We start from the raw sequence: 72,089 nt of genomic DNA on the forward strand, positions 1-72,089 counted from the left end.
AGTGAGGCCAGTGGTGAAGCATATAGTCTGCCATGTTCTAGATCTTCCTTTACCATATAACCTCTTATTAGGAATACCTTGGATACATGCCATGCAATCTATTCCATCCACCTATCACCAATGTATCAAGTTTCCCCATAACGGTGTAGAAATAACAATCCTTGGCGATGCAAATCCATTTGTGTATTATAATAATATTAGCCATCGGCCAAAGATCACCATACCTAACAACAGAGAAGCTATCCCTTCCACATCATATGTTAATCCAGCCTCTCTTTCCAGCTCAATCACCCCTATACCAAAGCAAGAGAAGTTGAAAATGAAAATGGTTGAGGAAGGTCCAAGGGAATATAATCTTAGCCAACTCTTTTATGTTGGACAATTACTCACCTCCCCTAGAACTCATGGCAAACCCCAAAAGTTGCTTCAAACACCACTGACCAAAAGAACTTGCACTTTGGTGCAATTCATCCTTGGTAAAAGTCAAGAGGAGGACACCATGGATAAGGACCTGGCAGAATGGATCTACAAAGACCCTATCAACAAAGAAAGCCCAAAAGCTAAGCTTCCCACTAGCAAATATGGAAAAGGCTTCGCTATCATACAAACAATGGGCTATGATGGCTAGAGTGCTTTGGGACATTGAAAACAAGGATGACACAAGCCCTTACAACATGAGTTGAAACCCAAAGATAAAACTAGTGTAGGTTTTCAAAAGGAATCTCTTCCTAAGCTTAGATTCAAAGGAAAACCCAGCAAACCTGTGTATCAACCACTTGCTCCAAAGAGGTCATCCTTGATTATCTCTATGGCACCAACAACACCAACTGCACCAACAAAACTGATAATCCCATCAGTAGCATCAGTAGCACCAACGGCACCCACAAAATTGATAATCCCATCAGTAGCATCAAAGCCATCAGCACCACCAACAACATCAATAATCACATTAGTAGCATCAGTAGCACCAACTGTACCAACAACACTGATACTCCCATCAGCATCATCAACAACACTGATAACCCCATTAGCAGCACCAGTAATCCCACCTCCAAAAGTGCATAAACCCATGACCAATACAATCTTCAATTCAAAAGACATCCCATCCTGGTACAGTAATCGGATGTTAGAGAGTGATTCAGAGACAAACTTGCATGAGTGGGAATGGGATTTAGTGAATCTAAATACTTCAAATGAGGAAGACATATCACCTCCACCACCTCATAAAGATATCCCAGTTTATGGAGAGGCATGGATTAAAACCTTTTGGGTTCTTGAGAAAGAAGCTACTTCCACAGGCCCTACGTCAAATCCTACACCAGAATCTGACAAGAAGAATATCATCAATGAACTTCACTCATCTATATTAACCCTCACTAACACCTCCTCTGAACTCAACTTAATCAACGAGGTAATGCCTATCATCCACCCTGAACTCATCGACTGGAACCAACCAAATCCTTCATGTCTTGATCACTTCCAAAATGATGAGGCACTCATAGATTTTTTAGAAATACGGGATAACATACCAAGTGGGGATCATAAAGTTGGGTTTGCCATCTAACTTAACAGCATAACATACTTTGGGGTATATGCCAAACCTTTCAGCTACAAAAATATCACAATAAAATATGGATCTTCTAGTGAAAACCACACAGTGGCACTTGTTGATCCCAAAAAAGTAAAAATAAAGAGCGTATCCAAAGGTGAAAACCTCTCTGAGGCGCTTGAGGATGAAAGGTTTTACATCCTCCCCTCTAGTACAAATCAGTAGAGATCGACGATCCTAATCAAAGAAACAATAGAATTCAATGTGGGGACCCCTACGACTCCTCACCAAATACATTTGACATCTTTATTAACTCCAAAGGAACAACCAAAATTTGTGGAATTCTTCCAGAAGCGTCAAATCAACTTTGCATGGTCTTATGCAGACATGCCTGGCTTAGATCCTGATTTGGTCATGCATCACCTAACTGTGGAAGAAAGAGCTAAACCAGTCAAGCAAAAGCTTAGAAATATGCACCCACAAATTGATGTTCTTGTCAAAGCAGAACTCAAAAAGCTCTTGGATGTTAGTTTCATCAAACCAATCAATTATGCAGATTGGATCTCCAATATTGTACTTGTTGGTAAACCTAATGGGGGCATATGTATCTATACCAAATTCAAAGATTTGAACAAGGCATTCCCTAAAGATGAATTCCCCTTACCAAACATTGACATGATTTTCGATCTCACGGTGGGTCATGCAATGCTTTCTCTTATGGATGGCTTTTCAAGGTACAACTAGATCAAGATTGCTCCAGAGGATCAAGACAAAACTGCTTTCACATGTCCATGGGGAACATACTATTAGAATGTGATGCCATTTGGTCTGAAGAATGCAGGGGCAACATATCAAAGAGCCATGGATACCATCTTTCATGATATGATGCACACCATAATGGAAGATTATGTCTATGATTTATTAGCTAAATCATTAACAAGAGAGGGTCATCTGGCAATACTAGTTAAAATCTTCGACAAATTAGAGCAATATCATGTCAATCTCAATCCAAAGAAATGTGTCTTTGGAGTAACCTTCGGGAATCTCTTAGGATACATTGTCTCAAGAAAAGGAATTGAAGTAGATCCGGAGAAATTCAAAGCAATCATGGACATGCCACCTCCAAAGAACATAAGTCAGTTACGGACACTACAAGGGCGACTACAATCAATTCAAAGATTCATTGCACAATTGGCTGATAAGTGTCATCCCTTCACCCATCTATTACATAAGAATATCCACTTTCAATGGGATACAAAGTGCCAACAAGCATTCCAAATGCTTAAAGACTACTTAATGCATACACCCTTGTTGATTCCACCAGATCCAAGAAGACCTCTATTGTTATATATTTCAGCTACAAATACGGCATTAGGAGTATTGCTGGCACAACATAATGCAGAAGGTGAATAATGTGTTGTATACTATATCTCTCGTACATTGTTAGTCTATGAACTCAATTACACACCTATTGAGTGAGCTTGCCTAGCAGTTATCTTGACAGCGACCAAATTGAGGCACTACATGTTAACGCACAAGGTACAACTCATTGCCAAAATATATCTACTCAAGTACCTACTTAGCAAGTCAGCATTGACAGGTTGCTTGGCCAAATAGGTTATGATCTTGAGTGAATTTTATATAGAGTATGTGGACCGCAAGGTTATCAAGAGGCAAGTTATTGCAGATCAGTTGGCTGATGCACCCCTCGCAGGTGACCATCCTCATGTTTCCAACTTTCCAAATGAGGAGCTCTTCATGATCATAGCTACACAACCTTGGAAGCTATATTTTGATGGCTCATACACTAGACATGGCTCGGGGGTAGGTATTCTTTTTATCATACCTCAAGGTGACAGCATCCCGAAGTCAAACAAGCTCACTTTCTCATGCACCAATAATATAGCAGAATATGAGGCCTTGATCACAGGGCTCATTTTGGCTATACAATGGCATCTAAAAGAGCTATAGGTATATGGAGATTCTCAACTAGTCATCCGACAAGTCACCGATGAATATCAAACTAAGGATGATAAACTCATGCCATATAAAAGGATGATGGATAGTTGCAAAGAATTATTTACAACTATCACATTTGAGCAAGTACCCAGAGATCAAAATCAAGCTGCTGATGCAATGGCTACAATTGCATCTCTTCTGAATCTTCCACAAAATTCAACACGCTATGAGTTCTTGGTAGAACGGCTTTGGATCCCCGCATATGATAGCCCTAAAACTGAAATGATATGTCGCCTTGTCAATTTTGAATCCCCATGGTACGGTGAGTTTCACTTACCTCTCTAATCACACACTTCCTCCCAACCAATAAAATAACCAAAAAAAAACCTTCATCGTCCAAACTGCTCAATACATCATTATTGTCGAAACCCTATACAGGCAAAGTCTTGATGGTACTCTCCTTCGATGTTTGGAACAAGATGAGATAACAAAGGCCTTGGAAGAGGTAGATGAAGGAATTTGTGGGACTCACTCAAGCAGTCCTTCGCTAGCAAAGAAAATCATGTGCGTTGGATACGATTGGCCCTCCATGGAAAAAGACTCCTACTATTTTGTCAGAAAGTGCAAGAAGTGCCAAGTTCACGGAGACCTGATACATGCATCAGCATAGGAATTGCAACCAATCACAACACCAAAGCCCTTTTATCAATGGGGACTTGACCTTGTGGGTAAAATCCATCCATCTTCATCCAACGGCCATAAATTTAGCATTACCGCCACCAAATACTTCACAAAGTGGATCGAAGTTGTTCCCCTTACCCAAGTCACTGGCAAGCAGATCGCCTCATTCATCCTTAATTACATCATCTGCTGGTATGGTGTACCCATGTCCATCATCACAGATAACAGGCTTCCTTTCAAAAATCAAGATGTATGTGAACTCTATGAGAAGTTTCACATCCAACACCATTTTTCCACTCCATATTACCCACAAGGCAATGGTCAAGCTGAAGCATCAAACAAGAACATATTGAGGATTCTCAGAAAGATAGTTAATGATGTTGGTCATGATTGGCACATTTGCTTAAATCCATCACTATGAGTGTATCAAACTAGCATTCGAACCCCTACAGGTGCAACTCCCTACTCACTGGTTTATGGAGCATAAGCCATCTTGCCTATTGAGGTTGAAATACCATCTCTACAGGTCTCTTTGCACAATTTGATAGATGGTGAAGCATATTGAGTCTCCCATCTTCAGGACTTGGAACTGCTTGTTCAAAGGCGACAAGTTGCATACAACCACCTAAAATCCTATCAGCAGTGCATGTGCAGAAGCTACAATCATCGGGTTAAACCTCGTACATTTGAGGTAGGTGATCTTGTTATTAGGGAGAATCCTCATAACCAACCAAATAGAGAACACCAGGGCAACTTTGAATCCAATTGGCTGGGTCCATATGTTATCACTGTTGTATTCAGGTCTGGGGCATATTAGTTGGCAACTTCAAAAGGAGAACCACTAGCAAATCCAATCAATAGCATGCACCTCAAATGATTTCATACATAAGCTATGTAGAGCATCAATCTCCTCCAATATATCAGAAAATACCAAAAACATTTAGAAAAATGTCCTGAAGAAAATACAAAAAAAAATCAAGAAAATAGTAAAGAAAAATCATGCATCCAAACGGTGAAAACCACTCTAGTGGAACCTTGGATAAGTACGGTGGTGAAAACCTGGCAAATAGGCACCATTCGTAAAGGCTATGGCTCCAATATCTTTTAGACTTGTTGTGATCACATCCATTGCATCCATTCACCCATCATTTATACCATGGCTTGTTATTGATCTGCAATCAGGGTTGTTACTTCATGTATCCTGCATCACGCTTTCATAGCGACATCTAACTGCGGGCAATACTCTTAAACCTACTGATGGAAGTTGATTCTACATTACTTGTGATTCATTGAGTTCTTCATTTAAAACTGTTTGGAAATATACCAAAAACATACATAAATACTCATAAAATACCAAAAACATTCAAAAACACTCACAAAATCCAAAAACATGTCAAAAACATCAAAAATCAATCAAAAACATTTCAAAATATATAATATTCTTTGTACATACACATCACAATAGACACCAAACAAAACATATGAGCTACTCAAATGATGATCACTTATCAAATCGACCAACCAATAAAACCATCTACACATAATTGTCTTCACAAGGATGTATCCTTCCTCACAAACCAAGACATGGTAACATTTTCTTTGACAAGAAAATTTTATTTAGCTGATAAGCACTTGGTCGATTTGTTATTTATTTATATTAGGTTCCTATGTTACTTCAAGATATCCACATGTGATTAGAGTAGCCGGGATGGCTCCTAATATCTTTTTTCTTTGTTTGTTGTCTGTGGATTTGTTCCAATTAAGTTTTGGGGCATGTACTAATGGTGTCTACCTGAGAAGTTCACTAAGCTACATAATCCTATGCAAAATATAGTCATAGATCACTATGGTTTACTGACTATAGCGTATACCTTGACCATTTGCGCATGAACTAGAATGGAGGATAACTTCTCCTTGTCTGTGATGCTTGCTTACAGGTGAAATGCTCAAACTTGGTTTTTACTACCTCGGCCAAGAACGATACTACCATGCTCGATGAGGAAAATAAAGCACTATGAATACTCTATGGATCAATTTCATCTCATCTATTTATATTGCATTTTGTTGCATCTCACCCATCCATTTGCTCATTCATTATTCATATCTATTGTTTGCATGCAAGTAATTCAAGCTTCTATGAGAAAGCACCTAATATAGTTTGTCTTGGGTACAAAATCATGATGGAGTTCTCTGATACATCATCTCACATTTTCATTCCACATCTACAAATTCTCACCAACTCGCATTCATATATCATAAAGGCATGGCATTATCATTTAGTTGCATAAAATGCATTTAGTTCATTATCATTTAGTTTCATTTACATTCATTTAGATATTTATTTAAGCTCATTGATTAGTTCATCACATTAGTGCATTTAAAACATCAAGTGCATTTTGTTTTCATTTACTTGAATTTCGTCATTTTCATTTAGTTGTATTGAATGCATTTAGCTTCATTTAAATACCTTTCAAATAATTTCATTCATCTATCTTCATTTTCATTACATATTAGTCATTGACGTACATGTACTAAGTCATTAAGGTACATTTACTATCATCTAGTTGCATCTCAATCATTAAGTTGCACTCATCTAAATCATACACAATCATTCATCATTATTTAGTTGTTTAATTCATTTATCATCATTTACTTACATTTTGTCAAGAACATTCATCTACCCATTTCGTGCATTCCTTTAAAATCATTAAATATGCATTCATCTCATTATCATTTAAGTTTCATTTAGACTCATTTAGTAGGTGCATTTTTACCCATTTAGTTTCATCTAGATTCATAAAGATGCATTCAATATCCTTTAATTGCATTAAGGTGTAGTTATTCATTATCATTTAGTGGCATTCATTTAATCATTAAAGTACATTTTATTCATTAAGTGCATTCATCTAAGAAACATGCATAACATTTGTATAAACATTTTTTCATCCATTTAAGGGCATTCATCCATAAACATTTAGATTCATCTTAATAACATGCATGATTTACTCATATCATCATCATATCATCAAACATAAGCAAGTATTATCTATCACAAATATCATTATTCATTATCATTTAGCATCCGACATCATCATTGCATCACATTAATAGAATTACAAAAGCATCATCCATCCTCTACCTGCATCCACATGTTAGCAAATCATCCATAGCATGCATATAGGAATCATATCATCAACATGTACATCTTGAAAGCAAATCATCCATAACATGTATCTAAGCATAACTCATAAACATCATCCTGCATAAAAACATACATGTCATCATATATACATATCATATCATCACAAACAAATGAGATCTCCTCATATATCACATAAAAAAAAATACACATATCAAAGTACAATGATTTCAAAATATACTGGCTACCAAGAGCCATCCAAGTCATAATCTAAATAACAAAGTAACAAATGCATAGAATCTCTCAAATAGCACTCTAGCCAGATGTTGCTCCAACACCACCCTCTGCTGCCCCACCACCCTCACCATCTCGCCGAGGAGGACCCATAACACCACCACTACTTTGAACCCTCTGAGACCGCTCTTCTCTCACTTGCCACATCTGGGAATAGCTCAGTGCCCGCTGACTACTCAATACCATCTTCTCATATCATACCCACCAATAATCTATCTCCTCCTAAGCCTGCCGCATCTCCCTCAGCACCTCCCTAGTCAGACCTGTGCTTTAGCTACAACTCTTCCTCTATCCTGCAACTCCCTCAATCTATCCGCCAGATCATCTCTCTCTTGCATCACTATAGTCAACTCAGCCTCCTGTGCAAAAAGTTGGATATCCCTAGCTACAATCTTTGCCTCCCTATCCTCTAACCAAGTCAACAATCATATAATCATAAACTCCTGCAAATCTCCCTCTCCTCCACCTATGGCTCCCCCTCCCATCTCCATAGGATCCTCTCCTCCACTTGTGGCTCCCCCTCCCATCTCCATAGGCTTTGCTCCCCCACCAACGTACCTACCTCCTACTATAGTTGCTCCCTATATTAGTGGACCCTATGATAGTCGTAAAGGCTGCCCACCTCTACCTCTCCTTTGTAATCGTCCTCCTCCACCACCTCCACCTCCAAATCCACCCCCACTCCCTCCCCCTCGTCCTGCTCCACAAAAACCTCCTCCCCCACCTCCCTCTCCCCCATCACCTCCTCCTCCATCTCCTCCGACAACAACGCTACAACAACCATGCAATAGTGCCACTACGGCACAATAATGCTACTTTAGGCGACAAAAGTGCTAAAACATAGTTTTAGCACTATTGTCTTACTTGGACTTTGACGCTTCAAAAAACATGACAAAAATACATAAAAAGCAAAATTCAAGATTTGTGTACCGCTGGTCCATAGTCCTCTGGCCGCTGGTATCGACGGATCCGCTCTAATCAGTGATTTGCTATCAGCACGACCATGATGATTTCACTATTAGAGCTCCAAACTATCAGGGAGATAGGTGCAAATGAGCCAATTTTGATGAATACTAAGAGGGGGGGCTGAATTAGTATGCCAAAAATCTATGTACTTAAACACTTTACTAGACTACCAGTAAACCGGTAAAACAGTTTAGTAGACAAACCGGTTAGCACACATGCAAACCAAATAGCAAATAATGCATTCACCCACAGAAGCACAAACACCATAACACAAGAGATTTTGACGTGGAAACCCAAATGGGAAAAACCACAGTGAGATGGAACTCACAAGTAACTATCTGCAGAATAGGAACCAGACCGGTTAAGGTCAGACCGGTTAAGGTCATACAATGTTCTTTACCAGAACAGATCCTGTTAGGAATCTCAATCTCTGTTAGGAGATAAGTCTAGTTAAAGACTACCTTGCTAGAGGATTTTAGATCCATAGATGTGAACCACCTTGTTAGAGGATTTACAAAAGGCTTTTGGGCCTACCCAGTTAATGGCTTCAGACTTGTCAAAGATGTGAGTAATCAACAAGTGAGTGATCTAGCAAATAGCATAGATTGCTTGGTTAGATCCTTGATAGCTCATTCCTAATGCATTCCAGTGTTACTTCAGTCTTCAACACATTCACACTCTACCTCTTCTCACAGACCTAAACTTCTCTTCTGTATATACCCTTACAAAAACTCTTCAACCACCTTAAACCCTTGCAACTTCATAAAACCCTAGACGTGATGTCCTTATAAAGGAATCTGATTTCATGTCGATCCAATAGGATTACATTACAATTTCCTAGGTTCAATGCATCTAGACATATTCTGTAACATGACACAAAAAGCACCGTTAAAGTGTCGGCACCGCTAAACAATCGGTGGATGGTAACTCATCACAAAATGTCGGTTGGTAACTCATCATAGAGTATTACCGGTTAAAGAAAAATACCACTTGCCGGTTTGACAAAATGAAGATTGGGAAATATGAGTTGTGCCACTTCGTTCCTTCGTACCGCTTGAGATCCTCGAACCGGTTGGGGTTTTAATACCACTTTAGATCGGTAAACACTTTCTGCAAAACACTAATAGTCTAAAGACTATCATATCAGTTGGAACAAATACCGGTTGATCTTTAACTCATACATACAAAAAGTGATCTCAAATCAAGTGTGTGTCCATCAATGACAATCACAGCATCAATCATCAAAAATGCCAACAATCTCCCCCTTTGGCATTGATGGCAACACTTAGGAAAATTTTGACATCTAAGTGTTTTACAACAAAAATATGCCAGAATTAAAATTACTCCCCCTAAGCATATACACTATCCCTTTTATAGAAAATACAATGTATACTACTCCTTAACAGAAATAACATGAAAGTATACATCAAAACATTCAAAATTTATACTTCTCCCCCTTTGCCAACAATGACAAAAGTATTGCAGACTAACCCCTATTTCATTAGTAGTAACATAATAAGTGTTTATGACAGTAAAGAGTAAAACTTTCCAAAAACTAATTTAAAGTCCTGCAAAAATTGCTTCATGGATAAGGACCATGAGTCAAGTAGGGAGGTAGCCACCTCTTTCTCTGTCTGCATCTAGGAGACTTGTTCTTCCATGGCATCTATCATGTTCATCTCTTGAGTGACCGTTAGGGCATCAAGATTTAGATAGCACTTCTAGAGAATTTGCAATCTTGGTAGTAGGACCAGTTGAAGTTCCTACAAATTTCATGTCCGATTTCTTATCTCTGCCTCTAGTCTTGCAAACTGCAGTTGAAGCCGATGAATAGTTTGACCATATGTGGAAAAGCAATCATATGGCATCTTGAAGGTGCTAATAAATGACTGCATATCAGATTGCAGTTTGTTCTTGTGAATGAGCACATCATCATAGAATAAATGAGGTTGGCAAATCTTGTTGAGTAGAAGATTGCCCTCATTCATTGCATCTCTAATGGCCTTTTGTGCCTTCTAGAGATCAGACCAGAGCTCTATTAGCTTTTTCACCAGGGCAGTGTCGAGAGCCTTTTGATGTGCCTTCTTGGTATTTGCTTATGTGACCTCTTCCAGGCTTTGTACCTGGTCTTCTACAACTGAGAATAGGAGCTTCAATTGTGCAAGTGAGGAATCGGTACTGGGAAGGTTCGTACCGAGTATCAAACTGGTAAGTGTTTCCACCATAGTTTGGATAACATCTTCCTCCTTTTTCCTCTTAGAGCATCCAATCACTCTTGAGAAAGTTTAATGCTCTGCAATAGCTTTGATTCATTTGTAGACTGGAGATCAATAGGATTGGTAATTGCAACTGGTTTAGCCTGACTACTGATTGCCATTGGAGTCTCCACCTGTGTGCTCTTTTCTGCTGCTTCCTTGTCCTTGGCTTTTTGCTAGTCTTCTTGAGCCTTCCTCTACTCCTCTTCTTCTTGTCTCTTCTCTTCATCTTTTCGCTTCTTCTCTTCTTCATCCTTCTTCTTCTCCTCTTCCTTCTTTTCCTCTTCCTTCTTCTTCCTCTCTTCCTCTTGTTTCTTATTTTTCTCTTCTTGTCTCTTCTTCTCCTCTTCTTTTCTTTTATCCTCTTCCTCTTTCTTCTTTTTCTCCTCTTTTCTCTTATCTGCTTCCTCTTTCCTCTTTTCCTCTTCTTTTCTCTTATCCTCTTCATCTGCCTGTTTCTTCTTTTCAGCTTCTTGTTGCTTCTTTTCTTCCTCTGCCTTCTTTTCCTGTCCCGTTCCTTCTGATGGTGCATCCTGAGTAATATTTTCACCATCTAAGGCGTCTACATCAATGGGGTCCATTTGTTCTATGACCGGTTCTTCTTCACTATTATACACCTCATCCGGTTTCCCAGTTTCCAGTTCTCGCTCTTCTTTTTTGTTGGCTTCAACCACTTGATGCATCTTAAGAGCTTCTTGAGCATGAGTATGTGTATCCTTGATCACTTCTTGACCCTTTCCTTCTAGTAACAAGAGTCTTCTTCTTCTCATGAAGAAGAGGCCTTTGTATTTATTCATAACTTCAAAAAGTTCTGAATTTGATACATCAGGAAAATGTTGAGCAAATATTTTCTCCCTCATTTCCTGTTCCTTTTCTATGGCAATGAGCCATTTATTGTCTAAATAATTATACAAAGAATCCGATGTCTTAGATCTAATTTCTGAAGGCGACCGATCATTAACACATAAATACTTAATGATTTCCTGTTCAACTGCTTCCTTTTCATCATTATTGAAATCATCAAAACAATCAATTAAATCATTCAACACTTTTCTCCTAATATTATTTATAGTTCTTTGACAATTTGTCAAAGGTTTGTAAGAAGAAATGTCAATATTTACCGGTGCAGATGATGTTGGTTCATTCTTTGTCTTTTTCTTTGTTTGCCTAGTCTTCTTCTTAGGTAGTTCTTCTAACACAGTTTCTTCTGAGTCAGGTGTATTGCTTTTTGTCTTTCGCTTCCTCTTGAAGACTTTTGCATCTGTCGCTTTCGGTTTCTTCTTAACTGGTGACCGCTTGGTCACTTTGGGACTGGTTGCAGTAACCGGTGTCGATGCTGAAGGCACTGCCTTTCCTTTCTTTTCAGAGGGTTCTACAACTGGTGCAACCCTTTCCAAATAGGTGTTGGTTCTCTTTGCCTTAGGATCAAGGGGTGAGGCGATTAGGGTAGAAGCATACTTGTCCAGCATATCATGTGTTATCTCATAGCCCATAGGCTCTACTTCTTCCTGCCTAGGCTCAACAGCCTCCATTATGCATTCATCCACTTTGATGGTGAAGCAGATGTCTTCCTCATACTTTTTGACTAAATCATCAGATATTCTTATCATTTGGCTCATCTTACATCTGAACTCATCAAAGTATTTGTTCAGTGCTTTTGGATAGCCAATTCCAACCGCTTGTAGACTTTCCTTGATTTGTTTTGTTACCAGTTAGTCGACAGACCACTGAATGTCACCTACTCCTGGAAAGTAGCCTTGGAAGTAAAAGAACAACCCAACCAGTAGTTGTCTGAACTTGAATCTCAGTGCATTGTCCTGTTTGATCGATTTAAGATTCAACATAAGTTGTCTTTGCATACAAGTGCATAGATCAAATGATTCATCCTCCTTGATCATCTTGTAAGCGGCATTTATTGTTGCAGCAGAGATAGAATTAATTCTACTAGCAGAGAATGTCCGGTAACCTATCACCATACAGGAATACTTGACCAGATCATCCTTGATTGAGTTAACGGTCATGCCACGTGAGTTGCTCATTGAACCGGTGAGCTTGGACATTTCAGTCTTGCTGACCTTCCTTAGGGCTGGCACTTCCCCTGTATTGCAGAAACTGGTGACAGCATGAATCGCTTCCAGTGTGATATCATGTGTCCACTCTAGGTACATCTTGTCACCGTGTACCCTGCTTAGAATAATGTGAATGTGATCATCCGAAAATTCTTCAAGAAAGTAAACTGCATTTTGGAGTTTCTTCTTTTCCAGAATGTTGAATTCCGGTTTAATCTTCTTATCCTTTCCGTAGAATAAACTCAGCTAGGAATGGATTACAAGAGACCCTAGGTCTTCAATTTTGTAGTCTATGTAATCAGAAATCCCTTCTTCTACTATAACACTAGCCGATACTTGAGACAAGGCATTGTATTTCAATTTTTGCTTAATGAAGTCCATAGAATCAATAGTTGCGCTAGAACTATCATGTGCTATGAAAGCCATGATAAATGAAGAATTATGAGAAATACCTTCGCAAATTGAAATTTAGGGCTTCGCAATTTGAACTTCACTTGACACTCCTTCGATTGCAGAGATACCACTTTGCATTCTACACTCCTCCAACATATGTTTGCTTCAGATTCTTCTTCAGGAATTTGATAAAATTCTTTGATTTGCAGTGTAAATTGCTTTCCTTTGCTCTGCACTTGAAAAACTTCTTCGCTCAAAAAATGATAAGTGAGAAATGATTTCAAAATTCCTTTTAAACAGGTTCTCCACCTACCATAATAAATGCTCCAATATTAGGGCGTAAACCCTAATTTGCCTTTTACCATTTCCGGTCTTCTGTCGACTAACATGTATCTCATACCAGTTAAGGTCTTTTATTGGTGTAAATTGGGGGTTTGAAGTATTTCTCCATTTGCCCCCCCTAAGCTTTTCTAATTCTTAGTTTGCTAGTTCCATGATTTCCACACTAGGTGCAGAAGCTGGTTCTTCTTGCAACACCGATGGTTTCTTTTCCAAGTTTTGGTCATATCCTCTTGAATAGTTTCAATATCAATCTTTCCTTCTGAAGTGACCGGTATGTCATCTGATATGTTCTTTCTTGTTCTACAGAATCTGGCAATGTGACCCGGTTTGTTGCAATTATAGAAAACCATTCCAAGTGCTCTCCAAGGTCCATTATTCATGTTACCATTCTTCCTCCTGCATGTTGTAGCAATGTGACCATGACAATGATAGATCAAATAGTTTTCTCTCCATCTGGTTGCCACTTGATAGCCACCACTTCCTGACTGATGATTAAAGGCATTAAACCTATTGTGATTCCGGTTCACAAAAGGTTCCGGACTAGCTCCTTGAGTCCTCTAAGGATATCTTCCAGTGTTGTTCATAACAGACCTGCATTCAGATGCTCTATGCCCAAACTTGTTGCATGCATAACAATTACCATTGAACATATTGGATCTAGGTACATTGTTTATAAAGTAAGGAAAATTATTGTAGGCTTTGCTCCTATGCACATTAGCAGTATGTCCTTCTTTAAGACAGTTAAAGCAAACAGGTTTAAACTTTTTCTTACCTTTATCTTTAAATGTCGGTTGCTTCTTCGATGCTTCAGCACTTGTGCCAGAGGTCTCACCTTGCTCATGACCAAAGTAACCATGTCCATCACTATTCTTGATAGGTTTGGCAGATTCAAGCTTTTGCTCTAGCTTAACAGTACTCTTGTTGAACTTAGCAAGTATTTCCTTTGAGTCAGAGAGTTCTTTGGAAATAGCAGCATTTGTTTCCATCAAGTTTGCATTCTCGGAGATGGCCATGTTTAGTTCTCCTTGCATGTCTTCCTTTTCCACTTTGCTTGCATGGAGTTGACCAGTTAGGGCACTGATCTCTTGCTTCAGCTTGGAGATTTCATGATCTTTGTCTTTTACCAGATCTTCAACTTTTCTCCAGTTCTCAAGCTCTTGGCACATTCGAATAGTTAGTCCTTCCAATTCTTTTCTCAGGTTGGAATTGGATTCATTCAGCTTTTCTACTTCTTGAATTAGGGCTTCCATGTCCACTTCATTAGAAGAACTATTTTCAGATAGCTCCATCAGTTTTTCTACATGTTCTCTCCTTTTTCCCTGAGGGGCCTTATACTTGACCATAAGATCATCATAGGCTTGCTCAGACTGAGTGAGCCAATGAGTAAGTTCCCTCATAGTGTATTCCCCCATATCTCTTTCCAAGAGGTTAAACTTATAGAAAGGTTGGCTCTGATACCAATTGATGAATACTAAGAGGGGGGGTGAATTAGTATGCCAAAAATCTCTGTACTGAAACACTTTACTAGACTACCAGTAAACCGGTAAAATAGTTTAGCAGACAAATCAGTTAGCACACATGCAAACCAAATAGCAAATAATGCATTCACCCACAGAAGCACAAACACCATAACACAAGAGATTTTGATGCGGAAACCCAAATGGGAAAAACCACAGTGAGATGGAACTCACAAGTAACTATCTGCAGAATAGGAACCAGGTTGGTTAAGGTTAGACCGGTTAAGGTCATACAATGTTCTTTACCAAAACAGATCCTGTTAGGAATCTCAATCTCTGTTAGGAGATAAGTCTTGTTAAAGACTACCTTTCTAGAGGATTTTAGATCCACAGATATGAACCACCTTGTTAGAGGATTTACAAAACTAGGCTTTTGGGCCTACCTGGTTAAGGGCTTTAGACTTGTCGAAGATGTGAGTAATCAACAAGTGAGTGATCAAGCAAATAGCACAGATTGCTTGGTTAGATCCTTGATAGCTCATTCCTAATGCATTCCAGCATTACTTCAGTCTTCAACACATGTACACCCTGCCTCTTCTCACAGACCTAAACTTCTCTTATTTATATACCCTTACAAAACCTCTTCAACCACCTTAAACCCTTGCAACTTCATAAAACCCTAGACATGATGTCCTTATAAAGGAATCTGATTTCATGTCGGTCCAATAGGATTACATTACAATTTCCTAGGTTCAATGCATCTAGACATATTATGTAACACGACACAAAAAGTACCGTTAAAGTGTTGGCACCGCCAAACAATCGATGGATAGTAACTCATCACAAAATGCCAGTTGGTAACTCATCACAGAGTATTACCAGTTCATACAAAATACCGGTTAAAGCAAAATACCAGTTGCCGGTTTGACAAAATGAAGACTGGGAAATATGAGTTGTGTCGCTTTGTTCCTTCGTATCGCTTGAGATCCTTGAACCGCTTGGGGTCTTCATACCACTTTAGATCAGTAAACACTTTCTGCAAAACACCGATAGTCTAAAGACTATCATACCGATTGGAACAAATACCGGTTGAGCTTTAACTCATACATACAAAAAGTGATCTCAAATCAAGTGTGTGTTCATCAATGACAATCAAAGCATCAATCATAAAAAATGCCAACAAATTTTTACCCCTTCTCCTCCATATATACCCCCCAACCCTAACCCTAATTCCCTTTCGCTCACCACCATGGTCCCTATGAACTTCGAAAGCCTCTAATTTCTCTGTTTTAACTCTGTTTTCTCCCATTCTTTCACCATTATTTCTAATTTCTTCTATTCTACCTATCCCCACTTCTTTCTCTTTTTCAATTTTTTTAGGCCCATCTCTCGAGGGGGTATACCACCCACTAAATTAACATTCATGGGGCATATTTCTTCACACCTATTTTTCTTTCTTTGAAATGACGCGATAAACTATACCGTCTCAAAGAGGGGAAAATGAAGTCACATAAATCTGTCCACTTAATTAAATGAATATTTACTATTTATTTAATTATTTAACCATCAATAATCAGTTAATTAAATTAATATTTAATTAATTTCATCCTCAACCTCTTCTTCTATTAATTATATAAATTATTCAATTTATTTAAATTAATTCATTAAGCCACACTCTAAATCAATTAAATGAATAAAACATATTTATTTAATTTAACCCCCTTTCCTCCTTTAAATAAATAAATAAAATATTTATTTAAATCCCTAAAATACCCCCCCCCCCACTTGCATTCTTCTACAAATGCAAGTTGTACCTATTTAGTTGAAATAAAGTAATTTTATTTTAATTAAAATCTTATTTTCTCTCACCCACCAAACCCAATTGCTCTTTTAAACCCATTCTAGACTCTTCTAACCCATTCTAGATTCTTCTAAACCATTCCTCATTAGCCTAATCACCCTCTTAAATTATTGTCACATTCCTAAGCAACTTGAAGTCACTTGTTAAAGCCTCAAAGTCTTTGAAAAGCCTTAAAGGCTTTATGTCTTTAACAAGTTAACCCCTAAAGTCTTCCCAACCATTAATGGTTCTTACATAACCATTTATGGCTCTTACATGACCATTAATGGTTAAACTCAACTCACCCACATGGTTAGAGACTTTCCCTCTAACTCAACCCTCATTTAACTCATGGGTCTCTTCAAGCATTCATTGCTTTGACCATGGTTATCCCCACTAACTCTTGCACAAGAGTAAATGTCCATTGGATAAAGGCATTATTCATTGGATAAAGGCTTTATACATTCAACTCAAGCCTAACCTTACCTCCTAAGGTAACCTTTAAGTCATTTCAAGCATTTAATGTTTCTTCCCTCTCCTCTCAAGCCATCTCATGATGACATTTATCATCTTGAGATTGGGTTGAAATCCCTCACATGGATCATAAATCCATCAATCCTAACCCTTGTTGAGATTACTCAATCTCAACCATCCATTTTTCCATTTTTCCTATAAATAGAGCCCATTCCTTCTTCAAAAGGATCTATAAACCTTGTATGCATCAAACCTATACCAATTTTAAGAGAGCATTCTAGGAGCATTTTACTTTGTTATTTTGGATAAAATTAACATAAGATAATTAGGTGCTTTCTCATATTATCTTGTTTACATTTGCATATTTAGTTATCTTTATTTTTATAATCTTGAATCTCCATAAGACATCCATAATAGTGCAAAAAGTGGAGGGCTACACTCATGTGGAACTTGGAGAGGAGAGGAACAAGGGAGGAGAAACTATGAGCATGTTGGAGAGCATCTGGGAGGGTTTTATCTCATTCCTTCATTTTTGTATGCTTTTCATTATCTGTTTTATATCTCTCTTGATATGCATGTTTGGGATCATAGTTTCATTTATGTTTCATCTTTGATTGTCACTAACAAAACTAACGACTTGTCTTATGTTCTTGTGTCCTTTTTAGTGTGCATCACCAATATATGGGACTTTGGATATGGTTGTGTTCCTATTTGGTAGCTGATTGGTGTCACCCTATGGATAGTGGCAAGTATGCTAAGATCAACCCCTTCGAGAGCCCATTTTAACCCACATACATGATATTTTTGAAATGAGAACCTGTATCTGCACATGAAACAAACAATTTAGATAAAAACATGGTTCTTGTTGATACCTCATGGCATCTCTTATGCATTGATCTGCTTTGTTCTGAATCTGATATAGCAATGTATGCACATTAGGAGTAGCTATATGTATGTAAGAGTGAAATGAATGACCCAGAGCTCTAACCAAATCATTTTTCTCTCTATTTTAGGTCATCTCACAGAGCGGACAACGAGATGATTGGATCTATGAAGCTAACCAGAAGGCCTTTCTACAGAACTCATCAACCTATCCAGGCAATGATGGGTTCTTTCTTTCCTTTCTCCATGCATTCTTCTATTTCTTTTGTGTTTATATTTCTATGATCAGTGTGATGTTTTCTCAGCTATTCCCATGACTTGTGTGGGATCTTGTAAATAGTTTGTTTTTAATAAATAAAAATGTATTACATGTAGATTTTTTATTCATGTATGTCTTTCTTGATTCAAACATTGAATATTTGGAAATAAGATACTTGTATGGCATACATGTTTATTTAATAAGGATAAAAAACTTGGAAAAAATTAGTGTACCTTTTATCTGCAATACATAAGACCTGTAATAGGTCACCAAAATGTTAGTTGTGGTTAAATTTTGGTAACAGTCACAATATATAATAGTAGGCTCATTATAAAAAACTTTCAACATCTGCTTCATCCAAATTACCTAAGTAAAATTGCTATTAGCAACAATGTATTCAACTCCTATAGTAGATAAAGAAATAACATCTTTCTTCTAACTTGCCCAAGAAATAAGCTTCTTTCCCAACAAAATTGCTCCACCGATAGTCCACGTTTGGTCATCAACATCACCTGCCCAATTAGCATTTATATAAGCACTCAGAATGAAATCATCATTCTTCAAATATCACAAACCATAATCAACTGATCCCTTCAAATATCATAATATCCTCTTCACAACAGTAACATGACTTTCCTTAAGATCAACTTGGAATCTTATAACAAGGAATACAACATTCATAATGTCAGGTCTAGTCTGAGTGAAATATAGTAGTCCACCAATCATAGATCTATACAGGGTCTGGTTAGCCTTCGAAGATTCGTCATCTTTTGTCATCTTGCATCCAGTTACCATAGGAGTTCCAACAGGTTTGGAAATCATCTAGCCCAAACTTCTTCAGCAATTCCTTCATGGACTTTAATTGAGATATAAAAATACCTCTATCAGACTGTGTAATTTGCAATCCCAAAAACAAAATCATCACCTATCATAGACATCTCAAATTCTTTTTGCATATCATCAGCAAACTTCTTACTCGAATCATCATCTCCTCCAAAAATAATGTCATCAACAAAGACTTCAACAATCAAAATATTATCATTATCAATCTTGAAGTATAAGTTACTATCAATAGTGCCAAGTTATAGAATCCCAACTTCATCAAATACCTATCCAATCTAGTGTACCAAGCTCTAGGGGCTTGTTTAAGTCCATACAATACTTTCTTCAATCTGCATACCATGTCTTCTTCATCTATCAATGAAAATCCATTTGGTTGCTCAATGTATACTTCCTCTTCCGATTCACCATTCAAAAATGTTGACTTCACATCCATCTGATATACCTTGAATTTCTTATGAGAAACATATGCAAGAAATAATCTAACAACTTCAATTCTAGCTACCGAAGCAAAAGCATCCTCAAAATCAATACCTTCCATTTGTAAATATCCCTTACATATCAGTCTTGCTTTGTTTCTAACAACTTCTCTATCCTCATTCAGTTTATTTTGGAACACCTATTTAGTACCAATTACATTCTTGTCTTTAGGTCTCAGAACAAGTTCCCATGTATTGTTTTTCTCAATCTAATCTAGCTCTTCTTCCATAGCTTTTACCCAATTTTCATCTTTACAAGCTTCAGCAACATCTCTAGGCTCAACTTTAGAAATCAAACATGTCTCTTGAGCAGCAATTATTCTCCTAGTCATCACACCTTTATTTTTATCACCAATAATCTAATTCTATGAATGATTTAATCTTACATACCTGGGGGTCTTCTAATTGTTCTATTTTTCAATCTCTTGAACTTTTTCACCGCCAACAACATCTTGATTTACTTACTCTTTGGATCACTCGGTTTCATGCTCGAATTTTGCACTTTCTTTGAGGTAACATCCTGATCATCAGACTCATATTTGCATGCTTTGATTTGCTTCCATGATTCTCATCAACTTTCACATTTGCATTTTCTACTATTTTTCTCAGTCTTTTATTGTAACATCGATAGGCTTTGCTCTTAGTAGAATATCCCAAAAAGATTCCTTCATCACATCTTGCATCAAATTTCCCTATATCCTCATCTCTTTTGATATAACATTTGCATCCAAAGATTCTGAAATATCTAACTGTAGGAACATGACCAAATCATAACTCATAAGGTGTCTTACCAGAATCACCTGTTATATGCACCTGGTTGAATGTGTACATAATAGTGCTAAAATATTCTCTCCAATAGATATGCAAAATATTTCCTTCAATCATCATAGTTCTAGCAGCATCCAAAATAGTTCTATTCTTCCTTTCAACAACTCCATTCTACTAAGGGGTTCGTAGAGAAGATAATTGTCTCCATATTCCATGCTCTTCACAAAAGTAATTAAACTCGTCGTAATTCTCCTCCTCTGTCAAATCTTAGACACTTCATCTTCAATCTCATCTTTGTCTCCACTCTAGCTTTGAATATTTTTTATTTCTCCAGTGCTTCAGATTTCTTCCTTAGAAAAGTAACTCACATCATCCTGGAATAGTCATCAATCAGCAACATAAAGTATCTATCACCCTGCAAACTTCTCGCTCTAGATGGTCCACATAAATCAGTATGCACAAGATCTAATAACCCGTCAGATGTATCCAGTTTTCTCTTGAATGAATTTCTTGTTAGTTCTCCCAATTGACATTCTTTACACACTAGATTAGTAGGCTTCACTATCTTAGGCAGATCTCTAACAACTTGAGTAGAACTTATCTTAATCATGCAGTAAAAGTTAACATGACACATGTTTCTCTGCCACAACCAACTCTCATCAATCTGAGAAATCAAATAACTTTTCTCACTAGAATTCAGATGAAATATATTACCTTTAGTTTTAGTTCTTGATGCAATTTCTATACTGGAGCTATTCAAAATCTTACATTTCCCTTTCTTGAATTGTAAGTTATATCCCTTATCAACCATCTGTCTAACACTCAAAAGATTATGCTTCAAACCTTCAACATATAAAACATCATTATTATTATGCTTACCATAAAGAGAAATAGAACCTCTACCACGGATTACACAAGCTTTGTTGTCTCCAAATCTTACCACACTGCTATCATACTTCTCCATATTTACAAATTTACCTTTATCACTTGTCATGTGATCTGAACAACCACTGTCAATCACCCATTCATCTTTCTCTTTAATCTTAGCATCAAAGGTTTTCTCCTCAACAATACAACTTGTAGAATCAATAGGTACCAAATCATCTTCCTTGATAACAATGAACACAAATTTATCTTCTGAATTCCCTTTCTCAGACTCATCATCTATCACACCTTCATCAACAGCATAATAACACTTCTTCTGATAGCTATAATTGCAATTAGGCTTGTAAGGCTTATCATACTTTGATACTCTTTCTTCTCTTTTAGGACACCTAGAAGCAAAATGACCAATCTCATTGCATGAAAAACATTTCAAAGGTAACTTCCCTTCATACTTACCGACTCCCTTAGGCAATATTCTAGCAGTAAGTGCTCCAAACTCTTCCAATTATCTTTCATGTTCTTCCATCTCTCTCATTTCCCTTTCATATCTGGAAACCCTAGTTGAACTCTCTCTCGGATCATACTTCTGCTTCTCAAATACAGTAGATTTGAATGCAGTCTCAGCTTTACCATGTGATTCACCAAGTTTCATCAATTCAAAAGAAGTAAGCTTACTGTAAAGCGGAAAAATCGAACCCTAGTTGTTCTCCCCTCCCCAACTCCAAGGAGAGAGAAGGGAGAGTCACTAGGGTTAATGGTTTTCACTTAGGAGAGACTTTACATTCAAAAGAGGGGTTGAAACCCACAAGATCCAATCCCACGCAATGCAGGATTGGATTCTATATGAGTTTCAAGGGTTAAGACATCAAGGATACCCTCTTTTGTAAAGAATGTAGATAGAAAGATTGAACTAGGAATGCATGTAGAAGCAAGAAAGATTCACTTATAAACAGAGATAGGGATATGGGATGAAGCTGCGGACCTGGAATTAGTAGTAAAATGTCGAGACGGTGCTATTCTGCAAATTTGAGCGAAAGTTGATGGGACGATGGTGCTCGGCGTGCACACGGTCCTCCGAAAAATCCGCGAAACGAAGGGGGATCTGTTCGTCTCTGCACAAGGATTCCAGATCTTCAATTATAGCTGCGTACCTGCAACCTACACACAGAAAATAGAGGACGATTGGGGGGTTAGGGATGAGGGGTTTGCCTTTAGGTCAAACCCCAGTTTTGGAATTAACCAAGAAATGAGAATGTTGTAAATGTAAATGTTTGTAATGTAAACAAGTACTTATACCTTGTTGTAAGAATGTTTGTATTCTTACATGCGAAGGTGTAATGTATATAGTATGTTGTATGTTGTATGTGATCTCCTCTTCAATGGTTGAATCCTTGTCTCGAATGCAACACTTAGCCTTGAATGGAGACTTAGAATGCTCAATTGCTTAAAGGAATGCTTGAATGCTTGAATGTTTGAATATTGCTTCTGCGTCTTGCTCTTACTTATTTCCTTTTTTTCAACCTCCTCAAATGGGAGGGGAAATGTAGTTTATATACTTGTCAATTAGGGCTGATAGACTAATTTTCCCGACCTTAGGCCGACCAGGAAACATTATTTCCCGAATTGAAAACTTAAAGACCCGATGCCCAAAAGAGACCGGGCCCAAAATAGGGCCAGGGACCAGGGTGTTGGGCGCCATGGTCCTGGGGGACCAGGGCGCTAGGCTCCATGGTCCCACCTCCAAGGACAGCAGTGTGCAAGGAGGATCAGGCCAGGGTGCTGAAAAATGCAGTTTTTGATGTCATGAACAAGTTTCGGGGTCTCCATTCAGGTTCCGTGTTGCATCGCCATCGTGAAGACCCAAATGCAGTCAAAATTGCAAGTGTCACAATTTTAGGACGCTACACTTACCAACTAGCATATCTCTTGTCACAATTGTCACAGTCCGGATCTCATCAATAGAAGCAACTTTGTGTTTATAAGTAGGAGGGAAAGATCTCAACACTTTAGCCATAATCTCATCTTCTTCAAGGACTCCACTAACATATCTAATGTTCAGCACAAGATCATTCACTTTAGCCATAAAGGATGAAATATTATCATTTTCTCCCATTCTCAGCAACTCATACTTTCCTTTCAAGATCTGTAATTTAGCAGCTTTCACATGTTTATCTCCTTCATACAAGGTTTCTAGCTTCTCCCAAATCTCTTGTGCAGTTTGTAATCCCATCACATTAGTCATCTCTACATTAGTCTGGGCACTCAACAATACTTCTTTAGCTCTTATATTATGTTTATCATCCTTGATCTTAGCTTCAGTAACATGACCATTATTAGGAACATTGTAGGCATTCTTTGTGATCTTTCAATAATCTTCTACAAGGAAGTTCAAGTGACACTCCATCTAGTCCTTCCCTATAGTGTAATTAGTATGTGTGTGAAAAAGTGAAATAGGTATCTGTAAGTTGCAAGACACAACACTTCAATTAAGTCATTACATGTATGGCTAGACAGATATAAGTATGAATAATAAAACCATAACAAAACGACCCATTGCCTTCTAAAAGATGTGAGTATAAGATTGCTCTCAGAATTGTATAAGCAATACCAGTGACTAGACTACACCAAGATGAAGGATTTAATCTATATGAGCATGATATTAAGCTAAATGGATGCAAGATGGATGAAAGATTCAAGCAATATGGATTCAAGCAATCATGAAATATGCAAAAAGAAATTAAAGTAAGATGCAATAATCTCAAAAAGCAAGAACAATATATTCAATGAGTCCAGAGAAAAAAGTGTATAATAATAAATCTCCAGGGTGTTTTGAATGAGAGTTGAAGGATGAATTTATAGAGAATCACAAGAGAGATCAAGAAAAAGCACAATTTAAGATTAATTGAAATAATTGAGAAATCAGATTCAGTTAACCTTGAGATAGATTCCAATTATAGTTTAAATTGAAATGCATTCTGATTATAAGTTTGATTTGCATTGGTGATAGAATTAATTCATTCTATGCACTTGTGATAAAAATAGGTAATTCCATGCGATTATTTGATTTATTCAAGAAAAGAGTCTTTTCAATGCAACTGAACTTCTTTTTCTCAAAAGCTTTGAGTTCCAATTTTAGAGAATGAAATAATATCTCAAGTTGATTTCTCTTAATTCAATTCTTTTATTTTATTTTCAATTTAACTCTTGCTTTGTGTATTGATTCCTTTTTTGTAGTAAATTAATTCTTTTTTTATGATTAAATGGCAAATTTATTAATTAATTAAATATGCTAAGATATTTAATAAATTAAATAGGATAGTTGATCAAATTGATTTTCTTGGAATGATTTAATTAATTAAATAATATTTAATTAATATTGAGTAATTGATTTGTCATGTAATATTTGATGATTGAAGAATTAATAATGTGCTCAAGATTGATTTAATTGCCTTTGGTTAGGACCTTGGTGATGTTGTTGAGATTAAGGGCCCATGGTTTAGATGACCAATTTTAGGGTATTTGCCCCTCTTTGAAGTAATGTACGAATAGCATGTTGGTTCAAAGAATAGTTGATGTCTAGGGGATACCAATTATGAACTTGATTGATCACGAACCAGATGAAGGAAGAGGTGTTTAACTTGATTTGAAGCGATGAAGCTGAACAGAATTGATTAAAGTGATACCGATCTCGAACTTGATTGAACTAGGACCAATAGAGAGAAAAGATACCGAACTTGAACTTGATTGATCAAGAAGCAGATCTTACTGATCTAGAACTTGATTGAACTAGACACAGTGAGCAAAGATAAAATCGATCTTGAACTTGATGGATCAAGACAGGATGAGCGAAGATAAACTGTCCAACTTGATTTGAAGCAATAAAATTGGACACCTTCTTAGATTGAGCGTGTGATCAAAGATACTCTTTAAACTTTTGATTGAGTTTAAATGTATAATCAGCTTGATGAAAAGCAATGAAATTGATTAACGTTAAGAGACTGATTCAGATGAAGACAAATATCAGCTTGATATGAAGTGATGAAACTGATATGCCCCTAGTGATTGATTCAATTCAGATGATCGAGAGATCTCAACTTGATATGAAGCGATGAAGTTGAGATTCCCCTGAGCAATGAGAATTTGATTTTCTTTAGTTGAAAATATTTTTGCTCGACTTTTGATGAAGATTTGAAAAATTTCTCAACTTTGAAGATATTAGGTCATGAGTATGCCCCCTCGAGAGAGAAATCGAAAGATAGCGAGAGTACACTATCATAGGCAATTATTTAGTGATGATTTTTATTTGAGCACAAAAAATGATTCAGAGGAATATTTGAAGATTTGGCAATGATTGATGTGAAATTGAGCGCAAATTGAAGAAAGAATGAGCTTTTGATGAAAAGCGCTATGTGGTTCAAATTTTATGAAATTGACTAGCAGAATGATCTCGAATTTCGATTTCATTCCAAAAATGGAATCGGGATGGAAAAATTAGCTAAGGGTACAATTTTCATGTCCGTCGGAGCAAGTTGAAAAATTAGGGTTTTGGCTATATAAGGAATGGAAATATCATTTTCAATTCATTTTAACCCTAAAAGTTTGAAAATTCAAAAAGCCTTTTGCAAAGAAAAATGGTAGTCTCCACACAAGAGCATCGATTCGAGCGCTAGAGACTACATAATCGACCTCGGAACTATGAGCCAACGGTAAGTGATCGATCTTAAGCCTCTTAATCATTTCATTTTTGAATTTTTAGCCATGTAAAAGTCGGGTTTTGTTGATTTGTCGTGCGAGACGACATCCTGTCTCGTATGACAAACTGCTTGAAATTGTTTTGACATTTTAGTCCATTAGTTTTGTCATTCCACATATACCCTTGTATCGTACGAGCTTGTTATAAAAAGACCATTTTGTCGTTCTAGGGCTTGTTTCATGTCGTATCAGAGTCTTTTGTCGTCCTACACCCATTCCTGACTCGTACGAGTTTCTGCCTCTACTGTGTTATGTCATTTGGAAAACAGTGAGCATTTTTAAGGGTGCAAACTTGAAAATTTGATTTTTCAATTGATTGTTTTGGATTTGCGTGATGTTTTACTTGTCTTGTAGCTTAATTTGAAATGTTGTCTGATGATCTATTGTTTGATTCTTGCAGGTTCAACTACCTCACATGCTTTTTAGATGTGTTTCTCCACCAGCTATGACATTAGTTTGTGAGTTATCTGATATAGATAGAGCACATATTGATTTGTGCAGATTGACTCACCTTTTATAGATGCCAGATATCTATGTGAATCACGAGATGCTCACTGCGCTTGTAGAGAGATTCCATTCTAAGCATAACACATTTCATTTGCTAGTTGGGGAGATGACTATCACTCCCGAGGATGTATATAGGATTCTCTAGATTCCATTTGTTGGGGATAAGTAGGATTATGATTCAGCACAGCGTCCTGGCCTATTAGCTCTGAGGTAGGTATTCTACGATGCAAACATTCTTACGCGGGCTATCAGTTAGGATGACATGATGGCTAGGTACAGTTAGCAGTTTCCACTGGCATGCATCTTAGCAGGGTTCATCGGTTGTTTTCTTATGCTGGATAGGGGACAACAGGGTTTCTTATGTGGCTGGGGCAAGATGCTAGAGAGGCTTGTGGAGCACCATCAGAGATTAGGATGGGGTTCTTGTATTCTAGCACACATGTATCGTGAGATGCATGAGATTGTCTACCGGGAGGGGAAGAGCATGGCTGCAGGTGTTTTGATATTATAGATATGGGCCTAGGAGCACCTTCCAATTTGCAGACCGATTGTGGATGACGCCAGAGATCCACAACAATCGATTGTTTATAGATACATTAGATATATTACTCAACCCCATGTAGGCAAGACAGATTATTGGAGACGACAGTTGGACGACTTGATAGTCATGATACGAAGACTGTACAGGGGTCTAGAGCCTTGGGATGATTGGAAAGTTGTTCTTTGGGACCTATTCATGACCTGGCCTCTCATAAGCATATCAGTGACAGTGGTCAAGCGGTTTGTTGTTACTCGAGTGATGAGGTAGTATGGTAGACCTCAGGGGATCTCACAGGAGATTACTGCATACGCACGTTATGCAGATGAGGAGAGGCGAAGATGAGCGTCGAGGCTATCATACACCCTAGGCATGTAGGAGATGACTAGGTTATAGTAGTTGAGATGGGATTACATGGATGATATTGCAGATGTAGGGGTATTGCCCTAGTACAGGGATTGGTTTCAGCAACACCCTTTCCCAATATTTACTGATCCAGCAGAGCAGGTACCTTGTATAGATGAGGTTGAGGATGATTCCCCTGTGTAGGGAAAGGGATAGGAACATAGGTAGGGACAAAGAGCCGAGGCTCCAAGGCGGACAGGTGGCAATCCTAGCACTAGCAGCAGCAGGGTGCCAACTGCGGGTAGGCAACAACAGAGAGGAGAGGGTGGATCCCTAGGGGTTGTTGGCATGAGGTTGAGTGGATCTAGGGTACCTAAGGGTGGTGGTGAGGAGGAGCAAGTAGCTCCCAGATAGGTTAGATAGAAGAGAGATGAGCAAAGGGAGTTGGGGGTGGATATGGAGGTAGCGATGGAGGCGGAGAACCTGCGAGGGAGTAGGGGGCGGATGCAGCGTGGTCGATGAGAGAATGTTTGGCAGGTTTGTAGTCATAGTTGACAGTGGCACAGACATAGCTGGTAGAGGGAGACCGACAGCTAGCAGACCTTAGAGCAAAGAGAGATCATCAGTTGGTTGAGGTCAGAGTTGGGCGTGATCGTCAAGTTGTAGAGATGAGAGCAGAGTAGACGGTGGGTGCCATAAATGTGTGTGTGAAAAAGTGAAATAAGTATATGTAAGCTGCAAGACACAACACTTCAATTAAGTCATTACATGTATGGTTAGACAGTTATAAGCATGAATAATAAAACCATAACAAATTGACCCATTGCCTTCTAAAAGATGCGAGTATAAGATTGCTCTCAGATTTGTATAAACAATACCAGTGACTAGACTACACCAAGATGAAGGATTTAATCTATATGAGCATGATATTAAGCTAAATGGATGCAAGATGGATGAAAGATTCAAGCAATATGGGTTCAAGCAATCATGAAATATGCAAAAAGAAATTAAACTAAGATGCAATAATCTCAAAAGGCAAGCACAATATATTCATTGACTCCAGAGCAAAAAGTGTATAATAATAAATCTCTAGGGTGTTTTGAATGAGAGCTGAAGGCTGAATTTATAGAGAATCACAAGAGAGATCAAGAAAAATCACAATTTAGGATTGTATATGGTGAAAATGGATAACAACAATGTTGAAAGACTAAATAGATTCAACCACAAAACCCTAGCCTAACAAAAACAAAAATCCACCATAACATATGAAGATTACCTAAGACACTGCAAATCAAATGAAATCACAAAGATTATACCATCACATGTCCAATAGGGTTTAGATCTCCATTCTTCCTATCTCCATTGATCTTTCTTGATATATTTGCTCTCAAATTTTATGTGCACAAGAGCTCAACAAAGAACGGAATGTGGTTGCAAGTAGGATCGCCTATGTTCAAAAGCGTAGTGTAGTCAAGTAGTCAACAGGGGGGTGCATAGATTGATTGATTAGGGTTGATAATGAAGGAAGCATCTTCTTATATAGAAGACACTATAAGAAATGGAGGGATACGATTGAGAGGTGTAAAAGATAAATGGTCGGCTATGATTAGAGGGTAGGTATAGAAAATAATAAAATAATGAAAGGGGTAGGTAGTGTATGAATTAAGAGATGAATGACATGTGTCATGGGTAGAAAAGGTTAATGAATTAATTAAATAAATAAATATTTATTTAATTAATAGGAGTGAGATCAATTAAATAAATAAGATATTTATTTAATTTAGGAAAAGGATAATTTAAATAAATAAATGTATTTATTTAAATGAGAAATAAGGCTAGAAGAGGATAAATGAATTAATTAAATAAATAAAGATTTATTTAATTAATAGAAGAATTAAGCTTAGATAATTAAATAAATATTTATTTAATTAGACTGGACAATTTTGGGTGTCTACATTTTGCCCCTCTTTGAGACAATGCGGCTTGTCGCGTTGTTTCAAAGAAGATAATATGAACTGATACAGAGTTGCCCCAAGATGGGAATGATATGCCCCCTCGAGAGATTGGATGAAAATGTCTGAAAAGATTGCAGACAATCTCTCAATAAGAAAGAGAGGCTAGAATGGACTAATCGGATAAAGTGACAGAGTCACGGGATAATGAAGACTGACTTGGGAAACGAGGGCTAGGGCAGTCTATAAGATAGACCACGAGGGAAATACATCTTCATTGTCATCTATACATCCAAGAGATCAGAGTGCAGAGCGAGATAAAGCAGCAGTAGTCAGTAGCGATGGCAATGGTTCACAAATTCAATCGCATTCGCCGATTTCAGAGGCCAATAGAGGCAAGAGAGCCAGTAAGTACCACAAAACCTCCTTATACTTTGATGCATTTATTGTTGTCATTAATGCATGCTAGGTAGAGTAATAAATGCGCTTAGAATAGGGTCCAAAAAAATGTAAAAAACGTGTAGGTGCGTCTGCGTTGGTGCCAGGTGTGTTTATGCGGTCTAAAAGAGCGTTTATGTCATGAAAGCACGTTTGTGTCCAAAAATGTGAATTTGTGTCTTCTAGGTCAAATCGACAGTTCTGTGATGAACATACGCTGTCGATTGGATAAGCTGCTGAGAGGATACACTCAAGAAGGTCCTCTAGGGAAGACTAGGATAACAAATAGGGCTAGGATTGACAATTCTGTGATAGAACATACGTTGCCAATTAGGAAACTTCTCAAGAGGATTCACTCAAGCAGAGGCCCTAAGATAGGATAGATCAAGGCACTTTGTGATGAACAATGAGTACCAAGATATAGTACTTTGTGATGAATAGGGAGTACTAAAATATGAGCAGCACTTTGTGATGAACAGTGAGTGTAAATGTGAGCAGCACTTTGTGATGAACAGGGAGTGCCAAACATGTAGTACTTTGTGATGAACAGGGAGTACCACTAGGATAGAAGCAACACTTTGTGATGAACAGTGAATGTCACTAGGACTGAGATGATTGATTTGTGTGACTGCAGGAGTATTTGCCTATGCTGGAGTCATGAGAGAGATTCCCATAGACTCAGAGGTTGTGACCTGAGTTGACATTCGAGGACCGAGCTGTGATTGAGGCTATGGGATTAAGACATATTCTATATGTGCTTGAGTTTCGGGCGAACATGGGATTGTTGCTGCACTGGCGAAGAGGTGGCACTCTGAGACTTGCACTTTTCATTTGCTGATGGGGGAGATGACAGTCACCCTGTAGGATGTATACAGGATTCTGCGGATACCGATCGATGGGGAGTTGATTCCGTACGATCGAGACGGAGACAGAGATGCCCTTAGACAAGTGTTCTAGGATCCAGGACTAGAGATGAGGGTGGGACATGTGGCATGGAATACCATGACATGGACAGGATTAGCACTACCAACAGTGTTGGCAGGAGTTATCAGTGGGTTCCTATGTTTGGTTAGGGTGACATGAGGGGTGGCTGCAGAGGACACAGGGGCTAGGAGAGATGATCTTGGGGCGGGTCCTTCTAGGGCTCAGACTCCGTCAAGGCCAGTCGGCTCTGAGGGAGGGAATTCATCATAGCCGTAGAGGGCTCCCTATGTATCAGTATTGTACCATTTTTGTATGATGATGTAGACACCTGCGGGTGATTGTAGCCATATGATTTTGACATCATTGTATCATGACACTTTTGATTTATATATACAAGATGATTCTTCTTTGCGGTAGCTATATGCATGTGTACCTATGTGATGAGATGTTCTTATGTGATGCTTATGATATGGATGCAAATATGTATATGATGAAATACAATATTTTTTTTCTTTTATGTTTTTATATGTTATGCTAATGCAAATGTGAATGTATGAAATGGGGATGGATATGACAATGCAAATAACTATTTACATGATGAGAATATAAAATGTTCTAACATGTGTTGTGTGTAGGAGTGATGCAATTGTGATATCTATATGTGTGTATGGAATGCTAACATGTGATAATGTAGGTGAAACTACATGAAATGCAAATGTTTTTGGCGTGTCATTATACTTAGTCATGTGATAGCAGGCTACATGGACTCGAGAAGGACGATGGAAGTCATTCAAGAAAGGGGGATGAAAGACAAAAGATATGAAAGTGAAAGAGCTTCTTGTGCGTTATCATCATTGAGCTTTATTATGGCAAGTAGGTTATGACAATCGAGGCATATGTTCGACCCAGAAAGTCATTGTACCTGTTTGCATGGAGATAAGACAGTCACAAACAAGGAATGCCCTAGTTCATACTAGACTCACAGTGTCCTCATATCCTTGGACAAGTCATAGCATTACTAAGAGACAATCCACAGACAACAAATACAAATAGGTGATGATACCCCATCCTCGCCTTTCTAGTCAAAGACATCCTGGAGATAGAATCTCTAGTCAGAGACATCCCGGAAAAGCTAAAAGACATGTCACCAAAAAAGATGAAATCAAAAGAAAACCAAGACTCAACACCAACATCCACTGTAGCCCTCAAGTTTAGTGTCTCTTGTCACTTGTATAAGTCTTATTTGATTGTGGTCACAATGTTTACTTTCACAAAATGGATAGATAGCATTGAACCATAATGTTGTCTAAGTCTGTTGAAAGATTTGATTTGTTGAAGCCCATTGTTGCTGCTATGTCTCATCTGAAACTGACTGAATCCATGAAACTGATACTTTATTGTGGAGAAGATGAAACTTTATTGTGGATCTATGATGCAAATGTTGCTTTATTGCGGATTATGCGCGGATAGACTGAAGGAAGCTGGAAGAAACTATACTCCTCGAAACATGTGATGTTCTCAGTTCCACACCCATCGCTAGACATAGGATTTGCCTTAGTCACAGATAGGATCTGATTTATTATGGATGGAAAGGGAGGTGAAAAGGGAGGTTTATTATGAATGGCTAACCAATCTTGGGTAGATCAATAACAAGCCATGATGGGAATGGGTAAGTTTATTATGGATGAATTGGTCGTGAGTGTGTGCAAAGTGAAATGATGAAAGAGAATCCTGAAGGAGGGAGGAGCAATGTCTCTACACATGGCACTGGTGACCCAGTTTCACCATGGTACTTGCCCAGGGCGCCACCGAAGTGGTTTTCACCATTGGACGAAATTATTTCTCTTTACTTTTTTCAATGTTTTTTGTGTCACAAAGCACCTGTTTGCCAGGTTTTCACCAAGTAACGATTTTTTTTTGTTTTATAATTTTTTTTGCATTTTTGAATTTTTTGATTTTTTTTTGTATTTTTGAAATTTTTTATTTTTTTGTATTTTTGAAATTTTTGATTTTTTTGTATTTTTTGAATTAGGATATTCCAAAGAGCTATGTGTAGAACCTGCGAAGGTGCATGTTGTTGATAGGATCCTCCAAAGGTTCACCTTCTGTAGTTGAGAGCTAATATGCCCCAGATCCATATGCTGTTGTAATGATGTAAGGACCAAGCCAATTTGGTTTGAACTTGCCCTTCTTCTCTGTGTCTTATTGATTTTTGGGGTTTTCTCTGAGAACCAAGTCCCCTACCTCAAATGTGCGAGGCTTGACTTTGTGATTGTAGCTATGTTGTTCCTTGACTGAATGATGTGTAGCTCGAGTGACTATCTTCCTTGATAAAGGAACTAAGATAGAATTACTAGCGTGTGGACTACGTAGGCCTATATGCGTGTCACCTGCAGAACTTTGGGCATCCCTAATAACAAAGTCCTTCAAGGAAGCTCCATTAAAGGTCCACGATGTATCACCAAAAGGGAATGGATGTGTGGAACAAGTGGATGAGTGATGAAGGCTTATGATTGTGAAAAGAAGTGAAAGTAGGATAGCATGATGGAGACTTAGGATCAACAAGTATGCATTTTAACTTGAAATTTTAGAACTTTTGCCCCCATTTATTTTGATATTAGGGGAGATCATCTCTTTCTCTTTTTTCTTCATATGATTTTTATCCTTGACTTTGATTTTTGCAAAGTCCAATAGCTTTTGATTTTGATTTGGACTAAAGGACTTTTCTTTAGTTTTGACTTTTAGGTTTTTCTTTTCAAAGCTTGATTTATGATCCCCAATGAGTAAGGGCTTTTGTGATTCTTGTTGATCCAAGTCTAGAAGTGGAGTGGAAATAGAATGAGTGGATGGAATGGTAAAGCTATGTGAGTTCTCAAGAGGGCTGGCGATATGCTCAATAGATTTTTTGTTGGAACCACTCTTAGGACTATTGATATCAAGAGCTGCTTGCACCACTAGAGGAGATTTGCATTCAGACTTAGTAGCCACAACACTAAGTGGTTCACACCCAATTCCTTGGTCTTGCATATTGCTTGTATATTGTTCCTGTTGATTGAATACCTTAGGAGATAGTGGGAGTTGATCAACATGAAAAATATACTCACCACATCCCAGGTCTTTAACCTTGAACTTTTCTTTGATTTCTGCTTGTTTTGATGTAGAAGCTTTGAAGGATTCTAGATCCACATATGTTGATGAAGGAATAGCTTCTTGATTGACTAGGATTGTTATTTCTGATCTAGGTCGCAGATTGTTGCAATATATGAATGGATTTGGGTCAGCTTTGACGATCACTTCAACTCCATTGTGTGGAAACTTGATACATTGATGACATGTAGATGGGACTGCGCTCATTTCATGAATCCATGGACATCCCAAGAGTATGTTTTATGTGAGATCCTGGTCTAGGACTTGACAAACCACATCCTTTGTAACTGGTCCAACCCTGAGAGGCAAGGTGACTGTGCCTTTGGATGAATGCTCTTCATCATCATATGCCTTGATGGTAATTTTGTTTGTAGAATTCACAGCTTTATCTGAATATCCGAATTGTTTAATAGTGCTCAATGTACAAATGTTTAGACCTGCTCCTCCATCTATCAGGACTCGTTTTATTCGATGTTTGTGTATGAAGGCTTCAATGTGTAATGGTGTATTATGTGGCTGACTTATGGAGGCGTCATCGGCTTCTGTGAATGTAAGAGAGTGTGGAATGGAGAGGTATCCCACCATGGCTTGAAACTAGTCCACATTCAGATCAGTAGGAATGACAGTTTCTCTCAAGATTTTGTCAAGAATGGCTTTATGTGCGGGAGATATGCGTAAGAGCTCAAGGATGGAGATGAGCACAGGTGTCTTCCCTAACTGTTCTACAAGGTCATACTCAGGTTTGGTTGATGAGGAAGCAGTATTTTTAGTTGGAGCACCTTGCAAAGTGAATTTACCTCGGCGGGTTGTAACATGACATTCAGAGGTAGGTTCAGAAGAAGATCCACCGCCTTTCAAAATGATCTTGGGTCTCTGGGTAGAATTCTTAGGGGTTTTGTCCTTGATGATAATGGTAGAGACATAATTGTCCATTGATATGTGATTGATAGTTGAATCATAGTTATAAGATGCTCTGGTATAGTTGGTTTGGTCATCTGTGACTTTAGCTTTTCCTTTGTCATGTTTCGGGAATGGTTCCTTAAACATCTCATGTTCTTGATTGGATGATTGTCCTTCAATCTCAATGTCACCTCTATCAATGAGATCTTGTATGATGTTCTTCAGTCGATGGCAATTTCCTGTCTTATGACCCTTGCTCTTATGAAATTCACAATATTCATCATCATTCCACCAATTTGGTTTAACCTTTGGTTCATATGGAGGAAAATCTGGAATAGTGATTACCTTGTTTGCCACTAGCTTTTTGAAAACTGACTCAAGTGGTTCTCCCAATGGAGTGTACTTCCTTCGTGATTTAGAAGTTGTTTGAGTATTCACCTGATTTGATCCGGGAAAAATGAATTTGGGTCACACTGTATTGGCATCAACAACACCATCATTGACTGTGTTCTTGTTTTTATTCCAAAATCTTGGCTTGTCTTTTCCTTTAAAGTCATCTTTGTTTTCCTTGAATATCTTAATGACTCCTTGTTCAATTAGGACCTTTTCTATCGCTAAGCCTTTTTCAATGACGTCCTTGAAGGTGGACAAACAAGCTTTCCTTAAGTCATAACCAATCTCTTTGTTAACATTTTGGGTGAACATTTCTACCATTTGTTTTTGTGGAATTTTACAAGAGCATCTGCTGGCTAGATTCCTCCATCTTTGTAAAAATGATGCAAAAGACTCTCCCTCTTTTTGCTTGGTGTTGCACAAAGTAGTGACTGATATGTCTATCTCTATATTGTAGGAGAAATGTTGAATAAATGCCTCTGCTAAGTCACCCCATGACTTAATTCCAAGTGGAAGTTGGGAGAACCATTCCATAGCTTGATCGCCTAGGCTCTGTGGGAATAATCTCATCAAATATGTCTCTTCTGCTGCTATCTCAATGCAAGCTATGAAAAACTATCTTATATGTGCCTTAGGATCCCCTTTTCCTCTATACTTATCAAACTTAGGTGTCACAAAGTGTGTAGGAAAAGGAGGCATTGGAATGCTCTTGTCAAATGGATAAGGACATATGTCTCTCATTGTGTATGTTGGCTTTGGTGCATTTATGTCCTCAATTTTCTTTTGTAAGTCCCTGATTTGTTGCTCCAAATTGCTCTTAGGTGGAGATCGACTTTTTGGACCATACCCTATGCTTGAGGCATCAATTGGAGGAGGAGCATGTTGCATATATGGATGATATTGATCATACACATGATCATATGGAGGAGGTCTATAGTGATGCTGCATATATGGACCACTTGGTATAGATTCATGTTGAGGAACGAAATATCTATTTTGTCCATGTATACCATACTCTATAGGCATGTCATGTTCTAATGTGTTGCCCCCAAATTTGACGCGGGGTTTCCTTGTGTCCAAATTTTGAGCATGCCTTTGAATATCCAATTACTTTGGTGGTTGATCCTTAGCATTGATATGTGATTGAGCATATTTCTCTGCATAAGACTTCCATAATGGTCTGCAAAGGTGAGTATCATATGCTTGACCATGTGTATGTGGGACCTCTGGTTTTTGAAACAAAGATGATGGTGATTTAGGCACAAGATGTGGTCTTCTATTGCCTCCACTATTAGGCCTCCTTTGATCCATGTTGGAGTGAGGTTGTTGCAAAGGTCGATTTTCCATTATTCGAGACATGTCAAAATCATGAGGTATCTTGGCTCCACTTTGTGCCATCATTTGTAAGAAGTATTGTCTATCCCTCCTCATTATTTCCTCAACCAATCGATTGAAACGGGGATCCAAAATGGATTCTTCCACATCTACTGAATGTACTGAAAAGTTGTCCATATCATCATTGTGTGTATCATTGTTGTTTGTACTGTCCATGTTCTCAACATTTGCAATGTTTCTATAGGCATCCATGTCAGGTAATGTAGTATGATCAGAATTGAAAAAGATATCATTGTCATACTCATAAGAACTCATGTTTGCGGACTCTTGAGCCTCTTTAGTTTCTCTCCTAGATTTTTGGGAACGGGTTTCAACCATGAACTAGGTATTGATCGAGATGTGTGAGACTAGATGAAAATGAAAAAAGTATGGAAGACCAAGAGTTGGATGGAATGTAAATGAATTTGAGGTGTACTTGCAATGTCCAAAGTGTAAGACCAAGTATGTATGTAGTAGAGTAGGTGTGACTTCCAAAAAGATGATAGTTTCTCTTGATGAGGTAAGTTGACCTTGACTCTAAGTAAGACCAAATGAGACCCAAAGGTGATAGACCTTGATGAGGGACCACTTAGCAAAATGTTGTTGTATGTAGTGTGTTGACAAAGTATGATGAGGACAAGCAAGTGACCTTTTGACTCAAGTTTAGACAAATGTAAATTTAATGCAAGATGTAAAGCAATGATGGACTTTGTGAGACCCAAAGACAAGTTGAATGCTAGATGAAAACCTAGAGAAACAACCTAGGAAGCTCAAGAATTCTGAAACTAATTGCTCTTGTTTGTTGGACTGTAAAATTTTTCCAATTTGTGAAGTTGTTGGTTGTGACCAAATCTAAATGTTTGGCTGTTTTTCGTGACAAGAGGACACAATGTTGATGAGGACTCAATGTTTGCAAGTGTTTAGACTCAAAATGACTCCAAGAAAAGTGTGTTGTTTGATGTAAAAAATGTTTTGCATACACTTGAAGACACAAAAGACACAATGTTTTGTTGTTTGGTCTTGAATGTTTTGAATGTTTAAAATAAGTCAAGCACAATTTTTATGGCTGGCCAAGACAATAGTTGTTGATCCCACATGAGGTTTTACCCTTGAGGCTACGCTATTCAGAGCAGATACTTAGATGCTTGACCTCACTGGCTCCACCCTTGGCACTCACTTCTAGGGTCAGCCAAGCATCAGTCCCCACAAAAACTCCTCGTGGTGAACTTTGTATCTCTACTAAGAACCGTATGTGTGTGGGCCGCTACCAGAGGTCCGACCTCCTGCCTCAACAACTAGAAGGATTTTGGCTTCTAAAACAAAAAGGTGCTAGTAAGGGCATCCGCTCATGTGGCCATACATGTGGCACTTTCAGCTCTGTAAATACAGAAGGCTCCCAGTCGGTAGGGGTTACGCCCTACAACTAATCAAATAAATTTGATCAAACGGGTTTATGGGGAGACATAGTGTCGGTATGAACTAATCAGCACACGTTATCCATAGTTTTCACCATGAATACAGTTGTTTATAGTGGTTCAGAAGAGGTGGGTTTTCCTCACTACCACTTGGGTCATTCTCTTCTCACTAGTAGTCCTAATGACCACACAGAAAGATAGGCCCTCTAAAGATTAAACAAAAAGAGCCTATTGCTCAAGACACAAAAGACAATGATTCAATTTTAGTGCACCAATTGAAGTGTTTGCTAGTCTATGAAAACAAGGCACAGAATAAAAATCCAAAAACCCTTGCCAAGGACCTGCAACAAAGATTTATTAGTAGTTTGGATTGTTTCAAATGATCACCCCTTCCTGCAAGCACACAAGTTAGGTAAATTTTAGATCCAAAAGACTTTGTGAAATAGGGGCCTTCAACAATGCGTTTTGTTGACCAATTCAAAGATCTGATTCATCATAAAAAAAAGACCACCTGTAAAATTTCAAGAGATTTCCAAAAATGTAAGAAAATCCAAAAAATTTGCTAATTTGATCCAAAAATTAATTTTTTATGAAAAATCATAAAAAATTCATATAAAATGCAAAATCAATCTAAAAAATCTGAAATTTTTATTGGAGAGTCCTGATGGTCTTCCAAACCTACATAAAAAAATTTCTGCAACAAATCCAAGCAGTTTGTGAGATACGAGTAAAATAATGCAAAACCCTAATTTTCAAAGATTTGATTTTTGAGGAATGATTTTGCATCAAATTTAAAATCACAAAAAATAGATCCTGTGTATAATTCTGAGAGATTTCCAAAAATGTAAGAAAATCCAAAAAATTTGCTAATTTTCTCTCAAAATTAATTTTTTATGAAAAATCATAAAAAATTCATATAAATTGACAAAATGATTCCAAAAATCTGAAAGTTTTACTAAATCCTTATAATACGTTTCCTGACCTTTACAAAAAATTTGATATCAAAAATCGAAGCCGTTTGTGAGATCTGATCAAAATAAAAATAAAAACCTTAATTTTTAAAAATTCAATTTTTAGGGAAATATTTTGCATCAAAATTAAAATCACAAAGAACAGATCCTATGTATAATTATGAGAGATTTCCAAAAATATAAGAAAATCCAAAAAATTCTCTCATTTGCTCTCAAAATTAATTTTTTATGAAAAATCATAAAAAATTCATAGAAAATGAAAATGTGCTCCAAAAATTCTGAATTTTGTATTGAGAGCTTCTGATTCTTTCTTCAACCCGCAAAAAAAATTTGGTACAAAATTGCCTAGCCGTTTGTGAGATATGATCAAATCTCTCCAAGATCTTGATTTTGTGTCCAAAACCCTAGCTGCACAAGGTTATTCTCCAAATTGTTTTACAAAACAACAATATAGGGTTAGAAAAATCTGTAAAAAACACATATCTAACAAAAATACATGTCCCATAGGGTGTTCCAAAATGTATATGGTGAAAATGGATAATAACAATGTTGAAAGACTAAATAGATTCAACCACAAAACCCTAGCCTTACAACAACAAAAATCCATCATAACATATGAAGATTACCTAAGACAATGCAAATCAAATGAAATCACAAAGATTATACTATCACATGTCCAATAGGGTTTGGATCTCCATTCTTCCTATCTCCATTGATATTGCTTGATATATTTTCTCTCAGATTTTATGTGCACAAGAGCTCAACAAAGAATGGAATGTGGTTGCAAGTAGGATCGCCTATGTTCAAAAGCGTAGTGTAGTCAAGTAGTCAACAGGGGGTGCATAGATTGATTGATTAGGGTTGATAATGAAGGAAGCATCTTCTTATATAGAAGACACTATAAGAAATGGAGGGATAAGATTGAGAGGTGTAAAAGATAAATGGTCGGTTATGATTAGAGGGTAGGTATAGAAAATAATAAAATAATGAAAGGGGTAGGTAGTGTATGAATTAAGAGATGAATGACATGTGTCATGGGTAGAAAAGGTTAATGAATTAATTAAATAAATAAAGATTTATTTAATTAATAGAAGGAGTGAGATCAATTAAATAAATAAGATATTTATTTAATTTAGGAAAAGGATAATTTAAATAAATAAATATATTTATTTAAATGAGAAATAAGGCTAGAAGAGGATAAATGAATTAATTAAATAAATAAAGATTTATTTAATTAATAGAAGAATTAAGCTTAGATAATTAAATAAATATTTATTTAATTAGACTGGACAATTTTGGGTGTCTACAAGGATTAATTGAAATAATTGAGAAATCAGATTCAGTTAACCTTGAGATAGATTTCAATTATAGTTTAAATTGAAATGCATTTTGATTATAAGTTCAATTTGCATTGGTGATAGAATTAATTCATTCCATGCACTTGTGATAAAAATAGGTAATTACATGTGATTATTTGATTTATTCAAGAAAAAAGTCCTTTCAATGCAACTGAACTTCTTTTTCTCAAAAACTTTGAGTTCCAATTTTAGAGAATGAAATAATATCTCAAGTTGATTTCTCTTAATTCAATTCTTTTATTTTATTTTCAATTTAACTCTTTCTTTGTGTATTGATTCCTCTTTTGTACTAAATTAATTCATTTTTTATGATTAAATGGAAAATTTATTAATTAATTAAATATGCTAAGATATTTAATAAATTAAATAGGATAATTGATCAAAATGATTTTCTTGGAATGATTTAATTAATTAAATAAATATTTAATTAATATTGAGTAATTGATTTGCCATGTAATATTTGATGATTGAAGAATTAATAATGTGCTCAAGATTGATTTAATTGCCTTTGGTTAGGACCTTGGTGATTTTGTCGATATTAGGGGCCCATGGTTTAGATGACCAATTTTAGGGTATTAAAATTAGTTCCATCAAATCTTAGACTCTCATTCTTGAAAACAACAGTTGTCATCCCATATCTCTTCAAGTGGTCAAGCTCCTTCCAAAGGATCTAGCTCTAATACCAATTGTTGGCAAAAACAATGCAGGAAAATTGAGAGGGGGGGATGAATCAGTTTTCACCAAACTTAATCAAATTAACCTCTACTTCAAATCTGATCAAGAATAGCAATAGCAAAGATAAACACCACATCAACAGTACACATAGATTTTTGATGTGGAAAACCCAATTAAGGGAAAAACCATAGTGGGAACCTACCCACAATATGATGATACTCTATAGTAGTATATGTAAATATTACAATGGGAAATGCACATGCATTCAGATACACTACTTGGAGCTCACTGCTCAAAAAAACAAACGGCTAAAACCCTGGGAAGGCTAACTATCTTACAAAGATCAGACAATAATCTAGATTACATGAACTGAAAGAACAACATCTCCAAATGCCTGATCACAGTTCCAGTTAAGCACACTGTTTGCACAACAACACTTCTCTGCTCATGTCCACTACCAAAAGATCATTTTTCTTGTTCGCACATATAGTACTCTTATAGATCATAGACACAACTATAGACATGCATCTTACATGATTACAATGCGTATTTATACAAATCATCAACCTTAACCTCAAGGTCAGCTCAGCACAAGACCTAATTACAAAATTACATCACATGATGCATGAATCCATATGTGGACCAATACAATGTTGGCAAGGACATAGCATGGACCCAAATCAAATCATTGAACACACAACACCACCAAATATCTCATCAAGATCATCTGCAACACGTAATAACCATTGGGTTAGCCAGAAAGTTGTGTAACATGGAAATACCACTGGACCAATAAAATCAATAATGTGCATCATGATCAACGCAAACCACCAAAACACATAGAAAACAATCAAAGAACGTAAAAAATCAACGTGAATAGATCCACAACAACTCAGATAACAAGAATCTTTATTATTTCATCACCAGAGCTCAAGAACACCAACAACAAACTAAAAGATACACTTGTGAAGTTCCAAATCATGAACTATCCAAATTGAGGACACACATGAACGTCCCAAACACTCTCCAAAATCCGCACAACATAAAGAATCAATTCCGAAGCAATACAATCTAGAAATCACAACTCTGCAATACAAAACCAATAGAAAAACCAATCATCACACTAGATCACATAACTTGATCAAATTACCTTCCATAACACTTAAACTCATATTGAATCAACTAGAGATAAGTATCTCAGAACCCATTAATCCGCATCAGCACATTTGCAACCAAACCAACTCTCTGCAACACACGAATATGTTGACATCAATGACAACAACACATTCCAACAACTCTAATATCCAACATCAAACATGTATCAGATGGATGTATGGATTGGAGAGGAATGATTATGGAGGATAAATCTCTCCATATTCTAATTTTTAGATGGACATATGTTCTAAGTTATTTGTGCCCATGTTCAAGGATAATGTAGCTACAAGATGTTGTAGAGGAATGTGTTGCATTCCTCAACTTGCTAGTACTAAAAAGATGTTGTGGATCATTAATTTATGTTTCCTGACACTTTATATTTCTTTTGTGATGGTCTCTAAGTCTTTTTTTTTTTTTGGATTAAAATTTTGGGTAAAATGGATTGGTATGAGTAAATCGTTTTAACTTGAGAAGCTGACATGTGTTTTCGATGAGAAGTCGCATGTGGTCAGTGTAGAACCTTTTTGGAGATATTTGGAAGGTGTTTCTACATGGTGTAAATTGTCATATGTTTATTTTTCCTTTTGATTTGTTTTATAGATCATTTTAGAGTTGAAAGTGCATATACAAGCTACATCTTTTATAAGATGACCTAATAGAAGATACTGAAGATCCAATTGGTATATAAAGAAACAAATATTTGAGTAAATTATGTATGATGTGAGTCTAAGATTATGTATGACATGCAAAAAAAAATGTGCAGTAATACAAAGGTTTAGATTGGTACAGTGCAGCAATGAAGGCTAGTTGAGATTAGTATTAAACCATGAACTATTATTTGCATTTAGTAGATGTTATTCTTTTTTAGTTCAATCTATTAAATTTATTGTATTTGGACAAATGTTTTGTATCTTGCCCTAAAGAAGTGATATTCAATTGTACAAGTCTTTTGTATCTTTCTCTAAGGTTGTGCGCCTTAGCTTGCAAGTTCGGAGTAGTGAGCTCCCTGGCTTGTGGCCTAAAACTTTGTAAGCATATTCATACATATATTGTGAGCATGATTATCATTGTGGTTTTTCATAGTTTGGCTTTTCCACGTAAAATCCTTGTGTTCTTGTGTGATTGTACTTTCTATTTCAATTATTTACTTTCATGTATGATATTCTAACGACAATAGAATGAATGACTTAATCTAATCAAGTTCTAGTATGCATTGATTCACCCCCCCTCTTAGCATCCGGTAGTGTTCAACACCATGTCCTTTGGTGCATTTGTTCAACTAACACTCTTTATTCTTGGATCTGGCTAATAATTGTATTGTGTTGTTGATATCAAGCACTTCACATTTGATCGACTCATTTTGTTTGGAGGCATTCATTATGATTCAAGCTCTTTAAAATTAGGACATAAATCGACAATTGTTTCAAGCCTTGAATATTGCCAAAGCCTATTTTGTTATTTTGACAAGTTCCAGGCATGAGCCGCAAGCCCATGTAGCATTGGCCTGAGCTTAATTTCTTAGCATTATGTTACATGTTGTCATTGATGTCAAATCATGTGGTCCAGTTAGGTTCAAGAATGTATATTGAGCAATAGTGGAAGTTTGGTACATATGTGATGTTGATGGTCATTTGGTGATTTCCTGGAAGATTTGGCTTTTCGTAAAATGTGTTGTTGATGTTACTTAGTGCTATTTTAGGTCTAGCTTGATCTAGAAGTCAAGGTGTTGATCTAAAAGTCAAGGATGTATAATATTGCTTCTGTTTTAGGTTTGACATTAGTAATATATGTAACGTGTTGATATGTTCGATGAGGAACATTATGATGTGGTCTACTTCTCATTCTTTCCCACCACCAGAATGTTTAGTAGTGACCTATTTTACATCTTTGTCTTGGCCAACTTGGAAGATTATGTTTTTCTGGAGACAATATATGTATGTTTATGATATGGAGGAGTTAGTGTGGCATTTTTTGTAATGGCTAATTGTGTAGAAGATATGCAAGATTGAAATAATCTAATTGTTTTTGTGAAGTGTGTTGTGGATAGATACCGGGAGTAGTTCCAGTAGTGTAGATTGTGTCTCAATGGTGGAATTTCTTTTCTATCTTTCCTTCTTTAGCAGTTAGCCTTTCTGGGTAGTGAGACCTCTTACAGTGAGCCTTTTTGGGTAGTGAGTCCTCCTGCAGTGAGCCATCCTTTGTAAAAGTCACCTTAACCGATGTCACCTTAACTGGTGTTTTCATATTGAGAATTAGTATTCTCTATTGTTTGTCCCTTCTTAGGTTTTCCACATAAATCCTGGTGTTCATTGTGTATGGTTTACTATGTGCACATGCTATGATGTTTTATTTATTTTGATTAATTCTGCTAATTGTTCTAGATCTGTAAATAAAGTTTAAAGAATATATTAAGTGTTAGTTGATTCACCCCCACCCCTCTCAGTTGCCTATATATTCAACAATTGGTATCAAAGCTTTGGTTCCTTGATATAGAGATTAACCACTTGAGGTAGATCTTGATCCGATGACACACACGTTATTGATTCCTATCTTTGAAGGATCTAATTATAGTTTTTGAAAAGTTAAGATGAGAGGTTATTTGGTTTCTTTGGGTTACAACAATTGGAAGGCGGTGGAGACTAAATATGTACAACCGGAAAATAATCTTACAACTCCGGATGAGATTCAATCCTATGAATAAAATGAAAAGGCAAGGTATGCTATCTTTAGTGCATTATCAAAAACTAAATTGACAAAAGTTATTTCCTTTAATACTGCTTATGAGGTTTGGCAAAAGCTAAAATATATCTATGAAGGAAATGAGAGAGTTAAGATGACAAAGAGGTTGACAACTAAGAAAAGGTATGAAAACTTGAAGATGAAGAAGGAGAAGATATAGTAAGCTATATTGAGAAGATTAACAGTGCAGTGAATGAAATCAGAGAACTCTAAGGCACTTTGAATGATGATGTATTTGACAAAATCTTGATGACTCTACTGGTGAGTTACAGTGATAAGATCTCAGCTATTGAAGAAACCTATGATCCGAAGAAGTTCACTAGAGAGCAACTATTTGGTACAGTGACTGCATTTGAAGTGAGAAAGTTTGGAAAGGACAAAGACAAATCAAAGACAACATTCAAAGCATTTGAAGATGGTCCATATGATGACGATAGCCTAGATGAGATGGACGAAAGCTTTGTGAGGAAATTGAAGAAAGGCATCGGCAAGTACAAAGGTATGTTACCCTTTAAATGTTTTAGATGTGGAAATATTGGTCATATAGCTACTAGATGTCCAAAAAAGGGAAAAAGACAAAAGCTTAGGGAAAAAAAGGAAAGTTCAATAAGAAAGCTTATTATGTTAAGGTTGATGTTGGCATTTCAAATGATGAATCAGATTATGAAGAAGGCGATTGTTTGTTTTTGGTAGAAAAGGATACACCTAGGTTTGACATTTCTAAGAGTGTTGCTACTGCATTTCATGCAAAAATTTCTTCTACGTGTACAAGAATATGTGTACGAGTATGAGGAAAATACTACATGAATGTTCCTTTAGGGTTAGGGTTATTCTTTGTTAGCCAAATTTGTATGTTACCCTAAAATTACATGTTAAAAGTGGTTGGAATGCATAAGACTGATGAATAATGATGAACAGTAAGTACTCAGCAGATACTGAGAGGGGGGGTGAATCAGTATAGACAAAAATTTCTCTAAACCACTTTGACTGTAAAGATTGCACAAACTAGTAAACAGTGTCACCGATCTAGAACAGGGCACTACCGGTAAAACACGGTGAGACTCTGAAACACATAAACTGGTAACACTTAGATCTTCACAAAACCTAATCTCTCCTTTCCACTTCACCCATATGCATAAACAAGTAATACATCAGAAATATAAAGACGATTGGATCAACATGCATTACCACTTAACATAAAACACTAATCATCACATGAAAAAGCATCACACATGACACACTGATTTTTCACATGGAAACCCAACTAGGAAAAACCACGATGGGGATGAATACCAACAAGTTATTTTTTGAACTCTTCTAAAGTCCACTCTGTTAGGAGCCTAGTCCAGTTAAGGACTTTACAATAGGTTCTTCTAGGAACCAATCCTGCTAGGGATCACCCAGTTAAGGGATGGCTAAATACCTAGTTAAAGGTTAGAACCCTGTTAAAGGTTACCTCACAAGAGGATTTGAAGAACTCATTGATTTGAGTCACCATGTTAAAGGATTTACACAAAGCCTATTAAAGCTACCCGGTTAAGGGATTTTCCAACTGCTAAAATGGTTAGAAGTCAATAGGTAATACACTGATCTAATAATAGCACTCAATGCCAAGGCAGATCCACTTTAGTTCCTTTGCTTCTGCAATCACACTCTGCAGGTATCAACACACTTCTCTAGTCTGGCAAGAATTAAGTATCTCTTCACTTGGATATACACATAACATTTGCCAACAACTTCACAATGCAAATCATCATCGACCTTATAGGAAACAAATAGGTCGGTAGCATAAACCCTAAACCCTAAACATTTAGGTTATCAATACAGTCGGTCCAATCCTGACTGTTCAAACACATTGCATTGAATAAAGCAGTCTTGAACAGATCTCAAGACGTTCTCCATCATTCTTTCTTTGTCACTTTTGGAAGCTGATAACTCATCACGTGCTCTCCACCGTTTACTGAAACTTCACACATTCTCGAGGTAGATAGGATCAATCTTCTTCATGCAAGATCCTCAAGGAAATCCTTCATATGCACAAGGTTGACGTGGCAACACGATCTGATCTCCATTTCAATGCTAACCCATCATCGAATGTCGTCGGTCAAATCACACAGACTTGAAATGCATCAATCGGAAACCCTGAAGCTAAGACTACCAACCGGTAGTCATACCAAATGAAACCCCGATACAAAACTTTCCATATACCGGTTCACATTCCAACATACCGCTTCACTTGAACCAACAAACTACTTCACTTTTTCACATATACCGATTCACATCATCATACCGGTTCTCTTGCCAATTTGCTTACTTCAATATACTGGTTCATACTTCAGCATATTTACATCAATGACAACATACAATATCATCATGTCATCACACTCTGCACATATGCCAACAATCTCCCCCTTTGGCATTGATGGCAATATACAAAGATATCTATCCGCTTCACATCTTCTCCTTAATACTGTAGATATCTTCTTTGCTTCACATCTTCTCCCCCTTTGATGAAAATGCCAAAGTGGAGGCACACACATCCATGTTCCACTATGTTGCTCCCCCTGAGGAGTAGCATCCTTCAACACACCAATCCTGAAAAGGTTTGACAATGCAATACCTGACTGATGTGGAGCACATACCTTTAGTTCACCTCTTGAAGGGGCAGCACCCCTAATTCACCTCTTAAATAGGTAAATGTAGCCTTCGATAGAGGCTTGGTGAATATGTTTGCTAACTGCCCTTACTGGAAACATGTTCCAATACAACCTCTTTGTTCTGAACTTTCTCCCTCAAGAAATGATACTTGAGCTCGAAGTGCTTGGTTCTAGCATGCAATACTGGATTCTTGGAAATATCAATTGCACTTTTGTTATCATAAAATATGCTCACCGGTTCAGATACAGGGACTTTGAAACCACTTAGTACATGCTTCATCCAAATTGTCTGAGTATAGTTCATAAATGCTGCTACATATTCTACTTCTGTTGTAGACTGAGAGATACAACTCTGCTTCTTACTCATCCATGAGACTAGTCTACCACCAAGAAAGAATGCACCATCGGTTGTGCTCTTTCGGTCGTCCACATTACTAGCCCAATCGGCATCTGTAAACACTTTGAGGTTGAAACCACTACTGTATGGATACCACAATTCATAGTCTACAGTTCCCTTCAGATATCTAAGAATCCACTTGACTGCTACCAAGTGGGATTCTCTTGGACTTTTCTAGAAACCTACAGCAATGCCCACTGCATGTGCAATGTCTAGCCTGTTGTGTACTACATAGTGCAACTTACCAATCATTGATCGGTATTCCTTCTCATTCACCAACACCAAGTCATCTTCTTTTGACAATTTACAACCGGTCACCATCGATGTACCAACCGGTTTGCTATCTTCCATGCCAAAGGTCTTCAACACCTCTTTGACATACTTGGACTGAGTGATAAAGATATCGTCTTTCATTTGCTATATTTGTAGTCCAATGAAGAACTTAATCTCTCTGATTAGTGACATCTCAAATTCCTTCTTCATCTCATCTGCAAAATCATGACTCATCTTGTCATCTCCACCAAAAATTATGTCATCAACAAATACTTCACAAATCAAAATTTGATCTCCTTCTGACTTCAGATAGATATTGCTATCTTCACTTGTTCTTTCAAATCCAATCTTCACAATATGGGAGTGTAAACGCTCATACCATGCTCTAGGTGCCTGCTTCAATCCATACAAGGCTTTATGTAGCCTACACACCATATCACTGTCTTTTGATAGGTAAAACCCATCTAGTTGTTCTATATACACTTCCTCTTCAATTATTCCATTCAGGAATGCAGATTTTACATCCATCTGATACACTTTGAATCCCTTGAAGGCTACATATGCAAGAAGCATTCGAACTCCTTCCAATATAGCTACTAGAGAAAAGGTTTCTCCGTAGTCTTCTCCTTCTTCTTGAGCATATCCCTTACATACCAATCTGGCTTTGTTTCTTACCACTGTGCCATCTTCATTCAACTTGTTTCTAAAAACCCATTTGGTGCCAATAACATTTTTGTGCTCAGGTCTGGGTACCATAGACCATGTACCATTCTTTTCTATCTGGTCAAGTTCCTCTTCCATAGCCTTGATCCAGTCTTCATCTTTATGTGCCTCTTTAAATGTTTTAGGCTCAAATTCAGAGATCATGCAAGAATTTTCTCTGACCTTTCTTCTTGTAATAATTCTTGCATCCTTATCTCGTATGATCTGCTTTGGATCATGATTTAGCTTTACATACCTAGGAATGATCTTAGCTATTTCCTCTTGCTTTTCCTCTTCATCCTCATCTTCATTAGCATCAACATCTACCGGTGTAGGAGCACTGTTATTGGTACTAGGCTATTTTGCAACCGGTTCCTAGAAGGTTACAACTAGTTCATCTACCACTTGCTCACTATCGGTTTCCTCAGGCTTCTCAGAGGTTTCATCAACTCTAACATTGATACTTTCAACAATTATCTGAGTCCTATTATTAAAACACTTGAGAGCTTTGCTCTTCGTGGAATACCCTAGGAATATTCCCTCATCACATTTTGCATCAAACTTGCTCTGGTGTTCACTCCTCTTGATATAATACTTGCTACCAAACACTCTAAAGTAGCTTACTACAGGAGTCTTACCAGTCCAATACTCATAAGGTGTTTTATCCTTACCTTTCTTGATGAGTACCCGGTTCATAGTGTAGACTGCAGTGCTCACCGCTTCTCTCCAAAAAGTGGGAGCAGCCTTCCCTTGAATCAGCATCGTTCTGGTTGCTTCAACTACAGTCCGGTTGTTCCTTTCTGCTAGGCCATTATGTTGTGGAGTCTAGGGGGCAGACAGTTGCCTCTTGATGCCATTCTCTTCACAGTATTTATTGAATTCTTTAGAGGTGAACTCACCTCCTTGATCGGTTCTAAGGCATTTGATCCTCTTACCACTTTCCTTTTCAACTAGTGCTCTGAAGGCTTTGAACTTTCCAAAAGCTTCAGACTTGTCTTTCAAGAATGTGACCCACGTCATTCTTGAGTAATCGTCAATAAGAATCATAAAGTACCTATCTCCTTGAACACTCCTAGTTTTCATAGGACCACACAAATCAGTATGCACAAGATCAAGTAAATTTTCTGTTGTGAAAGATTTACCTTTAAAGGTTGAGGAAGACATTTTCCCCAGTTGACATTCTCTGCACAGAGGATTCTCCAGTTTGTTCAGCATAGGCAATCCTCTAACTACCTTGATCTTACTGGCCTTCACAATATTATCAAAATTTACATGGCAAAGTCTCCTATGCCATATCCAACTGTCATCAAACTTAGCCATTAGACATTGACTGATATTTGCATTCAACTAAAATAAGTTACCTTTGGTCTGCATACTGGTGGCCATTAGTTCACCACTCTTTGCTTTTATTTTTTACACTCCATCTTTGAATTCCAAAGTGAGTCCATTATCATTCAGGTGAGCAACACTCAGAAGGTTATGCCTGAGACCTTCTACCCAATACACATTATCAGCACTACTTTTTCCATTTAGAGAGATGGACCCTTTTCCTTTTACCATACAAGGTGTATCATTACCAAATTGGACTACACCTCCGTCATACTCTTCCAGAGACAAAAACTTTTTCTGGTCACCAGTCATGTGGTGAGAACAACCACTGTCAATAATCCATTCATTAGTATTATCAAAGCAGGAGACAAGAGCCTTCTTGTCTGACACATCTTCCTTGACAGCTACAAATACTATGTCTTCACTTTCTTCATCTTCTGATTCATCATCAGTGACACCTTCATCAAATGCAACAAGACAGTTTCTCCTATTTCCTCCTTTAAACTTTTTGAACCTCTTCGGTTTGTCCTTATTATCACCATTAGGACAGTTTACAACAATGTGTCCTATCCTATTGCAAGAAAAGCATTTCAAAGGGAGCTTACCTCTGTATTTGTTAGTTCCCTTAGGAAGTCTCTTGGCCAGAAGAGCTTCAAATTCCATCAAGATCTCCTCATCATCCACGTCTCTGCTTTGTCTAGGTTCACAGGTGGTACTAGCTTCTTTACCCTTTCTAGATAGTGCAACATATGCTTTAAAGGCTAAATAAGTCTTCTGAACACTGCCATCATAACTATTTAGCTCATATGCAGTCAACTTAGTAATGATAGAATCTAGGGACACCTTTGTCTTGTCAATAGATCTCAACTCCTGAATAGCGGCAACCCTTATTGCATAGACCGGTAATAAGGTTCTCAAAACTTTGCTAACAATGGTGGAATCATCCATTGTACCTCCTGCACTCTTGATGTCTCCAACAACAATTTTAATCCTTATCCCATATAGTTGAATGGTCTCTCCTTCAACCATCTGCATGCCTTCAAACTTTCCTCTAAGGCTTTCTTCCTTAGCTTGCTTCACATGCTCATCACCACCATAGATAGACTCCAGAGTATCCCATACATCTTTGGGATTGTCTTTTTCCTGAACATCTATAAACTCAACATCATATAGGCTGCTGATAAGAGCTTCCATTACTTGCTCATTCTCCTGAATTTCTCTTCTTTGATCATCAGTGAGAGTACCGGTAGGGACAACATAAGTATTCTCAACATAGCTCCAGTGTTGAGCACCCATGCTTTTAATGTATATCTTCATTATGTCCTTCCATATCTTAAAGTTATCTTTGTTGAACTTAGGACATTCCTCCCTCTTCATAATGAGAATAGGATCTTTTCCTCAAGTGGTTAAGCTTACAACACAGAGGACCTGGAGGATGCTCTGATACCAATTGATGAATAATGATGAACAGTAAGTACTCAGCAAATACTGAGAGGGGGGGTGAATCAGTATAGAAAAAAAATTCTCTAAACCACTTTGACTGTAAAGACTGCACAAACTAGTAAACATTATCACTGATCTAAAACAGGGCACTACCGGTAAAACACGGTGAGACTTTGAAACACATAAACAGGTAACACTTAGATCTTCTCAAAACCTAATCTCTCATTTCCACTTCACCCATATGCATAAACAAGTAATACATCAGAAATATAAAGACCACTGGATCAGCATGCATTACCGCTTAACAAAAAACACTAATCATCACATGAAAAGGCATCACACATGACACACTGATTTTTCACGTGGAAACCCAACTGGGAAAAACCACAGTGGGGATGAATACCCACAAGTTATTCTTTGAACTCTTCTGAAGTCCACTTTGTTAGGAGCCTAGTCCAGTTAAGGACTTTACAATAGGTTCTGCTAGGAATCGATCCTGCTAGGGATCACCCGGTTAAGGGATGGCTAAATACCCGGTTAAAGGTTAGAACCCTGTTAAAGGTTACCTCGCAAGAGGATTTGAAGAACTCATTGATTTGAGTCACCCTGCTAAAGGATTTACACAAAGCTTATTAAAGCTACCCGGTTAAGGGATTTTCCAACTACTAAAATAGTTAGAAGTCAATAGGTAATACACTGATCTGATAACAACACTCAATGCCAAGGCAGATCCACTTTAGTTCCTTTGCTTTTGCAATCACACTCTGCAAGTATCAACACACTTCTCCGGTCTGGCAAGAATCAAGTATCTCTTCACTTGGATACACACATAACATTTGCCAACAACTTCACAATGCAAATCATCATTGACCTTATAGGAAACAAATAGGTCAGTAGCATAAACCCTAAACCCTAAACATTTAGGTTATCAATACAGTCGGTCCAATCCTGACCATTCAAACACATTGCATTGAATAAAACAGTCTTGAATAGATCTCAAGATGTTCTCCATCGTTCTTTCTTTCCCGCTTCTGGAAGCTGATAACCCATCACACGCTCTCCACCGTTTACTGAGACTTCGCACATTCCTGAGGTAGATAGGATCAATCTTCTTCATGCAAGATCCTCAAGGAAATCCTTCACGTGCACAAGGTTGATGTGGCAACATGGTCTGATCTCCATTTTAATGCTAACCCATCACAGGATGTCGTCGATCAAATCACACAAACTTGAAATGCATCAACCGGAAACCCTGAAGCTGAGACTACCAACCGGTAGTCATACCAAATGAAACCCCGATACAAAACTTTCCATATACTAGTTCACATTCCAACATACCACTTCACTTGAACCAACAAATTGCTTCACTTTTTCACATATACCGGTTCACATCATCATACTGTTTCTCTTGCCAGTTTGCTTACTTCAATATACTAGTTCATACTTCAGCATATTGACATCAATGATAACATAAAATATCATCATGTCATCACACTCTGCACATATACCAACAAAGACATTGTAATCGTGTTGTATTGATTTACTAGATAATAAGAAAAGATTGGATAGCTATGTTATGTGGATGTAGCCCATTTTGGGTGGACCACGTTAAATCTCTGTGTTATCTGTGTTGTGCAATTTTCTTCATCTTTTGTGTTTGTATCTACATATAATTGTTAATTTGTATTTTCTTTGGATCTGCCTAAATCCTAACACAAAGTAATTGTACTAACTAACATAGCTCTTCCATCTGGGGTAGCACTAGTTAAGTTAGCAACAATATTATTCTTCACTACCTCCATTATCGAAACTGATCCAATAGAGCATAATCTAGTAACTTGTTCAATCACTTCCTTAGTTATTCTACAAGGTTGTCCTAACTACACAAATTCATCATGAAATATGTTGATTACCATACACACCCATTTCTCATCATAGTAGAAAAAGGAAAATATGTTCTAGACATACATCTTTTCTGCTAGGGTTTTATACTCGGGCTTCAATTCATGGTCGTCATCAATTAATTATTTTTTCTATATAGCAGTGAGGTTTCCATGGTTGTATTCTTTCATTTTAACATGTATAAATGTTGTAACATCCTCAGTTGGTAAAACTCCATATGGAATGGTCAACAATGCACCCATCAGATCATCCTCAGTTGACTTGTTAGGGTGTCGTTTAAACTTGGGACATGACTTAGCATTAACATCAACAATATTTGGTGCTGTCATTGAAAATAAATTTAGTTGCAAAAGCTAGGGTTTAGAAAACTAGGGCACATGAGTACCACAAGTTGCACTTCACTAGAAAGTTTCACACTTGTTTTCCTTGATTTATTTATCTCCTTAGGCTTCAAATGAATGAAATGGTCCTTAGAAAAATTCCTTTTAAGAGTTCATCCAACTTTCCAATGCACACAATAAATGTTTCATGAAAAATCTACTAATAAGTTTGTCTATCATAGTCATCATCCAATGTACCTCAAATCATCGCACTACAGTGTTTCTTATCACAATCTTCACCAAAAGGTAAATTCCATCACTCTACATGTTATATCTTCATGTTGTGATAACAATATCATATTTTTCGGCAGGGAATAATGATCTTCATTTGAGCTCCCCCTGAGCCGAAGCTCTTCAACCTAATTTTTGGAGGATCTTTCTACATCGGAGCTAGGTGCAGTTGCATCTTCTTTCTTCTTCCAAATATTTTTCATCTCATTTTTTACTTCTTCCACATTGATCTTCTTCATAGATTCATTTCTTTTCACTGGATTATCCTTCTTCACACGTTTGTTTCTACAAAATTTCACAAGGTGTCCAAACTTATTGCAATTGTAACACTTAGCATTCCTTTGTCGTATATTTCCTTTTCTCGGTCTAGATCTGCATAGATTAGTCTTATGACCAAAACCATTGCATACATAATAGTGACCATTGAAGGAACTAATTCCTCCATAGTTGTGAAGACCATAATTTGACTTATGCACTGACTATCTTTATGACCAAACTTTTTGCAAGCAAAACACTATCTGGAAAATAATCTAGCATATTGATTCATCCTGTTTCTACATTCTATGTCTTTGTGTCCAAATCTATTGCATGGGGAAAAATTACCATTAAAAGAAAAGTACGTTTGACTATTAGGCTTCTTGACTGGGGGTTTTTCTTTTTGATTCCGGACTTGCTTTTCTTTAGCAGGCTGAACATGTTCTTTCTTCTCAACTGAATTAGATTTGATTTTGTCTTTAGTTTTCTGATGTGAGCATTCACCAATTTCAAATCCTAATCCAATCTTCTCTTTCAGAGTCTTTTGTATAGCTAACATCTCATCAAGCTTTGCAACACTCATTCTAGATTTGTCTTCCCGGTTCTTTGTTTTCTCTGGATCTGATCTTAGGGTTATTACTTGTTTTAGTTTCTTGCACTACTTTGTTTTCCCTTCAGTTATGCCATTTAGACAATCCTTAGTCTTTTTCTCCTCTTCAATTTGGGTCTTCAGATTCACAATCATATCATTTGCTTATTTTAATTCTTCATTAAAAACCTTATGTCTTTGTTTAAATTTCTTCATTTGTTCCCTCAACTTCCTAATGCATTCATTTTCTTCATTGATGTTTTCTTTCGGATCTCTATTCTCATTTTCTGTATTTTCAAGATCTTCAAGAGCTACCATAAGTTCTCCATTTTTATCAAGTTGACATTCTCCTAGGATTTATTCCAAGACAGATCTGGGTGCCATATGTTCAACCTCCAAGACCTCCTTCAAGTTGTTAGGCTCATTCAAAAGACAAGGCTCTTACACCAATTGTTGAACATTCAGGATACTGAAAAGGGGGGTGAATCAATATTCCCTTAAATGAATTAAAACCTTTAAATAACCATCCACATAACATAATTAAATACAGTAAAAAGAAAGGAAACTATGAAACCAACACATAACAATTGACACCAATATTTTTGTGTGGAAATCCCTAAGGGATAAACTGCAAAGATGTCTCGATATATTATAACTGGTTACAAAATATTACAATAGTGTTCACTACACAGCTCACTATTAGAGGGCTCACTACCTAGATAAGGCTCACTATCAAAGGGCTTACTAATCTTAGGGTTAATGTTTTTGGTTGATGCAAGATTACCAAGAACCAGGGATGCTCCTACATCACAACAATAATATGAATGAAAAGAAGCAACATGAATTGAAAGAAACCATTATCTAACATAGGATTTTGAAAAATGTAACTAAGAAGCAATGTAACCACATGCAAAATAGAAAACCAATTAGATTTAGTGAGTTCCATTATGAAATACCTCAAATAATATTTGAAAATAAGAAGATGGAAGTATAGGACATGTTGGGTTCACCAAAATGTGATGGGGGGAAATAAGGTTCACTAGCTTGTATGGGCAAATTAGGAAGCTTAGGCCTATTTATGCTTTAATCACTTTGAGAGGTGAATAATCCACTTGGCCCAAGATGTTCTCAGGCATAAGGTGAATTCAATAGTCCCTTGTGGGGGTACTTGAAAATTTGCAATTAAGGAAGAAGGATGTAAAATAAGGTGACAAGATGACCTTTCTATGTGCATAGGGAGATAGTGAACTAGCAAATCAATTTTGACAAAAGATCTAGTAGAGTAGACTATAACTAACCCACAATCTGAATTTGAGGCAAAAGTGGAGGGAGTAAGGCACCCAACTTGACCTTCTCTCGGGACTAAGGCAATCTGCTCAGTCTATCCCAATAGTTTTAGCTCTCGAATTACAGACTGTAGATCTCCACCTACTTGTTATGTACTTGTTTATGTGGGTGTATCACCTATTCTTGCACACTAAAAAGAGAGAAAATGTTGGGTAGAAAGGGGTTTTCCTAATTCAAACCCCAGTTTTGGAATTTACCATGAAATTGAATTGAAATGTACTTGAAGGGAAAGAGTGTTGATATATAGCAGAGGCTAGATATGAGAATGATAATGTCTTATACCTTGATGATTCAAATGTTTCTTTGAAGGCGATCACAAATATTGATGCAATAGCATGGCTTCACAAAAGACCTAGAAGGACAATACAAAAGACATGCTTGCATGAAGGTTGTTGAAGGTTGCCACAATGAAGAATATAGTGTGATGAAATTCCTTGAATACTTGAATTGAATTGCCTATGGTTCTCCTCCTGTGCTTAGTTCATGATTACCCCAAAAAAGGGAGGATACCTTGCTTATATACCTCTCCCTAGTATTTTGAGGTGAAAAACTCAGAGTAGGCCAACACAAGAAAATATTTCCCACTTAACCATGTTGACCATTATGTGGTTTGAATTTGGGGCCAAACATTGGGGAGCAGGGCACCCTAATTAGCCCACTCCCGGGAGCGGTTCACCCTAGGCACCTTGCTCCCTCCAATGTGGCCTCAAATTGGGACCTGCAATATAAAATAGAAAGGAGAAGTTGGAACGATGTGTGGAACTGAGACGAGATGAATGGGATCGGATGTAGGAGGCCATACATGCTAGAATAGGGCATGTTACAAGTGTGGTTGTCGTTGCACCAAAAGATCGACCTATTAATGCTTGATACAACCACTAGACTTATATAATCCACAATAGGCGGTTAAGCCATGTCACAAACCCAAGCGATGTGTTGCACAACACAAGGAGACCAAGGGCACACACCTTGCAACAATCCCCCCCCCAGTGCAAGCAAGGGGTTTGAACCTATGACCAAGATCTGATACCACTTGTTACAAGTGTGGTTGTCGTTGCACCAAAAGATCGACCTATTAATGCTCGACACAACCACTAGACTTATATAATCCATAGGAGGTGGTTAAGCCATGTCACAAACCCAAGTGATGCATTGCACAACACAAGAAGACCAAGGGCACACACCTTGCAACATGGCCTAGGTGAGCAATAAATTGCATAGGGGTGCAATTTATGATGCTACAAAAATATAAGAGAGGAAGAATAAAATCATAATTGTATTAGATCTAAAAATTATAAAAGGAATGAATTCAAAGTCTTAAGGTCAAGCCCAAGGGGTGTAAGCATGGATAAGCTTCTAGAAATATAAAGAAAAAATCTAAAGTAATTAAACAAATGTATACAAAATATAATAAAGTAATATAATTAATAATAACTAATTGGTAATGATAAATTGAATGATTGAATAGTCCATAGTCACATCAACATTGTGTAGGATCAATCCAACTCATCAAAGAAAAACGTATAGATAGAGATGAGATGTCACATCCCCACTCATTTATAACCATTTATTAAAAAAATAGTTGTAACTAAGGGGTGTTATTACATTGGTATCAATCCATGGTTCAAACACTCAACCTATAAACCTCACTAGACTTTGAATAAAGTAGACTATCTTGCATTATTGGATCACTATAATTAAGTAGGCCACTCAACATGAATTTAGTTGCCTTAAATTCTTAATGGACTTTTAATCTCATGAGGATGGTTGGCTAGTCCTAATCAAGAATAACTAAATAAGTGGAAAAGAGAATTTGGATAAATGAATTGTCAACGAAAATTAGAGTGCACAACGAAAGTTGTGGTAATTGATGATTACTATTTCCCATATCCCAACTATTGGATTGAAGTTGCACATTGTCACATAATGACTTTCATTGCATATTTAAGATTATTAAGTGCCATCCTCATGGTGTGAGCATGAATTGCTATGAACTGAAAATCCAAATAACTTAAGGACCGTATACATTTAAATCGACAAATATGTGTTGTAATCCATGTAGTGAGCAACCAAATTGTTGCCATGGGACTTAAGTGGAAGTTGATGAAAGCAATTTGAATATATGAGGTGTATGTCACATGAAGATTGATCTTTGATGCATGTTACTTAAGTATATTGCAATGATTAATAGGCTAATGTAGGTACCTAATGACATAAATATTAACCCATCTTATAAAAAATCAAGACATGAATTGAAAATGGAGGATTGGAATATTGTATATTCAAGTTTATTTTTTAATATGGGCCCTTTTTAATCTTATAAAGTGATTCTAAAAATTTAAATAATCTAATATAAAAAAGACATTTTTTTTTTATCCTATTGGGAATTGAACTTGGGTCTCCATAGTGAGAACCCAGTGTTTTAACTAGTTAAGCTCAACCCCTTGGAATATAAAAAAGACATTTTGATATAAAATTCATAAATAAGGATTTTAAGAAATCAAAACATGAAAAAAAAATAGAATCATAAATAACTGAGATTTGGAACAATAACCAATGTAAAAATACATTTTGATATAAAATTCATAAATAAAGATTTTAAGAAATCAAAACATGAAAAATTAGTACCATAAATATTTGATAGTTTGAAGACATTTTGATATAAAATTCATAAATCAAGATTTTAAGAAATCAAAATATGAAAAAATAGTACCATAAATATTTGATATTTTGAAGACATTTTGATATAAAATTCATAAATCTAGATTTTAAAAATCAAAACAAGAAAATAGAACCATAAATAATTGGAGCCTAAATATTCAATAGAAAAAAAGGAGAAAGACTAAATGCAGCTTTCTAATAATTGAGTGGCGTTATTACATAAGATAATTTACTATTGGCCCAAATGCCAGTTATTTGAACCACTTAAAATTTCAATGTAATTCATAATACATATCACTTTTAGAATGCCAAAGAATTGTGTTTTTATTTGTCAGAATGTCAAAGGATCTTGTCTTTATTTGAAGTCATTGGTTCAAATCTACAATCTTACGATGGGCAATCTGTACGGTACGTGGTAATAGTATCAGAATCTGCTTTTAGATTAATGTATTCCAAATCATTGGGTTTGATAGATTCCATCTCCAAATACCCAACTCAATTTAAGAGCAGGGCAATCAAACAACGCTTACTAATGCGAAGTATCTAAGCAGAGTTCTGTAATATTGTCCATAGTTGATAGAGCTTTGAGCCATGAATTCCACCTTTCATCTCAGAACCCTGCTAATTTTCATGGCAGGCTCGCTGCTACTGCATATTATCAAGAGTCGGGTTCCTTTGCCTTTTCTAGAGTTTAAGGAACTTGGATTGGATTGTTCTGAATATGGGTTCTGGTGTACCTTCAAAACCAGGATACAAGATGGTAGAACTGGGAGCAAAAATGATGTTTTTGTGAACACAAACAAACCCAATCTTGAGAAAGAAGTTGCAAAACATCCTCTAGACCCTCTTACCATTCAGGAGATCAAAAAGGTCCAAAGAATTCTCAGTAAGTCCTTGATGTTCAAACATAGTGAGTTTCCACTTCATTCTGTAGTCTTGGAAGAACCCCTTAAAGAAGAAGTACTTACTTGGAAAGTAGGACAGAGCCTTCCTAGCAGGAAAGCCTCAGTAATTGCTTTTGTTGATGGTTATTCCCATAAACTTATTATAAACCTAGAATCAGGCAAGATTGTAGCTAATGAAGTCAATCATAAAAGTGGGTATCCTCCTGTGACAATCGAGTTGTTGAAACCAACTGTTGGATTGCTTCTGAACGACAAGAAATTTGTAGAAATAATAACACAGAGAGGTTTCAATGTCAGTGACCTTGTGTGCTTGCCTCTTTCTTCAGGGTGGTTTGGTTTGGCTGAAGAAGGCAGGAGACTGGTGAAAATCCAGTGCTATTCAATGGTGGGAACTTTGAATTTCTACATGAGGCCAATTGAGGGTCTCATAGCTCTGATTGATATGGATGCCAAAGAGGTGATCAAAATCATAGATGGTAGGCATGATGTACCTTTGCCAAAAGCAGAGGGTACAGACTATAGGTTTTCTGCCCAAAAGTACCCTTTGATACCCCCTCTAAATCCTATCTCCATGGAGCAAGCCAAAGGTCCAAGCTTTAAAGTTGATGGTCATCAGGTCAAGTGGGGAAGTTGGGAATTCCATCTCAAGACTGATTCTCGCGCTGGAGTTATAATATCAGAAGCCAAATTTAAGGATCCTGATACTGGGAGAATGAGGATGGTTTTATACAAGGGTTATTCTTCTGAGTTGTTTGTGCCTTACATGGATCCCAGTGATGGCTGGTACTATAGGACCTATCTGGATGCAGGTGAATATGGACTTGGAGCAAATGCAATGTCTCTTGATCCCCTAAATGATTGTCCAAGGAATGCCTACTACATGGATGGGATCTTTTCTCAAGCAGATGGCACACCTTATGTAACGTCTAACATGGTCTGCATATTTGAGAGGTATGCAGGGGATATTGGATGGCGCCACACTGAATGTCCAATCACAGACATGGAGGTATTTTTTTTTCAGTTTTCCTAATATTAGAATAGGGCTTCTTCGATATGCATTGTATTGTATTATTCATTCTGCATCTTTTGTTTTGAGGAATAGAGCATATCTTTTTAGCTGCTTTCGTTTGTGGAAAGTGTTTTTCGTTTGCTGTTTGATCTTGTAGGTACCTATGTTGCAAAAATTCAATATGATAGTTTTGACTGGTTAACAAATCAATACGAATACTCTATTTATTGCATCTATTTTCTGCATTCTAAAGTACTAATGCTAATAGTTTCTTCATTAAGGTATAGTTTCATTCTTTGGTGCTTAGGAAGAGAGAGCATCAAGAAGAAGCTTGTTCTTTTGTTTGAATTGGCATTTTGTTTTGGATCTCTAATTTTTGAAATATATTATGGTGCAGATTAGAGAGGTGAGACCAAAGGTGACCTTAGTAGTTCGTATGGTAGCATCTATTGGGAACTATGATTATATTTTGGATTGGGAATTTCAGACAGATGGTCTAATCCAAGTCAAGGTAGGCAAGTTTGATGCCTTACGACGAAGCAAATAGAGTTTGTTAGAATTAATGAGTAAAATGTGCTGTTAGCGTGAGGACTGATTTTAATCGAACTTTAAATTGTGTAGTATGGAACCCTTCTCATCTGAAGCTAACTTGGTAGGCAAGCCATATTATTTTTGATACAGGTGGAGCTAACAGGGATTTTGATGGTCAAGGCTACAAACTACAAGAATGTCAACCAGATGAGTTCCAAAGTTGATGTCCATGGAACTTTGCTTGCTGAGAATACAATTGGTGTTATCCATGACCATTTTCTGACATTCTACTTGGACATGGATATTGATGGTACAGACAACTCCTTTGTTCAGGTCAAGATGGCTAAGCAGACAGTGAAGCATGGACCAACTCCACGACAAAGTTTCTGGACAGCAGAAAGACACATTGCCAAAACAGAGAAGGATGCTCAAATCAAGCTGAACCTCTATCATCCATCTGAGTTTCATATGATCAATCCATCCAGGAAGACAAAGATAGGAAATCCAGTAGGATACAAAATTGTCTCTGCGGGCACAGCAGCAAGCTTGCTTGATCAAAATGATCCTCCTCAACTCCGAGCATCCTTCACTAACAACCAGGTCTGTATCAGACTTTGAATTTCATCTCTTATTTGTTTCTGAAATTCATGTTGAATATGTGGGCAAAACCAAAATCAGCACTGCAGTTGGCCATGCCTATTTCTATGCTTTGTTTCCTTTAAAGGTTGTTTAGAATCAGAAGTAAAAATAGTCAGAATTTATCTCTCTTGATGGTGCTGAACAATTTTTCATGCATTAGATATGGATCACTCCATACAACCGTAGTGAGGAGTGGGCTGGTGGGTTGTATTCTTATCAAAGCCAAGGTGATGATACTCTACCTGTGTGGTCTAACAGGTAAGTTTTGATCCCATGGAATCCATACATTTCAGCATTTTTTTCATGTAATAATCAGATAGATTAAATTATATAAATTGAACTTGTTCAAAGGTAAGTAAGACTTTCCCCAGATTTTTAATAAGTTTTAACTAAACAAAATTGATCCGATTCAATTATATTAAGGACTAAATCTTGTAGATAATGCCTGTATGAAGCTCTTATGATTTTGTGTTTCAGGGACCGCCCAATTGAGAAAAAGGACATTGTTCTCTGGTACACATTAGGGTTCCATCATCTTCCTTGCCAAGAGGACTACCCAATTATGCCAACAGTCTCTTCTGGTTTTCAACTGAAGCCAACAAACTTCTTCGAAAGCAATCCTATTATGAGGACTGCACCCATGTCTGACAAGGACCTTCCAAGGTGTTCAGTGTCAGCACCATGAATATTTTCACCTTTCCATCATGCTCTGAAAGTTGTATAGCTGTCAAATTTTAGTTTAAGTCTGATAACGTGTACTCTATTATTTCTCTTGCTAAACTTCCCACAAGAAAGTAGATTGTGGGGAGTAGATTAAGCAGTGTGTGAATATGGATGTTCCAATGTCAGTCAGTTTATATAAGTAAAGTATGTCTATTATTTTATTTAAAAAATTATATATATTTTTTTTTTATCGGTAAAGGTAAAGTCATAATTATATTGATTATGTAGAATTTACAGAGCTAAGATAGCAAATAGATTTTTAACAGAATTCAAAAAAGAAGCATCAAAATGCCTTCTAAAAGAGAAGAAGAAATGCAACCAGGCAGTCCATGGAAGGCATAAGGAGTCCTTCCGAATTAGCTTATATTATTATATTGTAATTAATATTAAATTATTGTTAAATTATGATTATATTATCATGTTTTAATATATGAATGGGCATATTTCCAATGTCAAATTATTCTACTGAATTCTGAATAATCTTTTTGATAGTTGGGAAAGAAGTGACTTTGTTTTTTACTTACGCACTTTATGTAAAAAATTGTTAAATTAGAAGAATAAATTTACACACATTCTCATTTGATAATGGCAATTTGTTGTAAGGAAGCTGAACAACAAAAAATTCTTGATGAAAATAAACACTAAAATTTGACAAGTTCCTAGAAGCAATGCCTTGAGAGACGTGCAAAATGTAAATGTTACAAGAAAAGTGAGTGCAATTATAAAAGAGCGTAGTAATGGCTTCTAATGTGGTTCCTAATGCCATTACATTTTTTCCTCTTATAATTGTGCATTATTGTTTTGCTTTTTATAATTTGTGTATACAATAGTGTGAATGTTATTCAAGCATTTAATATTGTTGACATTTGATTCAATAAATTAAATGCATTAAAAGTAATATAAAAATCAAGGTTACAAGGATAAAAATAATGCAACACTTAAACACTTAAAATGAATTTGCATTGTTTCAATATGAACCAGAATAATGACATTTTTACAATCATTTAAAATAAAAAATTAAACACACTATAATTTTTTGTTATTATTTCTTTGCAATGATTGGTAAAACAACATTACTTTTAATTTGACAATTGAAAGTATTTTGAGCTTATTTTTAGTTTTTCTCTCAAAATGAACATTTTAAATAATGAATGCTTGCTTACATGCTAAATAAAGTGTCACATGATCCTCAATCTAGAATGCAAACCATGTTGAAGGATAAGGAATCATGATCAATTAACAAGTGTTTCAAATTTATATTTCAAAACTCTAAAAAGGTATATTTCAAACTAGATTGGTTGATAAAAATTTATAACTTACAATAATATCTATTTTTGAACCTTGAAACCCCGACTACTAATTGTAAACCCTAAAAAGACTAATCAGAACTAAAAAGATAAGAAGTCATTTCCTTATCATATTTCATAGGAGTATCAAGCATTACACAAATAATAAAGCCTAAAATGTCTACTTGAGACCCTAGTTTTTAGATTTTAAACCCTAAAATATCTATTCCAAACCCTAGCTTGTAAATTTTAAATCCTAAAACCCTACATCTAAAATTTAAGTCCTAATTTATATATTCTAGAGTTTATAATATAGAAACTAAGGTTTCAAATAGACATTTCAAGGTTTTAATTTGGCTTTTTAGGGTTAAAAATAATTGTATAGGATTTTGATTTGATATTTTATGGTTAAAAAATAGATGTATAAGGTTTCAATTTGACATATTAGGGTTAAAACAGAGTTGTATGGGGTTCTAATTAAACATTTTAAGGTTTCAAAATGTCTATTTAGGATTTCAATTGAACATTTTAGGATTTCAAAATAATTGTATAGGGTTTCAATTTGACATTTTAAGATTAAAAAAAGAGATGTATAAGATGGTAGTTAAACATTTTAAGGTTTTCAAATAGTAATTTTAAGAGAATGTGAATAAATGAATTGTAAAAGAAAATTAGAATGCACAATTAATGTTGTGATATTTGATGACATAACACAATTATTGGATTAAAGTTGCACATTGTTAGGTGGTGATGACTTTTTGAGTGCATATTTAAGAGTATTAAGAATCCTCTCCAGAGTGTGAGCATAAATGACTATGAATTTAATATGCAAAATATCTTTAGGATGTCTCCTAAATGGGCTAGCATGTGTTGTAATCCACCTAGCAAACAACCTAATTATGGCCATTGGACTTATGTGGAAGTTGATCAAAGTAATTTGAATATATGAGGTGTAGGTGGCTATGGAGAGTGGTGTTTGAAGTATGATACTTAAGTACATTGTAATGATTAGAAAGTAAACATATGTGTCAAATGATATAATTATTGATTTCTCCTATAAAAATCAAGTCATGAATTGAAAATTAGTGACAATGGATGCAATCCAAATAATCTAGCCAATAATTTTATAAAAAAAAAAAGTATAAAATTCATAAATAAAGACCCAAGAGATTCAAAAAAATGAAAAAGAAAAGACCAAATGCAACCTTCTTTATTCCATAAAAATGATGATCTGACATAATTTCAATATAAGTAAAAAAATTAAATACATAACTCATATATCAGACTCGGAGAGATAAATCAGACTCTGAGAGATCAAAAATAAAAATAAAACAAATAGAATTAAGTGAAGATCAAATCCAACCTTCTAATAAGCCAAGCCGGCTTATTCCAAAAGAAAGATGCAAGCATTTATTAAAAATAATTTAATAATAACTTAGAGGGTAATTACAGGAGATCATTTTCTTTTGGCCCAAACGCACTTCCACGTGTTCTAACTTGAATGTACACCGTCCAGGACAGCAGTTATTTGAGCCCTTCAAAATTTCAGTGTAATTCATATCATTTTTAGAATACTGTTATTTGAAAAAAAAATTAGTGGGCTTAAGGTCAAAGAACCGTGTCTTCATCTGAAGTTACTGGTTCAAATCTGAACACAATATGGTAGGCACCCTGTAGTTGTAAAAGTACCAGAACCTGCTTTTTTTTGACTAATAGTTCTTAGCCCGAATTTTCTGGGCAATAACCATTAGGTCTGATAGATTCTATCTCCAAATAGCCATCCCAAGATAAGAGCAGAACAATCAAACAACACTCACTAATAAGAAAGTAACTAAGCAGAGTTCTGTAACGCTTTGAGCCATGAATGCCCCCTTTCATCTCAGAAATCTGCTCATTATCATGGCAGCCTTGCTGCTAATGCATTTTCTCAAGAGTTGGATTCCTTTTCCTTTTCTGGAGTTTAAGAAACTTGAATTGGATTGCTCAAAATATGGGTCTTGGTGTAGCTTCAAAAACAGGATACAAGATGGTAGAACTAGGACCAAAAATGATAATTTTATGAACACAGACAAGCTCAATCATCAGCAAAATAAAAAGTATCCTGAGAAAGAAGTTGCAAAACATCCTCTAGATCCTCTTACCACTGAGGAAATCAAAAAGGTCCAGAGCATTCTGAGGAAGTCCTCGATTTTCAAACATGGCGAGTCTCCACTTCATTCTGTAGTCTTGGAAGAACCCCTAAAAGACGAAGTACTTACTTGGAAAGTAGGGCAGAGCCTTCCTAGCAGGAAAGCCTTTGTAATTGCTTTCGTTGATGGTTATTCCCATGAACTTATTATAGACATAGAATCAGGCGAGATTGTAGGTAATGAAGTCAATCATAAAAGTGGGTATCCTATTGTGACAATGGAGGAGTTGAAACCAACCCTTGGTGTGCTTCTGAAAGACAAGAAATTTGTAGAAATTGTAACAGAGAGAGGGGTCAATGTCAGTGACCTGGTGTGCTCGAATCTTTCTCCAGGTTGGTTTGGTTTGGCTGAAGAAGGCAGGAGACTGATGAAAATCCAGTGTTATTCAATGGCGGGAACTGTTAACTTCTACATGAGGCCAATTGAGGGTTTCACAGTTCTGATTGATATGGGTGCCGAAGAGGTGATCAAAATCATAGATAGTAAGAATTATATACCTTTGCCAAAAGGAGAGGGTACAGACTATAGGCTTCCTGCCCAAAAGTATCCTTTGTTACCCCCTCTAAATCCCATCTCCATTGAGCAAGCCAAAGGTCCAAGCTTTAAAGTTGATGGTCATCAGGTCAAGTGGGGAAGTTGGGAATTCCATGTCAGGCCTGATCCTCGCGCTGGAGTTATAATATCAGAAGCCAATGTTAAGGATCCCGATACTGGGAGAATGAGGAGGGTTTTATACAAGGGTTTTCTGTCTGAGTTGTTTGTACCTTACATGGATCCAAGTGATGGTTGGTATTATAGGTCCTATATGGATGCAGGTGAATATGGACTTGGAGTATATGCAGCGTCTCTTGACCCCCTAAATGATTGTCCAAGGAATTCCTACTACATGGATGGGATCTTTGCTCATGCAGATGGCACACCTTATGTAAGGTCGAACATGATCTGCATATTTGAGAGGTATGCAGGGGATATTGGCTGGCGCCACACAGAATGCCCAATCACAGACATGGAGGTAGCTTGATTATTTATTTCATACCAGTTTTGACTGAAAAAAAATATTCTATTTGCAGTGAGATTTTTCAATCAAATTTTATGATTCATCATCAAAACAAGAAAGCATAAGAAGAGAAAAAATATACCCTATTTATTCTATATATTTTTAGATTTTTACTCCATTCTTCAAAGTAGTGATGCTAATAGTTTGCTTCATTAAGGTGTAGTTTCATACTCTGGTGCTTAGGAAGAGAGAGCATAAGAAAGAAGCTTTTGCTTTTGTTTGAATTGGCATTTTCACTTGGATCTCTAATATTGAAATTCATTATGGTGCAGATTAGAGAGGTTAGACCAAAGGTGACCTTAGTAGTTCGTATGGTAGCAACTCTTGGAAACTATGATTATATTTTGGATTGGGAATTTCAGACAGATGGTCTAATCCGAGTCAAGGTAGGCAAGTTGGATTTCTTTTCACAAAGAAGTAAATTGACTATCACTAGAATAAATGATTAAAGCATTTGGTGTCAGGGGAAAGGATTCAGTAGTTGAGTGTATTTTAATAGTTGTGATAGCATTTGTTGATTTAATGTCTACACTTGTTGATTTAATGTTCAATATTTTTGACAACTTTGCACCAATAGTTGTGACTTTAAAGTTGTTATTGTGATGATGACTGCCCATAATTGAATGAAATGTATCCCTAAACACTAAAAGGCAATGAATCATGTGCTGCCACATCAGCACACAAGTATCAGTCTCACTTTTGCACAAGTATCGGTCTCACTTTTTTTTTGGGCTGTTTTGGACACCTTGACAAAAAGCATGCTGATGTGGCCTGAAACCTTAGTTATAAGTAGGGGACTTGCCAAATAAGCAGCTTCAAAAAAATTGGAATGATTTGAATTTTTCACTTAAGATTTTGAGAAGTACAAAGTTAGGGTCCTCAACTACTAGATCCTCTCCCCTAATATAAAACCATTCTCATTATTAGAAACTAACTTGAAAGACAAATCATATTATTTTGGATACAGGTGGAGCTAACAGGGATTTTGATGGTCAAGGGGACAAACTACAAGAATGTCAACCAGATGAGTTCTAAAGTTGATGTCCATGGAACTTTGCTTGCTGAGAATGCAATTGGTGTTATCCATGACCATTTTTTGACATTCTACTTGGACATGGATATTGATGGTACAGACAACTCCTTTGTTCAGGTCAAGATGGCCAAGCAGACGTTGAAACATGGACCAACTCCACGGCAAAGTTTCTGGACAGCAGAAAGACACATTGCCAAAACAGAGAAAGATGCTCAAATTAAGATGAACCTCTATCATCCATCTGAGTTTCATATGATCAATCCATCCAAGAAGACAAAGATAGGAAATCCAGTCGGATACAAAATTGTCTCTGGGGGCACAGCAGCAAGCTTGCTTGATCACAATGATCCTCCTCAACTGCGAGGATCTTTCACTAACAACCAGGTCTGTATCAGACTTTCAATCTCATCTCTTATTTTTTCTCAAATTCATGCTGAAGATGGTATATGTGGGTAAAACCAAAATCAGCACTGTAGTTGGCCATGCTTATTTCTGAGCAGTCTTTCCTTTGAAGGTTGTTTAGAATCAAAACTAAACATTATCAGAATCTGTTTTGCTTGATGTTGCTGAACCTTTTTTCATGAATTAGATATGGGTCACTCCATACAACCGTAGTGAGGAGTGGGCTGGTGGGCTGTATTCTTATCAAAGCCAAGGTGATGATACTCTGGCTGTGTGGTCTAACAGGTAAGTTTTGATCCCATGAAATCCATACATTTTCAGCATTTTTTTCATGGACATAATCAGATAGATAAAATTCTATAAATTGAACTTGTTCAAAGGTAAGTATAACTTTAACCAGATTTCTAATAAGTTTTTAACTAACCAAATTTGATCCTATTCAACTTATAATAAGGACTAAATCTTGCAGATATGCCTGTATGAGGCTCTTATGAAACATGATATATGGTTTTGTGTTTCAGGGACCGGCCAATTGAGAAAAAGGACATTGTCCTGTGGTACACATTAGGGTTCCATCATCTTCCATGCCAAGAGGACTACCCAATCATGCCAACAGTCTCTTCTGCTTTTAAACTGAAGCCAACAAACTTCTTCGAAAGCAATCCTATTATGAGGACTGCACCCATGTCTGACAAGGACCTTCCAAGGTGTTCAGTGTCAGCTCTATGAACATTTTCACCTTTCCATCATGCTATGAAAGTTGTATCGCAGTCGAATATTAGTTAAGTCTTGTCAACGTGTACTATGTTAAACCAGTCCATGTTGTAATGAATTTTCGCATTGTCCATAAAGGTGTAATACTAATTATATGAAATTATATATTGTTTTTTATTTCACAATTAAATGTGAATGGATTTTTGGTTTATTGGTGAAGTTGAATGGTTCCAAATGAGTCCACAAAAGGGATCAAGTCTTGTAGATCTCACACCATAAGGGATGAGGCCCCAAAGCAAATTTGATTTATAATTGTAAGTGTGAACTAACTTGTACAAATTATTAATGCAATTAAATGAAGAAACATGATGAAAATGGTAACTTCCTAATTGGAAAGAAATAAATAACTTCTTTTTAAATTAATTATTTAAAGAACTAATATACAATTAATTTAGACTAATATTGAAATATGTAACTTCAAAATGATAAAGAATGAACTATTGTAGTTTGCACTATGTGATCCAACACAAACTTTTACTATTTGATTTATAGCTGTTAGACATTCACAAACTAAAAATGAACCTTTGCTCCATTTTAGTATAATCTTGCACCCACAACTTTGAAGTGTGCATTTTGTTTGTTTATATTCTTGTTTCTCTTCATATTTAAAAATGACGGTGCTTAAAGCATGATTAGACCCTGTTGTATTAGGGAAGGGAAGTTAACTAGCTTTCCACCTTGCATCTTAGTTATCTATTTGATTGATTTGATAATTTAGAATAAGTTTGAAGACATTATAAGTGTCCAAATATTAACAAGCATACATGTATAAGTGAAGAATGAGCTAGTAGCCCAGCTCATGATGTTGAAGTGAAAAATCTCTCTCTCAAACTAATCCTCAAAAGATGGAAGTATTTAGTTGGTCTCTTGAAACCTTCTCCATTGTAATTTGTTTCTTGTTTGACTATTTGCCAAGAGTTTGTCCCTTCTCATTTTTGTGTTTGTTAATTTTCTCCTCCAAAATGATATTTTTTCCCTTTTCTATAGGTTCACCACATCAAGCAATTGCCTACCATGCCAAATAAATTATTGGTGGAAGGGTGAACAAACTATTTTTTCTTTCCTTTGTCCTTTCTTTGAATGACAACTTTCTAATCTTTCTTTTGGAATTTTGGCTTCTTCTTTTTTTAAGTTGAGAGCATCTAGCATGCATAGAACCAACTTTCTCTATCCTAGATCTCCATAGGTAGGGAAAATCTACCTTTTTCTTAGAATCCTTCTTCCATTCCAATTTTTGAATTCTTGCTTTTGAAAGACATACAAAAAAGTTTCTAAGAGCTTCTTTAACATTTAGTCATTGATCTAGAGCATATAAGGTCTTGAAAAGATGAAAGTGTTGAATTTCACAAGAACACAATGCTTCTAAGCATTTATCAAAACATTTACAATCTCAAAGCTCAATTAAACCTCTACAATCAAGATTTTATCTACAAGCATTCTTGAAAACCTCAATTACAATAGCCATAAACATTTACTTTCTTTTGTCTTTATTGTCTTTTGAATCTTCAACCTATTTTTTTCTCTAATCACTAAGGGAGAATCCATGAGAAGTTAAAACATCGAAAAATACATAATGGTGAGTCCTTAATGAATCCATCATTGTAGCACCATCTTCGCATGCCTCATATTTTCAATATCTAGATGTGGGAATTCCAAATCTAATTTGTAACTTATTAAGAGTATATAATTGGTGAGTACACTAGTTGATTAGACCAATTTAGTTATATGATTTCTCTAAGCTTGTAACACTCTATTACAATGCTTTGGATTTAGAATATATTAATGTTATTTTAGTAGATTATATTGGAAACTTTAGTTTGATCCTTGCATAGTTATGATCAAAATAACATTGTTCTTTATAGAACTCTACAAAGAAATACACATTCACCATTTAGTTAAAACAAATCAAGTAAATAATAAAATTAACATTCAATCTTTGCACAAATAAACAAATAATCCATTTAATAAAAAATAGTCATTCAAACACCAAAATTAGCATGTGTAACAACTCTTATCCTAAGAAATAAATCAATATTTGAATTTCAAAAGAAAAAAAATTAATCTAGTATGACTAGTGTGCATGTACAAGAATTTTATTTTTTGTCGTTTTTTTCACAATATTGTATGTAATTTCCAATATTCAGTGATAACATGAATATTAGTTAGAGTGGATTGTGGAAATATGATAACACTAATTGTATGTAATTATTAAAGAGGAAGAGAAAATTTTCTTGTCAAATTTTGTATTTGCATTTTCATGG

The 72,089-nt window shown here is 36.5% G+C and overlaps 3 protein-coding genes across 4 annotated transcripts; 2 read left to right on the top strand and 1 right to left on the bottom strand.

The window, feature by feature from the left end:
- Positions 1-7,879: 7,879 nt before the first annotated feature.
- Positions 7,880-55,266, bottom strand: LOC131875911 (uncharacterized). The gene is made up of 4 exons (XM_059220632.1): positions 55,032-55,266; positions 8,487-8,499; positions 8,251-8,393; positions 7,880-8,031 (listed from the first exon to the last, which is right to left on the bottom strand). The coding sequence occupies exons 1-4, from the start codon at positions 55,264-55,266 to the stop codon at positions 7,880-7,882; spliced, it is 543 nt and encodes a 180-aa protein (XP_059076615.1).
- A 4,431-nt stretch (positions 55,267-59,697) lies between these two features.
- Positions 59,698-63,218, top strand: LOC131062363 (amine oxidase [copper-containing] gamma 1). Its single transcript, XM_057996003.2, has 5 exons — positions 59,698-61,191; positions 61,592-61,705; positions 61,876-62,325; positions 62,525-62,622; positions 62,842-63,218. Exons 1-5 carry the CDS (start codon positions 59,872-59,874, stop codon positions 63,047-63,049), a joined length of 2,190 nt encoding a protein of 729 aa, XP_057851986.2. The 5' UTR covers positions 59,698-59,871; the 3' UTR covers positions 63,050-63,218.
- Positions 63,219-65,906: 2,688 nt separating this feature from the next.
- On the top strand, positions 65,907-69,905 carry LOC131062350 (amine oxidase [copper-containing] gamma 1). Of its 2 annotated transcripts, XM_057995989.2 has the most exons (5): positions 65,909-67,574; positions 67,892-68,005; positions 68,587-69,036; positions 69,242-69,339; positions 69,576-69,905. In XM_057995989.2, exons 1-5 carry the CDS (start codon positions 66,234-66,236, stop codon positions 69,781-69,783), a joined length of 2,211 nt encoding a protein of 736 aa, XP_057851972.2. In that variant the 5' UTR covers positions 65,909-66,233; the 3' UTR covers positions 69,784-69,905. The 2 variants fall into 2 exon arrangements, with proteins under 2 accessions (XP_057851978.2, XP_057851972.2); XM_057995995.2 differs by lacking the exon at positions 67,892-68,005 and having other exon boundaries at positions 65,907-67,574.
- The last annotated feature ends 2,184 nt before the right edge of the window (positions 69,906-72,089 follow it).

Source organism: Cryptomeria japonica, chromosome 5 (assembly GCF_030272615.1).
Source record: "Cryptomeria japonica chromosome 5, Sugi_1.0, whole genome shotgun sequence".
NCBI classification, from domain to species: Eukaryota; Viridiplantae; Streptophyta; class Pinopsida; order Cupressales; family Cupressaceae; genus Cryptomeria; species Cryptomeria japonica.

What these genes read in the sequence shown, in the direction of transcription:
- LOC131875911 (XM_059220632.1), bottom strand. Translation starts at nt 55,266, where the DNA reads ATGAGTGTTGCAAAGCTTGATGAGATGTTAGCTATACAAAAGACTCTG. An exon ending in AGGACGATTACAAAGGAGAG is followed by an intron (nt 8,032 to 8,250) that starts GTAGAGGTGGGC and finishes TGACTTGGTTAG; the next exon opens with AGGATAGGGAGGCAAAGATT.
- LOC131062363 (XM_057996003.2), top strand. Translation starts at nt 59,872, where the DNA reads ATGAATTCCACCTTTCATCTCAGAACCCTGCTAATTTTCATGGCAGGC. An exon ending in ATGGTCTAATCCAAGTCAAG is followed by an intron (nt 61,706 to 61,875) that starts GTAGGCAAGTTT and finishes TTTTTGATACAG; the next exon opens with GTGGAGCTAACAGGGATTTT. An exon ending in CATCCTTCACTAACAACCAG is followed by an intron (nt 62,326 to 62,524) that starts GTCTGTATCAGA and finishes TTCATGCATTAG; the next exon opens with ATATGGATCACTCCATACAA.
- LOC131062350 (XM_057995989.2), top strand. Translation starts at nt 66,234, where the DNA reads ATGAATGCCCCCTTTCATCTCAGAAATCTGCTCATTATCATGGCAGCC. An exon ending in ATGGTCTAATCCGAGTCAAG is followed by an intron (nt 68,006 to 68,586) that starts GTAGGCAAGTTG and finishes TTTTGGATACAG; the next exon opens with GTGGAGCTAACAGGGATTTT. An exon ending in CTGGCTGTGTGGTCTAACAG is followed by an intron (nt 69,340 to 69,575) that starts GTAAGTTTTGAT and finishes TTTGTGTTTCAG; the next exon opens with GGACCGGCCAATTGAGAAAA.